A 72,089-nucleotide genomic window follows, 5' to 3' on the forward strand; every position below is an offset into this window, starting at 1 on the left:
CATATCTTTGCCGAAATTTTGAACCAGTCTGTGACTCTGCAATGAGGAATGATGAATTAGTGAGAGCCACCAGGCCCTAGAGGTCTAGGCTCACGTACTACATAGGGATAGATAATAGGAATCCAGAACCTTCAACCACTCCTACAGCCTAGGAACTCTGAGGGCTTGTCCCAGCTTGCCCAAGTTGGATGGGCTGAGCATGGGCAAGCTGCCAAATGCCCATCATCCATACCTCATCCATCCATACACAGAGACATGGAGTGATTGCCTCCTTTTGGGGGGGGGTGGGCAGTTCCGTGTTTGTACTATGAGCCTAGGCCCTGTCCCTGAGCTCCTTTTGCTCAAGGGTAGCACTCTGAAACTTGAGCCACAATCCCACTCATTTTTTTTTCCGGTGATCTGTTAGAAATAAGAGTGTCACCGACTTTCTTGCCCTGGCTGAATTCAAAATGGCATTCACTACATTCTCAGCCTCCTGAGGAGCTAGGATTACAGGCAGGAGCCATTGACACCTGGATTTCTTCTGTTCTTGTTCTTTTTTTATGTGTGACAATCTGAAATCTTCATGGTGTCATTCCAATGATTGGCATTCGAAGTAAATTACCCAGGCTTGGACTTGAAATGCTAGGACTGCCACCCACAAATGGAGGGAGATTCTGACAAACTCATTCTTAATGATTTGAATGATAATGGAATGCTATAAAAGTAATAATTAAATTTGCACTTGGTTCATGATTCTATTTTAGAATGCCACACAAATATTATTGGATTTATATCTTCCATTTTAGCACTATTGTATGATTCCCCTAATGGATGGATATTAACTAATTTTTAATGAATGCTTTTATAAGTATTCAATCATGATACATCATTAAATGGTGGCATAATGTAATAACTAATAATTGGTAATAATATATATATATAAAATTTAATATCCTCACATTCCCTCTCTCTCTTTATATATATTATATATAACATATATGATATATTATATGATATATATGTTATATATAATATTATATTATATATTATATATAATATTATATAATATATAATATAATATTTAATATAATATATTATATTATATATAATGTATATAATGTATATAATATATATAATATGTAATATAATATAATATAATATATAATATATATAATACATATAATATCATATATCATATGATATATGATATTATATGATATATAATATATCATATATTTTATAATATATTATATCATATAATATATATATCATATGATATATTATATATATTATATGTTATATATAATATTATATGACATATTATATATATAATATATATATATAAAGAGAGAGAGACACACACACACACATACACATATACATATCTATCAATGTATATATTGGACACTACTGTGGCTTGATCAAAGGTCCTCAGAATTTCCTGGCAGCTCAGTTTCCTGTAGGCTGATGTGTTAAAACTGTGACCCCATTTATGGATTGGGCATTGTAGGCAGTGAGTTGAAATGCCAGCATGGCCAAAAATTTATTCGTGAAGTAAGAAGCCAATTTTGACACATTATTTTCCTTCTCTGTGAAAGTCCTGGGACTCAGTACGATGTATAATCCATATGCAAATATAATCTAGGTGATATGATGTAATGAATGAACTGTTATATGTGTAATAATACTACATAAATAAGGGTAATAAACATCATACGCAGTAAACCCATGTATGTAAATAGATCTCATATACGAATATTATTTTTTCTAGTGCTGAGGCTTGAATTCACGCCCTGGGAACTGGTCTAAATTTCTTGTCTTCAAGGACGGTGAGCTTCCCCTTCACCCACAATGTCACAGAGTTAACCAGGTCCCAAATTCAAATCCCAGGCCTGCTAGAAAAATGGTGCAAATTTCAAGTCAGGGCCTTATTATTATTATTTATTCATTTTTTGGCCAAGCACGGGGCTTGAACTTAGGCCTTGGCACCTCTGCCACAACCAAACCTGGGATTCTAGGACCCAAGTTCAAATATCAGGGTGGCAAAAAACAAAAAGCAAAAAACAACAAGGAGAAGGATAAAACTGAGAAGTTCAAGAAGGTAATAGTACTTTTTTTTTTTCCTTTGTATTGTGACCGTCCTGGGTCTAAATGACAAGGCCCAGAAAATGAACATGACTTTGCATTGCTGATGTTTGGCGGGCTATTAGGGAAGCCATAGCCAAAACCAGCAACTTGGACCTGGAGGTCTAATCCCGGGACTTCCACTAATGAATGGTGGGAGTTTCTGAGAAGCCCATTCTGATGATACATCTGTACAAATGGAATGTTATAAAAGTAACAATTAAATTAGTAGTTTATTATTTTCATATTATAAAATTTTACACAATTATACTACATTGAATAATTTTCAATTAATACTTTATTATGTATTCAATCATGATAATTAAAAAAGGAAGGACTAATTTATTTGCCAATAATTAGTAGTAATATGGTATATGCAATTTCATAATATAGACATCTCTCTTAGTTTATACATTTACATCTATCTATTTATCTACCAATCTACACATTTATCTGTTTATACACTTGTCACTCCTGGGGCTCAGTGGTAGAGTGCTCCCCTAGTACATACAAAGCCCTGGATTCAATTCCTCACTACCACATGCACAGAAAAATCCAGCAGTTGTGCTGTCGCTCAAGCAGTGAGCACTAGCTTTGAGCATAAATGCTTAGGGACTGTGTCTACACCCTTACTCAAGACCCCAGACTGGCACCAAAAATAAAAAATAAAAGGATGTTCTGACTGCAACGATATAAGGATAGGACTGCAAATATCTCATCACAGAGCAAGCTGGGAGTCTGGTGCTGACAGCTGCTATCTAACCTGACTTACCCAGAGGTAAACTGCTGCAACCCAGCTCCATGGAGCCAGATGCTGCTCGCTCACTCACCCCTATCATCCAAGATAGTCCAGGGATGAGATCTGACACTGGTGGGTTTAAAATCCAGCCCTGGCAGGAAGTCTGTGAAATTCTGAGCTGTGGCTCAAAGTGTTAGAGCTCTAGCCTTGAGCTAAAGGTTTTAGGACTATAGCCCCAAACTTTGAGTGCAATCCCCGTGGCTAACTCCCCCCTAAAACAACACCACTCCTTTAAACCATTAGATGTGAACTTTGTGCAGTTTGTGACATGTTTCTGAAAAAATGGTGATACTGATGAAAACACCCTAATTCTAATGACAGCCTTGTGAGAGACAGCTATGTGATAAGTCCTTCAAGAGGTGTTGTGTGCTGAGTCCTTCACAGGGTGTATTCTTTCATCTGGTCCTTGTAAAAACTCCACAAGTAAGATGATTGTGCACATGAAAAAGCTGAGGCCCCATGTCAGGCCCAAAATTATGTATGTACTGAACTCTAATGAGTTGTCTCCTGCAGACAATTGTTTTGGTTTATTTTTCTTGGTCGTAAATGTTGAACTCAGGGCCTGACCTTTCCCCGTTGGGTTCAGGGCTAGTGCCCTATCATGTGGAGTCAAAGACCCTAGGCATCTGTAGCTGAGGTCTATCATCCTGCCTACTCAGGAAGCTGAGATCTGACAATCAGGGTTCAAACGATCCCGGACACAAAAGGTCCCTACTCACCATTTAGCAATTTGAAATGGAAGCCAGGTGTCACAGACTCACGCCTGTCATCCTAGCTGCTCAGGAGGCAGAGAGCTGAGGATCAGGGTGCAAACCAGCCTGGGCAGGAAATTTCTTGAGATGGTTATCTCCAGTGAACCACCAGAAAGCCTGAAAGGGTGCTGTAGCTCAAGTGGTAGAGTGCTAGACTTCAGCTGAAGTGCTCAGAGACAGCACCTAGGCCCAGACTTCAACTCCTCCAACTTACAAGAAAAGAAAGCAAGAAACCTGAAGTGAAGTGCTGAGAATGTGTCTTAGGGGTAGAGTGCTTTGCATATATGAAACCCTGGGTTTGAATCCTCAGTACCACATCTCTAGAATAAAAGCCTGAAGTGTCTCTGTGGCTCAAGTGGGAGAGTGCTATCTTCGTACAGGAGAAACTAAGGTATAGTGCTCAGGTCCTGAGTTCAATCTCCAGGACTGGTGTATGCACACACACACACACACACACACACACACACACACACACACACACACACACACACAGAGACAGAGAGAGACAGAGACAGAGACAGAGACAGAGACAGAGACAGAGACAGAGACAGAGACAGAGACAGAGAGATACCAGAAGTGAAGCTGTGACAACAAATGGTAAAGCAAAGTGCTGCTCTGAGCTCATGATCAGCACCCTGGCCCTGTGTTCAACCACAAAACCTAGCCACCCAGGGCCCAACTAGGAGAGGTCAAAGGTTTCAAAACCTGATGAGCTTCACCAGCCCTAGATGACCAGAAACATTGTGATATTACACATGTACTTAGATTTAGCAAGCTTCTGGAAACCTAGGGATGCACCATTGCCAATAATGAATCATTTCATTAGGTTCAGCTCCCTAGTTGTCTGCCAGAAGGACTCTTGAATTAATTGTAGCAATTTGTTTCGACACTGGGACATAGTCTAACAAAGACAGGATAAGTGCACAGAACTTGGCCTGCCATGGAAGGTGGCACAAATGAAGGCTTCCTATCAAAACAGAGCACTGGGAGAGAAAGAGCTTGGGTTACAAAGAGGCCTTTTTCTCCTGGACTTCAGAGCCCACCCACATTCATCCTCACTAATTGCCCCCAGATGAATTGTTTGTTTCACAGCTGTACAGGAGTGAGGATTTTTGTCTGCCTGTTCCAACAATGAGGCAGACTTCCTCCAGCAGCCTGGGGTATGGAGAAACCCTTGGCTACACTGGGAACAGTGAGGAGAGCCTCTGAACATACACTGTCTTGAAAGCACTCTCTGTGCTATGAAATCATTCTATTCAAAGCAAATTTCCTAGCTGGGTGCCTTTCTTCATAGAGACTCGGGATGTTCACCAATAGAAATACATGCATACATACACAGACACATGGAGTTACTGGCTCTATTTTTGTACGGTAGACCCTGAGGCTTGAACTGTTACCCTAGACATTTTCCTTGAACTGATTTTGCTCAAGGAAGCATTTTATTGTGTCTTAAACCATTATTACCCTAGGATAGGGAGAGCTTTTACATCCACAGATGATCCAGGGATCCTAGAGCCTGAGTTCAACTCCCAGCACTGGAAAAAAAAAAAAACATCAAGCCAACACAAACGGAGAAGGAAAAAACCAGGACGTTTTACATATCTGTTTTACCTTTGTTTCCTTTGCACTTGACCAACCTGGGTCTCAGTGACTCAGCTTGAAAATTGAAAATTGAACTTGACCTTGCATGGCTGAAGGCTGGTGGGCTGTCAGTGAAGCCCGAGCCCAAGCCACACATCTAGGCCCTGAGTTGGATCCTGGGACTGGCACCTAGACACTGCTGAACATCCTAGGATACTCATTCCTATGTATAGGAACACTAATAGAATGTTTGAAATGTACTAATTGAATTACTAATTAGCTAGTCATTCTAGTATAAGATTGTGTGCAGTAAATACAGACCACTGATGAATTTAATACTTTATTAAGTCTTCTACTGTGATTAATTAATGGAGGCATAATTTTAGACCGAATAATTGATAGTAATAGAACATATGAAAATAAGATATAGACATTACTCTTTATATAGAGCTATACACTAGAATCTACATAAATACCTCTCTGTCTCTGTATACATTTATAGATGCATATGCATATGTAAATACACACACATTTCAATCTACACATCTATGTGTTTATATATTGGCCACTCCTAGGGCTTGATCTCAGGTCCTCAAATTAGCCCAACAACTTTACTTGCATCAGACTGGTGGGCTAACATTGACCATTCATGAAGTGCGCCTTCTAGGCCCTGAGTTCAAATCATAGAACTGCCAAAAACTTAATCCTGGTGGAAGAAGCCAATTGTCTCACTTATTTTCCTTATTGGTGAAAATCCTGGGTCTCAGGAATGATGTCTAATACATAGGCAAATCTATATCCTATGTAATAGGATGTAAAAAATGTTATTATATGTGCAATCATACTCACTAAAATACATAATAAATAAATAAAACAAAATAAAATGAATACACTAACTGCAATCTGCATTAAACATATGTATGTAAATATAAACCATGGATTTAAAATGTATATGAGTGCTAGGACTTGAATTCAGGCTCTGGGAACAGTTCTGACTTCCTTGTCTTCCAGCATGGTGAGCTTCCCCTTCCCCCACTATGCTGCAGATTTACACAGACCCTGAGTTCAAATCCCAGTTCTGACAGAAAAAAATGGCATGAATTCCAAGCCAAGAGCCTCAAAAATTTTTAAATATTTTTAATGTATTTATGTATGTATGTATATATATATATATATTTTTTTTTTTATTTTGTCAAGGACAGGGCTTGAACTCAGGTCGTTGCAACTCTGCCTCAGCTTCGATCACTCTAGGCTAGGGTGCAGCCACTGGACCCACAGCAGAACCTGGATCCTAGGCCCCAAAAGCTGACAGGGGAATAAAAAAAAAAAAAAACAACGACACAGGAAAAAAAAAACAACAGCAACTTGCAGAGAGCTGCAGGTTTTACATTTGTTTCTTTGCAATGTGACCTTCCTGGGTTTGAATGACATGACTGAAAAGTGTTGGTAACCTGGCATTGCTGAAGGCTGGCGGGTTTCCAGTTAAGCCACAGGCCAACATGGCAACATAGGCCCTGGGTTTGAAGCCGGGTCTTGACCCCTACCAATGGAGGGAGATCCTAAGGGTCTCATTCCTATTCATAGGAATACCATTGGAAGGTTGTGAATGTCAAGGTTGAATTAGTTGTTCCTGAATGATACTACTATAAAATTACAGTGATTTTAGGAGGCTGATGGATTTTAATGAATATTTTTGACACATTAAAAGAATACTATTAATTACATGGACACAATAATTCCAGGAAAGTGATTGATTTAATTAATAATTCATTAATGATGAAAATAATATTACATGGAGGCATAATAAATACCTAAGATTTGGTAGGAATGTAACATATATAACTGAATATTGTATACACATCTCTGGCACTCTATAAAGATCTATATTTATTTGTGTACTACCATCTGCATGTCAATCTGTTCTTATTTTGTCAATCCCTGGGGCTCGATCTCAAGTGCTGGGAACTACTTTCAGCTCAATGTGCACCAGGCTGGCGTGCTGACAATCACCCATTCATGTATTGAGCCTTGTAGGCTGTGAGTTCAGATGCCAGCACTCACAAAAATTGAATCGTGGAGTAAGAAGCCCATGGTGACACATTTTCCTTTCTTGTGAAATTCCTGAGTGTCAGGTGTGAAGTTTCATACATAGGTAAATATATATCCTATGTAATAAATGTAATAAATATTCCATGTGTAATAACAGTCAATAAAATAAATGGTAAATAGATTAATAAAACAAAAAATTAAATGAATAACTACACTAAGAACAATATGGCGTCAACATATGGGGCTCGATCTCATGGCCTGGGAACTACCTAGGAGCTGAATTGGCTAGAGGCTGCTGCACTGAAAATTACTCATTCATGAGTTTAGATCCCAACACTGCCAAAAATGTAATCTTGAAGTGAGAAGTTGAGTATAACACGTTTTCTTTCTCTTTGAAAGTGCTCGGTGACAGGTAGGATGTATAATTCGGGTGCAAATCTATATGCTATGTAATAGGATGTCATAAATGTAATAAATGTCATAGGTGGAATAATTGTCACTACAATAAATGATGAAGGGTTGAATTAGTGTATCATTGTAAATAAAATTAGATGCAATAATTATAGGATGTGTATTAAGTTTTATTAATATTTTATTAAGCATTAACAGAATAAAAATTGCATGCAGTCATAATTAAATACCTATTATTTGGTAGTGACACATGATGCATAATTTAATTATATATAGACACCTGTCTCATTCTATAAAATATGTAAATATATGTATGTATATATGTACACATATGATAATAATAGGATATTGAGTAATTTTAATTAATGCTTTATTAATTGTTCAACTGGGACACATCATTAAGTGGAGACATAATTTAATATCTAGTAATTAGCAGTAATATCTATAAGTTAATAATATAGGGATATCTCTCTTTTTGTGTACATAATATTTATATACAGCAATCTGTATGTACTTATACCTTGTTCACTCCTGGAGCTCGGTGGTTGAGTGCTTCCCTAGTAAGCAGGAAGCCCTGGGTTCAATTCCTCAGTGCCACATAAACAGAAACTCCAAAAGTTCTGCTGTCATTCAATCATTGAGTGCTAGCCTGGAGCACAAATACTTAGGGATAGTGTCTAAGCCCTTACTCAAGGCCCAGGACTGCTGCCAAAAAAAGGTAGAATGTTCTAACTGCAAGTATATAAGGCCAGGACTTCAAATGCATCACCACAGAGCAAGCTAGGAGTCTGGCGCTGACAGTTGGCACCTAACCTGACTTAGCCAGATGTAAACCGCTGCAACCCAGCTCCAAGAAAACAGACGCTGCTGGTTTACCGCCGTCATCCTGGCTGCGAGGGGCCTTTAAAACCCAGCCCTGACAGGAAGTCTGTGAGACTCCTGGAAATGTGGCTCAAAGTGGTAGATCTCTAGCTTTGAACAAATGGTATTAGAACAGTATCCCCATGCATTGAGTACAAGCCCCATTGGTAATCCCTCCAAAAAACTACCCCACTAAACCATTAGATTTGAACTTGTATGGTTTATGAAATGTTCCTCAAAGAATGGTGATACTGATGAAAGCACCCTAATTCTAATGACAGCTTGTTTAATAGAGCTATGTGCTGAGTCCTTCATAGGGTGCAGTGTGCTGAGTCCTGCGTTGGGTGCTGTGTGCTGAGTCTATCACATGGTGCTGTGTGCTGAGTCCTTCAAAGAGTGCCATGTGCTGTGTCCTTCACAGGGTGCATTCTTTCATCTGGTCCTTGTAAGAGCTCTACAATTGAGATGATTAGCAGACAAGAATATTGAGGCTCAGATATGTCCCCATAGCAGGGACAAAATTTTGTATTACTAAAGAGTGGGTGAGTTGTCTCCTGCAGACAATTGTTTCATTTTGTTTTTTCTCAGACATGAACCTTGAAAGTGCAGCCTCAGCAGTGACCCTTACCTCTTGGGCTCATGGATAACACTCCACCACGTGGAGCCAAGGACCCCCTTGCAGCAGAGTGCCATGGCCTAGGGGTGGATAACTGTGGTCTGTCATCCTGCCTTCTCAGGAAGCTGAGATCTGAGGACCAAGGTTCCAAACTATTCCAAACACAAAAGGTCCCATGAGATTATATCTCCAATTCACAACTAAGAAAACTGAAGTGGAAGCTGGGTGCTTGTGGCTCATGCCTGTTATACTAGCTACTCAGGAGGATGAGATCTGAAGATCATGGTTCAAAGCTAGCCTGGGCAAGAAAGTCCTTGAGACATTTAGCTCCAATAAACCACCAGAAAACCTGAAGTGGCCTCTGGCTCAAATGGTAAGGCACAATACTTTAGCTGAAGAACTCAGGGACAGCACTCAAGCCCAGACTTCAACTCCTACAACCACCACCACCACCAACAACAAAAAGACAAACACAAACTAACAAACCTGAAGTAGAGCGCTGGGAATGTGCCTTAGGGGTAGAGTGCTTTGCATATATGACACCCTGGGCTTGATTTCTCAGTACCACATTACCAGGAAAAAGCCTGAACTGGCTCTGTGGCTCAAGTGGGAAAGGGCTATCCTTATACAAGAGAAACTAGGTACAGTGCTCAAGTCCTGAGTTCAAGCTGCAGGACTAGTGTATTCACACACACACACACACACATACACAGAGAAAGCAGAAGTGAAGCTGTGACACAAAATGGTAAAGCACTAGTCTTCTGCTCTGATCTCATGGTCAGCATCCAGGCCCTGTATTCACAATCAAACCTAGCCATCCACTGCTTAACTAGGAGATGTCAAAAGTTTCAAAACCAGATGAGCTTCACCAGTCCCATATGACAGGAATTATTGTGATATCTGACATGTGCTTGGATTTCCCAAGCTTCCGGAAACCTATGACAGGCATCATAGGCTCATCATGATCTGCAATGAAACATTTCCTTAGGTTCAGTGCCCTAGTTGTGTTCTTGAAGGACTCCTGAATTACATTTAGCACTGTATATGAACACCAGAACATAGCCTCACAAAGGCAGAATAAGTGCAGGGAACTTGGCCTGCCACAGGAGGTGGCACAGATGAAGGCTTCCTGTCAAATCAGAGCACTGGGGAGAGAGAGAGCCTGGGGTACAAAGAGGCCTTTTTCTCCTTACCTTCAGAGCCTGCCCACACTCATCCTCACTAATTGGCCCGGATGGAGTCGTTTGTTACATAGCTGTACAGGAGTGAGGCCCTTAGTCTGCCTGTTCAGACAATGTGAGAGATTTTTTCCAGCAGGCCTGGGGTGCAGAGAAACCCTCAAACTACACTGGGCCCAGTGAGGGGAGCCCCAGAACATACATTGTCATGAAAGCCATCTCTGTGCTATGAAATCATTGTATTGAAAACAACTTTCCTAGCTTGGTGCCATTCACAAATGCTACTCTGGAGTTTCACCTATAGGAATGCATCCATACATACACAAAGACATGGAGGTACAGGCTCTTTTGGTGGGGCAGGTACTGGGGTTGAACTATGAGCCTAGGGGTTGTCCCTGAGCTCCTTTTGCTCCAGGGTAGCTCATTACCCTTGAATCACAGTCCCACTTCGGGGTTTTTCTGTGATTTCTTAGAAATAAGCATGTCAAGGACTCTCCTAACTGGGCTGGATTCAAACTGATAATCTCTACATCTCATCGTCTGAGGAGCTGGGATTATAGTCAGCAGAGACTGGCACCTGCCTTTCTTTTCTTCTTCATTTTTTAATCTGGACAATCTGACTTCTTCACAGGGTCATTCCAATGGTTTGAATTTATAAGTAAACTGCCCAATGTTCTTTATTGCTGCTTTCTCTGAGAAGGATTCGCTATCCTCATCTTCCCCTCTGCTAACAGGTTAGAAGCCAAAAGTGAAAAATGAGTGAAATAGGATTTGGGAGCTAAGATTCACAGTTCATGCCAGCTCTGTCACTTAGCTTTGAGCTGCAGTGAATTTACTGTCTCCGGATAAGAGGACCAAAAGCTGAAGTGATCCTTACACTGTCTTCATTGATCCTTTTGCCTATAAAATGATGTAATAGTTTTGAGTGTTATGTGTCTCCAACCTTAAATATCTAGAACACACTAGAAAACCAGAAGTGGAGCAGTGGCCCAGATAGTAGAGCTCCAGCTGTGAGAGAGCCTAGCAGGAAATATAGGCCCGACCAGGCAAGCCTGGGTGGTCCTTATATCCAATTAATGACCAGATAGCTGGAAGTGGAGCTGTGGCGGTGGTATAGCCTCAGCCTTGAGCAAAACATCTGAGGAATACATGAGGCCCTGACTTTAGGCCCTGGGATGGCCATAAAAATTCAAAAAGAGAAGGTCATGTTATGTATTAGTGCTCTACCTACTTATGTGTGCATATTACCTCCCCGAGGGCAAACAGATCATATACAATGCTTCTGCTTTTATTTACTGATTCATTTTTCAGATATGCTTGTTGCACATACCACATCATTCTCTTCATTTCAGGCCCATCACTTTTCTCTTCTAGGGTTCCAGGCTTGTGTCCTTATATGATGCACTTAAACTCTCAGCAGCCTTTATTTATATTTTATTATGAGGCCAAGGACGGTACAGTCACAAATCAGGTAGGGGAAAAGGTTAGGTTTCATAGAAATAACCGGTATTCAGAAAATTAAACTTGGAGATGTAAGATGGTAGCATACTTATGTAAAAACTTCCACTAAGAAAAAGATGAGGGGGCTGGGAATGTGGATTAGTGAGAGAGTGCTTGCCTAGCATGCAAGAAGCCCTGGGTTTGATTCCTCAGTAGCACACACACAAAAACACCAGAATTCATGATGTGACTCATGTAGCAGAGTGCTAGAGACAGTGCCCAGGCCTTGAGTTCAACCCAAAAACTGGCAAACAGATAGCTAGTTGGGTTGGTAGGTATGTAGGTAGAGAGATGGATGGATAGATAGATAGATAGATAGATAGATAGATAGATAGATAGATAGATAGATAGATAGATAGATAGATAGATAGATACATAGATACATAGATACATAGATACATAGATAGATACATAGATACATAGATACATAGATAAACAGATGGATAGATAGACAGATAGAAAGATGATAGATGAATATAGTCTTGGTCTTCAGGAGGAAAGAAGGGAACAATTCCCAGTCATGAGGTCTTCTGAAGTGTGCCAGGACTCCAGCATCACCTTCACACAAACACAGAGCAGGAAGACTGTCTCTATCCCACTTCTCAGGCAGCCGAAGACACCAAAGCCAAGAGGGCAGAGCCAGGTTCTAACTCAGGTGCTTGGAGTCAGTAGAGAAAGGGCCCTGCCTCTCCTTGACTGGGTATTTGCATTAAGTACGTGGAGAATGAAGGAAGGAGAATGGATTGGCAGAGTAGAAGAAGGGCCTTCAAATCTGCCAGATAGAGAAGCAAAAACCCACTCGCTAAGATCAGAGAGCAGGGTTTTTGTATTCTGTTCCTCCCCTCTCCCCCAATAAATTGGCTCTCTATTGTTAACCTAAAGATAGCCCAAGGCTCCCTTCACCTGAGGGAGGAAGGATAATTAGTCATTGTTTGAAGAGACTGAGAAAAGCCTGACCCTGGTGTAACTCTAACAAATGTTTCAGGTTTCCCGTCATTGCTGGTGTGCCTGGAATGAATGAAGTGGTTTTGCAGCTCACTTCCCTGTTGAGTGTGTACAATCTGCCTCCTAATCCTGAGGTAAACTGTTTCCTGTCCTTCAAATACAGTGTTACACTGGAGTTCTTCCTGCTAACAGGGCTAAGGCTTGGATCCTGAGAATTTCATTTGAACCCAGGATGGGTAAATAATGTTTCTTTCCTGCTTCTATAGCTCAAGAAGTCTAAGAACATTTAGAGTACAAGTAACTTATCACCAAGGAAAACCCAGGAAGCTCTTGAACGTCTGACCTTTCAGCAGTGGAAGAGTGTCATAGACTTTCCCTCCCTGGTTGGCTTCACTCTTTATCCTCAGACCTCAGCCTCCTGAGCTAGGGTGACACTCATGAGCTATTGGTTCTCTGCTAGGTTCAGAACTGTAATGAGATTGACAATACAAGTCAAATGCTTATCACAAAGGGCTTGTGGAGCATATTAAGCCTTTTAACATTGGACCTTTCAGAACCCTTAGGACATAAGGTTATAATGCTAGAGCCTGAAAGTCTGTTCATATGGATGAGCTACACTTGAACCTTGAGCTCTGACTCAAATTCTGGTGTACATCAGGATTCATTTTCCAGAGAATGTTCTCCTAATTATCAGATAGGAAAAGTACTTTGATTAACCCTCAATTTTTCCAGTTGTGTGTCTTGAACTCAAGCCTGTGCACTGTCCCTGAGCATTTCAGCACAAGGGGAACACTCTACCACTTGAGCCACAGCACCACATGGGGTCTTTTGGTGGTTCATTGAAGGTAAGAGGCTAACAGGCTTTCCTTGCCTAGGTTGTCTTTGAACTGTGGTATTCAGATCTCAGCCTGCTGAGAAGCTAGTGTTCCAGTTGTGAGCCACTGGCATCTGGCCAATAGTTTTTGACAGGTCTGGGACTTTATCTTAGGGCCTTGGTACTGTCTCTGAGCTTCTTTTTCTCAAGACTAGCACTCTACGACTTGAGCCTCTCCACAGCTTCTGGCTTTTTCTTTGTATGTGGCACTGATGATTCAAACCCTGGCATTCATGCATGCTGAGCAAGTTCTCTAGCAGTAAGCCACATTTCTAGCCCCACCCTTACAATTTTATCCCTTAACTTGCCTATCCTCAAGAAAAGGTTTCTGAGTATAAATCATTTAAAGAAATCTCTATAGGAAGGTGTCCAAAGACAAAGAAGACAAAGCTCATACTTGGGAGACACTCTAAACATGTAAAGACCATGACAATGCTACCATTTAATTATGTATCATATTTCAACACAAAAAAGTATTAATGAAAAATGAGTCAATGTCCTATATTATTAAATTTTCGCTGTATAATATTTTTATTGTGAAAATACTGTGCAGAGGGGTTAAAATTGCATGGGCAAAATAATGAGTACATTTCTTATCAAGCATTGTAGCCTCCACCTTTGTTTCCCCTTCCTATCCTTTCCCATCCTCCCCCCTGCCCCCCTACTAAGTCCTCCCTCCCCACCAAAGTTGTAAAGTTTGTTTTCAACATAACGACTTGTACATCTCATTGTTGCAGTGGGTCCACCTGTATCCTTATTTAAACGATTTGTTTTTTCCTTTCCCCTCCACAAATTACACTGACATCAAATACAGTGAAAGCAGGGTTTATACCGTGGGGAGGGACATACAAAGCAACAAAGAAATAATCTTATAAATGTGTTAGAAACAATAGCATGAAAGAAAAAAAAAAACATTTGAACACATATCTTAGGGTTCATTTCCCTAACATCAACTTATCTGATCTTTTCTGCTTGACTCAGATATATACTAATTATTGCAAATAAGGGAAACCATGGGACCTATGCTTCTTTGGGCCTGGCTTACTTCACTTAATATAATTTTTCCAAGTCTTTCTATTTCGTAACAAATGGGGCAATGTCATTCTTTCTGATGGAGGCATAGAATTAAATTGTGCATATGTACTACATTTTATTGATCCATTCATCTACTGAGGGGCATCTGGGCTGATTCAATATCATAGCTATGGTAAATAATGCAGCAATAAACATAGTCGTGCTGGTAGCTTTATTGTGGTCTTGTTTTGAACAATTTGGTAAATGCCCCAAAGTGGGATTGCTGGGTCAGAGGTGAGTTCTATGGGTCTTTTGATGAAACTCAATACTGCTTTCCAAAGAGGTTGAACAAGTTCACAATCCCACCAACAATGCGGTAAGATTCCCTTCTGTCCACATCCCCTCCAGCATCTGTTGTTATTAGAGTTCTTGATTATTGCCATTCTAACTGGGGTAAGGTGGTATTTCAATGTTATTTTGATGTGCATTTCTTTAATGGCTAGGGAGGTTGAGCATTTCTTCATGTGTCTATTGGCCATCCTTCTTTCCTCTTCAGAGAGATTTCTCTTTAAGTCTTTAACCCACTTATTTATTGGGCAGTTGTATTTTTCAAGATTTGTTGTTGGGGGATTTAATTTTTTGAGTTCCAGGTACATTTTAGATATGAGACCCTTGTCTGTTGTATGGCTAGTGAAGATCTTCTCCCAATCCGTGGGCTTCCTATTAATCTTGTTTGCTATGTTCTTTGCCATGCAGAAGCTCTGCAATTTCATGCGACCCCATTTGTCCAAACTTTCTTTGATTTGTGGTGTTTCTGGGTCTTTATTAAGAAAATTTCGCCCTGTGCCAAGGAGACCTAAGGTTTCTCCTATTCCATCCTGTAATACTTTCAGAGTGTCTGCTTTGACTCCGAGGTCTTTGATTTATTCGGAGTTGATTCTGGTGCAGGGTGATATATAAGGATCTAGCTTTAGTTTTCTACAAGTAGTTCACCAGTTTTGCCAGCACCATTTACTGAAGAGGCTGTCTTTCTTCCATTCTATTTTTTTTAGCTCCCTTATCAAAGATTAGATGGCTATAGGTCTATGCATTCATTCTGGGTTTTCAATTCTATTCCATTGGTCTTGAGGTCTCTTCTTGTGCCAGTACCAAGCTCTTTTGATTACTATGGCTTTGTAGTAGAGTTTGAAATTTGGTATTGATATTCTTCCAGCACTGTTCTTTCTGTTGAGAATTGTTTTTGCCATTCGGGGACTTTAATTATTCCATATGAATTTTTGGATTGCGTCTTCTATTTCCTTGAAGAATGAGGTTGGAATATTGATAGGTATCGCATTGAATTTGTAGATAACCTTGGGAAGTATTGCCATTTTCACGATGTTGATCTTCCCAATCCAGGAGCATGGGAGTTTTTGCCACTTTCTAAGTTCTGTTTTCATTTCCTTTTTGAGGTTTTTAAATTTTTCATCATAGAGTTCCTTCACTTCTTTGGTTAAGTTAATTCCTAAGTATTTTATTTTTTGAGTGGCTATTATGAATGGAGTTGCTTTCCTAATTTCAGCCACACTTTTCTCATTGTTGGCGTACAGAAAAGCCATTGATTTTTGAGGGTTACTTTTGAATCAACTTGAGTAATTTAGGAGTGGAGTCTGTGGGATTCTTTAAATACAAGATCATGTCATCTGCAACGAAGTAGAGTTTTACTTCTTTCCCTATTTGGATCCACTTTATGTTTGCATCTTGTCTTATTGCTGTAGCTAGTCATTCTAATACTAGATTGAAGAAAAGTGGAGAGAGTGGACATCCTTGTCTCATTCCTGAGCTAAGAGAAAATGGCTTTTTCACCATTAAGTATAATGCTGGCTGTAGGTTTGTCATATACAGCCTTTATTGTGTTGAGGAATGTTCCATGAATTCCTAATTTTTCCAGAACTTTCATCATAAAGTGGTGTTGAATGTTGTCAAATGCTTTTTCTGCTTCTATTGAAATAACCATGTGGTTCTTATCCGTGCTCCTGTTGATGTGATGAATTATACTAATTGATTTCCGTATATTGAACCAGCTTTGCATCTCTGAAATGAATCCTGTTTGATCTTGGTTTATGATTTTTTCAATAAATTGTTGAAGTCGATTGGCCAGAATTTTGTTGAGAAGTTTTTCATGAATTTTCATCCAAGAAATGGGTCTATACTTCTCTTTCTTTGATGAGTCCCTGCCTGGTTTTGGATGAGGGTTATGATAACTTCATAGAATGAGTTCGGTAGTGAACTTTCTCTTTCAATTTCATTGAAGAGTTGCGGAGTATTGGTGTGAGCTCTGCTTTTAATGCCTTGTAGACTTCTGCTGTTAATCCATCTGGTCCTGGGCTTTTCTTAGATGGGAGATATCTTATTTCTGTTTCTATTTCAATGCTTGATATGGGTTTGTTAAAATGGTTTAACTCATCTTGGTTTAGTTTCGGAATGTCAGTATTTGCTAGGAAAAGGTCCATTTCTGCCAAGTTCTCAAACTTATTAGCATAAAGTTTTGAGAAGTATTTCCTTATAATGTTTTGAATCTTAGTTGTTCTGTGGTGATGTTTCCATTCTCAGTCTGAGTTTATTTATTTGGGTGTGTTCTCTTCTTTTTCTGGTAAGATTTGCTAAGGGTCTGTCAATTTTGTTTATTTTTTCGAAAGAACCAACTCGGTTTTTTTTATTCTTTCTATGGTTTGTTTGGATACTAATTCATTTAATTCTGATTTAAATTCAATGATTTCTTTGCATCAACTGGATTGCAGTTTTTCTTGCTGCTCTTTTTCAAGGAGGCTCAGATATCTCATTAAATTGTTGGTTTCAGATCTCTCCAATTTGTTGATGTAGGAACTTAAAGCTATAAACTTGCCTTTGAGTACTGCCTTTGATGTGTCTTAGAGGAGCTGGTAATTTGTGTGCTCATTTTTGTTGAATGTCATGAACTTTTGCATTTCCTTTCTAATCTCTTCCATGACCCACTCGTGATTCAGTAGTGTGTTGTTCAGCCTCCATGTGCTACAGGACTTTCTTTGATGGCTTTTGGTTTTGAGTTCTAATTTTATTCCCTTGTGGTCAGAGAGAATGCAAAGAATAGCTTCAATGTTTCTGAATTTGGACAAGGTTGCTTTGTGGCCTAAAATGTGGTCTGTTTTGGCAAATGTTCCATGTGCTGCTGAGAAAAACGTGTATTCTGATGCTGCTGGGTGAAATATTTGGTAGATGTCTATTAAATCTATTTGATGTATGCAGGTGGTTAGATCTGCGGTTTCTCTGTTGAGTTTTTGCCAAGTTGATCTATCTAGTGCAGAAAGTGGTGTGTTAAAGTCCCCAACAATTAATGTCTTTGGATCTATGTGGGATTTGATTGAAAGTAGTGTTTCTTGTATAAATTTTTATGCTTCGTTATTTGGGGAATAGATATTTAGAATTGTAATATCCTCCTGAAGGAGAGATCCCTTAATAAGTATGTAGTGACCTTCTTTATCTCTTCTCACTAATTTTAATTCGAAGTCTATTTTATCTGATATTAGGATTGCAACTCTCGCCTGTTTATGGGGGCCGTTTGCTTGGTAGATTTTGTTCCAGCCTTTCACATTGAAAATATATTTGATTTTTTTGGGCAAAATGTGAATCCTGAAGGCAGCAGATAGAAAGATCTTGCTTTTTAATCCAACTAGACAGTCTATGTCGCTTAATTGGAGAGTTAAGTCCGTCAATGTTGAGAGATAGAACTGAAAAGTGTTTGGGAGTTCCTGCTTTTTATCCACCTTCTTGGGGGTTGTAGCAACTGGGTTCTTTCTAATGTTCTTGGATTCTCTGTTTGGCTGGGTTTCTTCACCTTTTTGTGGTCTTGTTGGTTTTCTATGTGTAAGACATCTTTAAGAATCATTTGTAGGGCTGGTTTGGTGGAGATAAATTATTTCAATTTTTCTTTGCTATGGAAAGTTTTTATTTGACCTTCGGTTATGAAGGAGAGTTTAGCTGGGTACAATATACATGGTTGATAGTTGTTTGTGTTTAAGGCATGGCATACATCATTCCAGGCTCTTCTTGCTTTAACCGTCTCTGCTGAAAAATCTGAAGTGATTCTAATTGGTTTCCCTTTATAAGTGATTGATCTTTTCTCCTTGAGAGCTTTAAGGATGTTTTCCTTGGTCTGAATTGATCCTGTGAGGATTATAATGAGATGCTGGGTTGTCCTGTTCTGATCTGGTCTATTTGGAGTTCTAAAACCTTCTTCTATCTGAATAGGCCTATCTTTTTTCATGTTTGGGAAATTCTCTGCTAGGATCCTGTTAAATTTCCCAGACCATTAACTTTTGCTCTAGGTGCTCCTCTACACTAATTATCCTCAGATTAAGCCTTCTCATGGTGTCTTCCAAATGTTGAATAGATCTATCCTATTTCTTGGATTTGTCTTAGATGGTTGTATGTTCTTTCTGTATAATGTCTAGGCTGTCTTCAATCCCCGAGATTCGATCTTCTTCATGGTCTAACCTACTATCAAGACTTTCTACTTTGTTTTTATTTCTTTTCCTTCTAGTTGGCTGGCTTTGATTAGTTCAAATTCTTTGTTGGAGCTTTGTTTTAGATCTTGTATGAACTGCTTTACTTCCTTAATTTGGTTATCAGTGTTTATTTTCAAATCACTTAGTTAATTGGTTATGGTTTCCTTGGACTGTCATTCCTTCTGTTGGGTTACATTCAGCATTCCCATTAAGGTCTCCCTGACTTCTTTCAACTTTCTCTTTATGGATTCCATGAATGCCTTTAGCGATCTTTGTGTATTCTCATCCTGCTCTCTCATTTCCTGTATTACTCTTTGATTAGCTTCCTCACGTTCATGCAATTCCTCTAGTTCTCTTTGAGTGTTCTCAGGCCTGCCCATTTGGGATGAAAGTAACACCAGTTTTGTGCTAGAACACTATCTTAAGTCAAGCATCAACCAAAGTCTGTAGTTGCACAGTCAAAATCTGCAGATACAAAAAAATCTAGTTCAACAGCTATATCTATTCAACATCCAACAACTATGTATTAATGGGTTACGAACTGCAAAGAAGAATTTGGCAAACCAGAAATTATTAGGTTTAGGGAAAGATGTGGGTAAAAATAGGATTAGAGGGATGTGGGCAGGCAGAGGGAAGGTTAACTTAACTAAGTACTAATCTCAAAGTGGGAAATAGGTTGGATAGAATGATAGTAGAGAGAGAAAAAAAAGAAGAAAGAGAAAAAAAGAGACAAGAAAAAATAGAAAAACAAAATTTAAAAGTTAAAAAGTGAAACACTTAAAAACAAAAATTATGCAAATTTAAAAACATAATATTCAGAGAAGAAAATGGATAGGATAAGAGAAGGGTAGGGATAGAAAGGAGATGTGAAAAACTTAAAAATTAAAATGCTTATATTATATAAGTATAAAGAGGTAGTACTGCTATTAAGGAATTTAAGTCTAAGAGGTTTTGAATTGAGTAATAAATTTCTGCATTAAATGTGTGCACAATGGGATATAAGGTCTAATAATAGACTACGGGTATATCTGAGGATGAGCAGAACATCAATTAAGTCACGCAAAGAAGAATGAAAGAGAAGAAAAGGTGAAAAGAATGAGAAGGAAAGACAAAAACGGATCAAAAGGTCAATAAAGCTAAACAAAAAAAAATTTTAAAAGAAAAAGAAAAAAAAGAAAAAAAAGCACACACACATATACCCCTAAAATAAAAATTATAAGAGGAAGAAAATGTTAATAGAAAACAAATTTTTTAAGTTAAAAATAAAAAACAGTTTTAGAAAAAATTTCTTTATAAACGGTACAAAAAAAGAGTTTTTTGAGTTTTTTGAGTGGAATGGGAAGATCCTGTATCTCCCTTGTGTCCATAACCAGTCTCTAGTTGGAGTCTCTTGTCTCCTTGTGGTGTTTGATTTTCCTGTGGCTTGGTTGGTGTCTTAAGTCAGTTTGTTTGAGCAAGCAGAAAAATGCTCTGGTTTACCCAGGTTTTTGTGATCCTCCTGCCAGGCTAGTGCAATGGGAGGGAGAGCTTATTTGAGTATCACAGAAGAGGGAGATGGCTGTTTTCTCTAGTTTGGAGATGCTGTGATGAGGCTATGTTCTGGGTAGAGTTGAGGCCTTTCAGCAAACATTAGCTTTTCCCTGAGGGTCTAGCTTCTGAGACACTCACAGAGCCTGCCTGGAGCCATTCTCAGGGTTTATGTTTAATGAATTTCAATTGATTGTCAAGGCTGCTGTAGAGAGGGGAAGCCTCTGTCTCTGTTTACCCAGTGAAGAAAGACACTCCTGGGGCTGGTGGTCCAGGCTCGGTGACTTTTCCCTGGGTCGAGCTGAGCCTGGCAGTTCAGGTTAGGTTCCTGTGACCTGCTTAATGACTCTTTTGTTTTCTTCCAAGGCCTGAGTTGGAGCTAGCTGCTCAGCCAGCCCTTTGTCATTATCAAAGATGGAGATCTCCCATAGTGGGGGGGAAGGGGTGGCCTTCCCTCCTCTGCTCCCTGAGAGGATGTCAGGCTTCTACTCAAGCGGGAGTCTTGGTTCCTGGGTCGTCTCTGGTCTATGAACTGCAGGATGATGATGTGTGCTCCTTGTCAGTTCTTGCTGGTGTTGAATAGAATCCACTCACTGGCCGCATCTGGCACCTTTGTCCTGGACTCTCTGTGTTCCAGGTATGGCATCTATGGCTGCTGCCAACACTGCTGCCACTGCCACTGCCACTGCTGCCACCGCTGCAGCCACAGCTGTTGGCAAGTGCTCAGATCTGTCTCCTTGCCTGGATTTTCCCTCTCTAGCCTAACACTCTTTACTGTGATGGCACACTTTGTGTGATTCTCTGGCTTAGGACTGTTCATTGGAGCACTAAAACTGCTTTCTATGGGAGAGCTTGTTTAGCCCCCAGCTTCTCCTCCACCATCTTCCCGGAACTCAGTCCTATATTATTGTGTATAATTTTATAATAGATATACAACATATATTAAATATTATGTGTATAAAAATACTAAATAGGGGCTGGGAAGGTAGCTCACTGGTAGAGTGCTTGCCTTGCATGCATGAGGTCCTGCGTTCAATTCCTCAGCACCATATAAGCAGAAAGAAAAAGCCAGAAGCGGAATTGTGGCTCAAGTGGTAGAGCGCTAGCCTTGAGCTGAAGGTCTGAGGGACAGTGCCCAGGCCCAGAGTTCAGGCCCACGACTGGACTCTCCCCCCCCAAAATACTAAATACAATAGACAATAAGTAAATGAATCTGAGAAGCATGATATATATATATATCCAGATAGACCTGTATTTGCCATTTTGTATTAGACCTGCTTGAAGAATGCAGCTGCTATTCTACAGGCCCTTGAGCCCCAGACACTCCAGGATCTGGAGCTGAAGTTAACACATTCCATACCCCCCACCCGGGCCTGGGATCAGAGATAGTGGCTATCTGGCAACCACTTCCCCCGTGCCGGGATCAGAGACAGTGGCCATTTGGCAACCACTTCCACCCAGGCCTGGGATCAGAGATAGTGGCCATTTGGCTTAGTCTGCTAGCCCATCAATTATCAGACCCAGCCTTTTTCTTGCTTTGTATCGTGCCAATCATCTGCTAGAATTATGATTTAAATTTCCCACGTGGTGTATTGATTCGTTGCCTATACATACTGAGGCATTACCCCTACCAAAGAACATATAAAAAGTGCTGTAACCCTTTGCTGGGGGCCTCTCTCTGCACTCAGACATCAGTGCACAGAGTCGTCTGTGCTTGAGCTTGTCAATAAATGACTCATTGCTGCTTGCATTGATCTTTGGTCCCTGGTGGTCTTTTCGGGTTCTCCAAGTCTCTGGGCATCACAAATCAAGTAAAAACTAAAATAAATACAAAATCAATAATAAAAATCATAATATGTTATAAACATACATAAGAAAATATATATCATATATTACACATATATAGAAATATTTTTCCATTGCAGGGCCTTCATTCAGACCCTGGTAACTATAACCTGAATTTCTTTTCCTCAAGGACAGTGAGCTTTGCTCTCACCCACAGTGCAAAAGAGTTATCTGGATGGTGAGATCAAATCCCAGCACTGAAGGAAATACTGGATCCATTTCCAAGACAGTGAATTAATTCTTTTTAATGGAAGCAGCTATGTTTATTCAGTTCCATACTGAATATTAAAATAAAATCAGTGTGGAATTTTGTACATCTATTCAGACCTCTTTCCCTTACCCCCAAACTGCTTCTCTGAGGACGACATTTTTCATTTTTTATTGTAAAAATGTTGTAAAGAGAGGTTATAGTTAAATGAGCAAGATAATGATTATATTTCCGATTGAGGATTGTAGTCTCCTCCTTTGTGTTCCACCTACCATTCCCCCGCTCCCATCTGGACATCTACTCCCCCTGCCGAGCTCAGTGACTTAATTTTTATTTTTGGCTTTGCACCGGGTTTGAATTCAAGAAGTGGCAACTCTGCCCTTTCGTGCACACTGCTACAGATTTACTGAGACCTGAGTTCAAATCCCAGGCTAGGAAATAACACTGGCAGAAATTCCAAGCCAGGGAGCTTTCTTCCTTTTTAGTGTAGTTAAATAATTAATTTTAAGTTATTCTTTATTTTGCCAACAGGGGGCTTGAACTCAGGTCGTGGCAACTCTGCCTCAGCTTCGATTGCCCTGGGCTGGAGTGTAACTTCTGGACCCATAGCCGATCTTGGGATCCTAGGCCCACAGGGCCTGCAGGAAGAAAAAAAAAAGTAGCATAGAAAAAAAGTGGTGAGCTGCAGAGGGCTGGGGGTTTTACATTTTTTTCTTTGCACAGTGTCTATCCTGGGTCTGAATGACACGGTTGCAAAGTGGACCTGACCTACCATTGCTGAAGGCTGGGGGGCTATCAGGGAAGCCATAGGCCTACCTGTCAACATAGGCCCTGGGTTCAAATCCCAGTCCTGACACCTACCAATGGCAGAAGATCACAAGAGACTCGTTCCTATGCATAGGAATACCAATTGAAAGAGTAGTTCATGCTTTGGTCTAGTCTAAAATTGGATGCAATAATCCTAGCAAGCTGATTGATCCTAATTAATAGTTTATTAAGCATGAAAAGAATAATATTACTTCAATGGTGGTATAATACATGCCTAAGAGTTGGTAGGAACATACTAGGTGTTATTCAATCATAGATAGACAGCTTTGGTGCTCTTTACCAATATAAATTTATTTGTATAGCACTATCTGCCTATACATGTATCACTGTTTTGGCCAAACCTGGGGCTCAATCTCAGCACCTGGGAACCACCTAACAGCTTCATTGGCTAGAGGCTGCCATGCTCACACTCATCCATTCATGAATTGGGCCTGCTAGGCCTTGAATTCATATCCTAGCACTGCCAAAACTTTAATCTTGGAGTAAGAAACCGAGTGTGACACATGATTTCTTTTTCTAGGAGAGTCCTGGGGGTCAGATATGATGGAGAACATATCTACAATTCTATATGCTATGTGATAGGATGTAAACAATGTAATAAATGGTAGAGGTGTCATCCGAGTCAATAAAATAATTGGTAAATAAATGAATAAAACAAGACATAAAATGAATAACCACATCAAACACAATATGGACTGAATATCTGTATGGAAATATAAATTCTGTCTTCAAAATGGATATAAGGAGTATGTTTTCCAGGCTTGAGACTTGAATTCGGGCCTAGGGAACAGGCCTGACTTTTTTGTCTTCAAGCATGGTCAGATTCCCATCCCTCACAGTGCTCCATATTTACCCAGACCTTGAATACAAATCCTTGGCCTGGCAGAAAAAATGGCACAAATTGCGAACCAGGGAACTTAATATTTCTTTTTCAAATGTGGGCATTTGAAGAAGCCATAGTCCCTTATAGCAACATAAGCCTGCAGTTCAAATCCCAGTCATGCCACTTCTGGATGGTGGGAGATCTTAAAAGACTCATTCCCATTCACAGGAATAACGATGGAATGTTATCAATGTCACAGTTGAATAAGTTGCTCATGAAAGATACTTGAATAAAATTAGACTTCATGATTTCAGTCAGCTGATTGATTTTATTTAATTATCTTATGAAGCATTAAAAGAATACTATTTCTCACAGGGATGCAATAATTTCAGGACACTGATTTACGTAATAGTTTATTAAGGATGAAAATAATAACATTAATTACATGGAGGCATAATAAATACCTAAGAATTGGTAGGAATGTAGTCTTTATAACTGAATAATGGATAGACATATTGACACTCTATAAAGATATATATTTATTAGCATACTACCATCTAGGTGTCACTCTGTTCTTATTTTTTCAAAACCTGGGGCTCGAGTTAAGGTCCTAGGAACTGCCTGTCAATTCAATTTGCCCCAGGATGGTGTGTTGACACTCACCCATTCATGAATTGGGCCTTGTAGGCCGTGAGTTCAGATGCCAGCACTCCCACAAAATGAATCGTGGAGTAAGAAGCTGATGGTGACAAATGTTTTCCTTTCCTGTGAAAGTCCTGGGTGTCAGGTATAAGTGTAATATATATGCAGACCTATATCCTATGTAATCAATGTAATCAATGTTCTATGTGCCATAATAATCAATAAAATAAACAGTCACTACATGAATGAAAGAAAACATAAAATGAATAACTACACTGAAAGCAATATGGAGTCAACATATGTATGTAAACATAAATCACATATTTAAAATGTACATGAATAGGATGTTTTCTAGTGCTGGGGATCGATTTTAGACCTGAGGTGTACACATGAATTTCTTGACTTCAAGGAGGCCAGCTTCCCCATTCCACATAGTGCAATAGAGTTACCCAGACTAAGAGTTCCAATCTCAGTCCTGGCAGAAAAAAATGGCACCTTTATACTATGTGAGGCCTAATTCTTAGGTATTTCATTATGCCTCCATTTAATGAATGTGATTGTTTAAATGCTTCATAAAATATTGAATAAAATGATCAGTGTTCTATAATAAAATTGTGTATAATTTTATCCTTCAAGAACTGCCCATTCAGTCATAACATACATCACATTCCATTGGTATTCGTATAGATAGGAATGAATTTCTAAGGCTCTTCTGCCATTTGGAAGTGGCAGGACCAGGATTCAAACTGTGGGCTCCAGCACCCACCACTTAAACCCGAGGATAGGGAACTCACTGGTCTGTCCAAGAACAGCAAGATCAATGATTAAGCAGGAACTAGTGGCTCTCAGCAGTCCTCCTTGATATTTACAAGGCTGTGATAGGAGGATCATGGTCAAATTCACCCTAGGCAGGAAAGTCCTTGAGACCCCATCAGAGACAGTACCCAAGCCCTGAGCTCAAGGCCCTCAACCAAAAACCCCAGAAAGACACCCCTTGCCTGCAAGAGATGGTGAAGCAGTGGAGGTGCTGTGGTTGGGAGACCAGGTGCTGGCCTCAATGTACAGAAATTTCTAAGATCTCCCCAGGTTTGCCCGAGAGTGAAATTACAGCAGGGTGGGCGTTGCCTTACCAAGAACTCCAGAGGTTGTGGCCTGTCTTAGTCAGGGAGTGAGGTGAATGTGAGCAAGGGTGGGAGGGTAGTGTCAATTTTATTCTCTCCATCCATGGAAGTATGGTTTTGGATGCTGGTGTCAAAGTCTGAAGTGAAGGATTGCATGTGATTTGTAGCCTGACAAGTTGGGTTTCCCCTGGGTATAAGAAGGTAACTGAAGCCAGGTGCTGCCAGTGGCTCACAATTGTAATCCTAGCTACTCAGGAGACTGAGATCTGAGGATCGCGGATCAAAGCCAGCTTAGGCTGGCTTTGAACCACTAGATAACCGGAAGTGGTCCTATGGCTCCAGTGGTAGAGCGCGCACCTTCAGCTGAAGAGCTAAAGGACTGTGTGAAGGCCCAAAGTTCAAACCCCATGACCAACAACCAAAAATAAGGTAGCTGAATTTCCTGCATAGCAGTGTGTACAGTAGGAAATGCCATGCTGTATTATTAGCCATTCCAGACATATGAGAGGCTCTGAGTTTTTCTACAGTTGGTCTGAGAACGTTAGTGCTATCTTCTCGGGGGTGGGATGTTCAGGTGCTCAGGGACTGCTGAGGCCTTGGGCTACCCCTGTGTGTGTGTGTGTGTGTGTGTGTGTGTGTGTGTGTGTGTGTGTGTGTGTGTGTGTGTGTATTTTTCCCTCATCTTTCTCTGTCCCCTTCCTGGGCGCCTGTCTGCCTCTTCCTGACTTCAGAGGGAGCCCCTCCTCCATGGCACCCTGCCTTTATCCCCCTATTTGGGTCTATAATGAGTCCTAAATTGCCAGAGACCTGTATATTCTAGCTTTTTGTTGGGGCCCAAGTCTGTCTGTCCATAACTTTGGCCACCTCCAGAGGATTCTGGGTCAGCAGGGCCAGCTGGCATAGGTTCTCCCCTGCCCCTGGAGGGGAGGGGCTCAGTCATGCCATGTCCTTTCCATTTCCTCAGCTGGGCCTCTGGATGTATGTCCATCCTAGCAGGCTGGCAGTGGAGTGGGGGAAAGGTGGTTGCCAATGGCTCTGGCCAACTTCAGCCTGATTGATAGCTGACTGAAGGCTGTCCAAACAAGGAGGATCTGGGGCTACATGGAAGGTGAGGCCAACTTGTCTTGGAAGTATCCATTGGTGTGGGCCTCTTAGGTCCTTCTACACAATTCCAGATAACCATAATACAGTGGCACAGACTAAATTCCAGGGTCAGGGTAGAGGGGGTGAGAGACTGGTATGGCCAGTACCTCAATGTTCTGGGGCATTAGCCTTGACCAGGTTGTGTCCCCCTTGTGTAAGTTCAATTCTTACCCCAGTGCTAGCCACACACTGGCTACTTGTGGCAGTGCTGTGGAAGTGGCAGGAATGGAAGTGAGATCTAGGATGACCAAAATCTGCATTTATGGCCTGTGGGGTTGGGGATGGCAAAGGGTGTTTACTAAAAAATAAATCTCAGAGGGCTGGGAAGGTGGCTCAGTGGTAGAGCGCTTGCCTTGCATGTCTGAGGCCCTGGGTTCGATTCCTCAGCACCACATAAGCAAAAAGGAAAAAGCCGGAAGTGGCGCTGTGGCTCAAGTGGTAGAGTGCTAGCCTTGAGCTGAAGAGCTGAGGGACGGTGCCCAGGCCTAGAGTTCAGGCCCCACAAACGGAACCCCCCCCCCAAAAAAAAATCTCAGAGCTGGAACTCAGGGCCTAGGCACTGTCCCTGAGCTAACACTCTATCACTTGAATCACAGCTCACCTTTCATCTTTTTTAGTAGTTTAGTGGAGAGAAGAGTCTCACGGACTTTCTTGCCTGGGCTGGCTTCAAGCTGCCATCCTAAGAGCTCAGCCTATTGAGTACTGGATTGCTGGTATGAGACATTGGCACCTGCTAAAGATGTTAGTGTGTGTGTGTGTGCGTGTGTGCGTGTGTGTGTGTGTGTGTGTGTGTGTGTGTGTGTGTGTTTACCTGTTTACCGGGGCTTGAACTCAGAGCCTAGGTGCTATCCTTTAGTTTGTTTGCACAAGGTTGGTGCTGTACCATGTGAACTAGGGTAGCTCCGCTTCCCAGCTTTTTGATGATTCATTGGAGATAAGATTCTACGCAGGCTAGCTTTGAATCTTGATTGATCCTCAGGTGTCAGCCGTGAGTAGCTAGGATTACAGGCATGAGCCACTGGCACCCAGCTGCAAGGATGTCTTTTCATAGCTCTTCTGTTCTAACAGCTGTCTATTTGCCCTGGCCTAGATCTCTGACTTCTACATCAGCTCATAGCAGCCCCTGACTGTGTGGAGAACATAAAGCTCAAACCTGATCCCATTTGTTTGTCCTCAGGGGAGGGTATGTTTTGTCTGAAGCCGAGGATGGAGGGGTAGCTGTACATGGGTGCTTGGCTGGGACAGAGAGGTACTCTGTTTTATCCAAGAAGGAAAGTGTGGCCAGTTAGATACTAATAGCTCATTCTCTCATATTCCTATCTCCTCAGAGGCTCAGATCTGAGGATTGCCATTCAGTGGCAGCCCAGCTAGAAAAGTCTGTGAGACTCTCTTCTGCAAATAACCACAGAAAGCTGGAAGAAAAGCTGTGGCTCAAGTGGTAGAGTGCTAGCCCTCAATGAAAAAACTCAGAGGGACAGAGCCCGGGCCTTGAATTCAAACCCCTGTACCAATATGTGCATGCACACATGCATGCACACACACACACACACACACACACACACACACACACACACACACACACACACACACACACACACACACACAGGTGTTAATGATGAGCTGAGGTAGAACTGTGGGCAGTCCTGAGGCATAATCAGGGTAAACTCTCAAGGAAGATCAAGTTGTTTCTCCCTAAGTCCTTCTTGGGGTGAGGGGTCTGAGTCATGTCAGTAAGTTCCATGGAACCTGCCCCTCCATCCATGCACGGGGCCATAGGACCAAGGGAAGGACACTATGGATGCTCCTTTGTAGGTGGCCCACGATTGCAGACCTTCATCTGCCCAGAGCACTGGTGAGGAAAGCAGGGCTCCAAGCCCTGGGACACCAGGGGTAGTGACTGCTACAAGCAGCAGCCAGCCACCTGTGGATTCCTGAGCCTACAAGTCTTTCATGAGCCCAACTCAACACTTGTCAAAGGTGTGCCTGATAGATTCGCACTTTTGTGATACTTACGTGAGTGGGCATTACTTGCTGTGCCATCTTGCAGCTCATGCCCCTCCTGGCCCAGAACCCTGGTATGAGACATCGATTTACTGCTCAGATCCATACTGCACCCATGAGAGATGCCATTCTGATGACTCAACCAATGACCTCCGTGCCCCAAGGCTTGACCCTTCTCTGATACTGTGGCCTATTCTGTAGGAAAAGACCTCCAAAGAGGCTGCTCTGAAGACTGGTGGGACACCTAGACATTGGGAGACCCTCAGGGGCTCACTGGAAAGTACTCTGCCACGAAGTGAGGTCCAAGCAGGCTAGGTGTTGGTCATGGGGCTTGAACTCTGGGCCTGGATGCTGTCCCCCAGCTCTTCAGCTTACACTTCAGCCACAGCACCACTTCCAGTTTTCTGGAGGTTCCTTGGAGATCAGAGTCTCCTGGACTTTCTGGCCTGGGCTGGCTTTGAACCGTGATCCTCAAGTCTCAGCCTCCTGAGGAACTAGGAGGACAGGTGTGAGCCACGGGTGCTGGGCTGATCTGGTGTTTCACTACAGTGGACTAGGAGCTCCTGAAAGTTTTCTTTACTTTTTTAGGTGCCAGTACTGGGGCTTGAATTCAGGGATCTGGGCTTTGGTCTCTTAACTTTTTCCCTCAGTTCTGGCACTCTATCACTTGAGCCACAGCTCCATTTCTGGCTTTTGGTAGTTCATCGGCAAGAAGAGTCTCAGTAATTTTCTCCCTCTGATCTCAGTTTCCTGAGTAGCTAGGATTTACAGGGGTTGAGCCACTAGTGACATTAGGCTAGAAGCTTTTCTTTTTTTGGCGGGGGGGTTCCAGTCATGGGGCCTGAACTCTGGGCCTGGGCGCTGTCCCTCAGCTCTTCAGCTCAAGGCTAGCACTCTACCACTTGAGCCACAGCGCCACTTCCAGCTTTTTTTCTTTTTTGCTTCTGTGGTGCTGAGGAATCGAACCCAGAGCCTCAAGCATGCAAGGCAAGTGCTCTACCACTGAGCCACCTTCCCAGCCCCTAGAAGCTTTTCTTAAGCAAGTGTTCTTCCCTGCATTTGCCCTGACTCCTCCATGCAAAGGAGGCCTGAGGGTCAGGAGCTATGAAAAATAGGCTTCCAGCCACAGGAAATGACTGGGGTCCATGGTGAAAAGACAAGCTAATCTTCCCCTTGGGCCCCATTCTGGGACCCCAACCTCTGCCCTACCTGTGACTCAAGTACAAACCTTGACACAGCCTTGAATGTCCTGCCAGACTTGTCTGAAGCCACAGAACCTTCATTCCACCCACACCATCTGCTCTAAACCACACCTCAGGACCGTTGCCCATGCTGGACCTTCTGCCTGAGGCTCTCTGTCCTCTTTCACATCTTAGAACTCCTGTGGAATTTTGGCACTGGTTATATCACCTTGTGGAGCAAGTCTTTCCTTCCAATCTCCCTCTTTTTTTTGTATTAAGTGTCTAGAGATGGAACTTGTGCAGGCTGACTGGCAAATGCTCTATCTTGATGTGTGTGTGAGGTTGTATGTGTGTGTGTGCATATGTGTGCCATTCCTGGGGTTTGAATTCATGGCCTGGGTGTTATTCTATCCCTGAGCCTTTGTGCTTAAGGCTAGCACTCTACTACTTGAACCACAGGTCTACTTCTGGATTTTTGAGTGTTTAATTGGAGAAAAGTGTCTCATATAGACTTTCCTGCTTGCAATTGTCATCCTCAGATCTCAGCCTCTTAAATATCTAAGATTACAAGGGTGACCCACCAGCACCTGCCCTCTACCCTACCTCTTACCTATAACCACGCCCTCCTCTGAGTCCCAGAACAATATATCTCACCAGGCTGACTTTTTATTTTTGCCAGTCTTGGGGCTTGAACTCAGGGTCTGGGCATGTTCCTGAGCTTCTTTTGCTCAAGGCCAGCACTCTACCACTTAAGCCCCAGTGCCAGTTTTGGCTTTTTCTGTTTCTGTGGTACTGAGAAATAGAACCCAAGGCTTTGTGCATGCGTGCTATGTAAGCACTCTACCACTAAACCACATACACAACCCAAGGCTCACTACTAATGGGAGCTATGAGGGTGGGGTTTATTAGCTTACCCTTTTCGTTGTAGAAATCGCTGACTATTTCATATCTTTGTCAATATTTGGGACCAGCCTGTGACTTGGCAATGAGGAATGATAAATGAGTGATAGCCACCAGGCCCCGGAGGTCTAGGCTCACATCATACAGAGGGATAGAGAATATGAAGCCAGAACCTTCGACAACTCCTATAGCCTAGAAATGTGGTCTCCCTAAAGGCAGTGTCTGGCTTCTAGGTGTCCCAATGGTACACCTCAGCCAGAACATAAGGCTTCAATTCTTTAAATGGCAGAGAAGGATGCTTTGTTCAAGTCGCTGGCTCAGACTTAGTACTCTCTGAGGGCTTGTCCCAGCTTGCCCAGGTTGGGTGTCTGGGCATGGGCAACATGCTGAATGCTCATCATCCATACAAAGATACAAGGAGTTATTGCCTCCTTTTTTTTTGGCAGGTCTGTGGTTGTACTATGAGACTAGGCTCTGTCCCTGAGCTCCTTTTGCTCAAGTGTAGCACTCTGCCCTTGAGCCACAGACCCATTCATGGTTTTTCTTTTTCATGTGACCTCTTAGAAAGAAGGGTATCATGGACTTTTTCACGCCGGCTGAATTCAAATTGGCATTCTCTACATCTCAGTCTTCAAAGGAGCTAGGATTAGAGGCAGGAGCCACTGACACCTTGCTTTCTTTTATTCTTGTTCTTTTTTTTGAATCATAACAATCTGAAATCTTCACGGTGTCATACCAATGGTTTGCATTCAAATTAAACTACTCAGGCTTGGAGTTTGAATGTACGTCTGCCACCCACAAATGGAGGGAGATCCTGACAAACTCATTCCTGTTCATGTGAATGCTTATGGAATGTTATAAAAGTAACAATTAAATGTGCAGTTGCTTCATGATTCTATTTTAGAATGCCACAGAATAATTATTGTATTTATATCTTCCATTCTAGCATCATGGTATGATTAAGGATATTGACTAATTTTTAATTAATGCTTTCATAAGCATTCAACCAAGGATACTTCATTAAATGGAAGCATAATTTAATAACTAATAATTGGTAATAATATATATATAATTTAATATCCTCACAGTCCCTCTCTCTTTATATATATATGTATATACATGTATATATGTATATAAATATGTATATATAAATATATATACATATATATCTCAATCTACACATCTATCAACATATATATGTATATTTGTATATATATATAAATATATATACATATGTCATCATACCTATGATCAAGCCACACTAGTCCCACATATATATATATATGTAGTCCCATATAGTGGATTTGATTATAGGTCCTCAGAACTTCCTGGCAGCTCAGTTTCCAGAGGATTTTCTGCTAAGACTGTGACCCCGCTTATGGATTGGGCATTGTAGGCCATGAGTTGAAATCCCAGGATGGCCAAAAATTTATTCTTGTAGTAAGAAGCCAATTTTGACACATTGTTTTCCTTCTCTGCGAAAGTCCTTGGTCTCAGTATGATGTATAAAATATATTCTATGTGATATGATATAATAAAAAGAATGTTATATGTGTAATAATACTAAATAAATAAGGGTAATAAATGTCACCGCAGTAAACCCATGTATGTAAATAGATCTCATATATGAACATTATTTTTTTCCAGTGCTGAGGCTTCAATTCAGGCCCTAGGAAGTGGTCTGAATTTCTTGTCTTCAAGGACATTGAGCCATTCCCCTTCACCCACAGTGTCACAGAGTTACCCAGACCCTGAGTTCAAATCCCATGCCTGCCAGAAAAATTGGGCAAATTCAAGCCAGGGTCTTTTTGTTTTATTATTATTATTATTATTATTGCCAAGTACGTGGCTTGAAGTCAAGTCTTGGCATCTCTGCCACTGCCAGCACTGGGATCCTAGGACCTGAGTTCAAATCTTGGGACAGGCAAAATATATAAAAAATAGAAAGGAGGAGCACACTGAGAAGTTCAAGAAGGTAGTTTTACCTTTTTATTTCCTTTGTATTGTAACCATCCTGGGTCTAAATGCCAAGGCCCAGAAAGTGTACATGACCTTGTATTGCTGATGTTTGGCAGCTATTAAGGAAGCCATAGCCAAAACCGGCAAATTAGGTCTGGAGGTCGAATCCCAGGACTGCCGCTAATGAATGGTGGGAGATTCTAAGAAACCCATTCCCATATGCATCCATAGGAATGGAATGTTATAAAAGTAACAATTAAATTAGTAGTTAGTGTACGATTATATTACAAAATTATACACAATCATACTACATTGACTAATTTTCAATTAATATGTTATTATGCATTCAATCATGATACTTTAAAAAGGAACGAATTTAATTGCCAATAATCGGTAGTAATTTTCTATATGCAGTTACATAGTATAGACATCTCTCTCTTGTTGTATAAATATACATCCATTGATCTGTCAACCAGTCTACACATTTATCTGTTCTTATTCTTGTCACTCCTGGGGCTCAGTGGTAGGTTGCTTCCCTAGTACATACAAAGCCTTGGGTTCAATTCCTCACTACTGCGTGCACAGAAAAATACGTAAGTCATGCTGTTGATCAAGCAGTCGAGCACTAGCTTTGAGCATTAAAGCTTAGGGACTGTGTCTAGACCCTTACTCAAGAACCAGGTCTGGCACCAAAAAATAGAAAATAGAATGTTCTAACTGCAACTATATAAGGATAGGACTGCAAATACCTCATCACAGAGCAAACCAGGAGTCTGGTGCTGACAGCTGACATCTAACCTGACTTAGCCAGAAATAAACCACTGCAACCCAGCCCCACGGAGCCAGATGCTGCTGGCTCACTCAGCCCTGTCATCCAAGATACTCAGGGGCTGAGATCTGACACTGGTGGGTTTAAAACCCAGCCCTTGCAGGATGTCTGCAAAACTCTGAGCTGTGGCTCACAGTGGTAGAATTCTAGCCTTGAGCAAAAGATATTAGAACAGTACCCCAAACCTTCCAGTGCATTCCCTGTGGCTGACTCCCAGCCCTCCCAAAAAAACCCATCCCTCTAAATCATTAGATGTGAATTTTGTGTGGTTGTGACGTGTTTCTGAAAGAATGGTGATACCGATGAAAGCACCCTAATTCTAATGACTGCGTGTGGGATACAGCTATGTGATGAATCCTTCATGAGGTGTGTGCTGAGTCCTTCATGGGGTTCATTCTTTCATCTGGTCCTTGTAAGAGCTCCACAAGTAAGATGATGGTGCAGATGAGAAACTTGAGGCTCACCAAAATTATGTATGTACTGAAATCTAGTGAGTTGTCTCCTGCAGACAATTGTTTATTTTTCTCAGTCATGAACCTTGAACTCAGGGCCTAGGCACTGACCCTTCCCTGTTGGCTCATGGCTAATGCCCTACCACGTGGAGCCAAGGACCCTCTTGCAACAGAGTGTTATGATCTAGGCATCTGTAGCTGAGGTCTGTCACCCTGCCTACTCAAGAAGCTGAGATCTGAGGATCTGGGTTCCAAACTATCCCAGACATAAAGCATCCCATGAGAATATAATCTCCTATTCACCACTTAGAAACTTGAAGTGGAAGCTGGGCACCACTAACTCACGCCTGTCCTCCTAGCTACTCCGGAGCCTGAGAGCTGAGGATCAGGATCCAGCCTGGGCAGGAAATTCTTGAGATGGACACTACTCTCCAGTGACCCAACAAAAACCTGAAGAAATGTTGTAGCTCAAGTGGTAGCGCACTTGGCTTTAGCTGAAGAACTCAAGGACAGTGCCCAGGCCTAGACTTCAACTCCTCCAACATACAAGAAGAGAAAGAAAGAAACCTGAAGAGGAGGGGTTAGACTGCTTTGCATGTATGAATCCCTTGGTTTTGATTCCTCAGTACCACATCACTAAAAAAAAAGCCTGTGGCTCAAGTGGTAGAATGCTATTCTTGTACAGGAGAAATTCAGGTACAGTGCTCAGGTCCTGAATTCAAGTTCCAGGACAAGTGTATGCACACACACACACACACAAACACACACACACACACACAGATATCAGAAGTGAAGCTGTGACACCAAATTGTGGTAAAGCAGTGAGCTTCGGTTCTGAGCTCATGGTCTGCACCCAGGCCCTGTGTTCAACCCCCAAAGCTATCCATCCAGGGCTCAACTAGGAGAGGTCAAAGGTTTCAAAACCTGATGAGCTTCACTAGCCCCAGATGCCAGGAAGCATTGTGATATTACCCATGTGCTTAAATTCAGCAAGCTTCTGGAAAACTAAGGAGGCAACTTTGCCAATTAGGAATCTTTTAACTCGGTTCAGCTCTCTAGTTGTCTGCCAGAAGGACCCTTGAATTAATTGTAGCAGTTTGTTCCAACACTAGTACATAGTCTAACAAAGACAGGATAAGTACAAGGAACTTGGCCTGCCACAGGAGGTGGCACAAATGAAGGCTTCCTGTCCAAACTGGGGAAAGAGATAGCTTTGGATACAAACACGCCTTTTTCTCCTGGGCTTCAGAGCCTGCCCACACCCATCCTCACTAATTGGCCCAAATGGAGTTGTTTGTTACAGAGCTGTACAGGAGTGAGGACTTTTCTCTGCCTGTTCCAACAATGAGGCAGACTTCCTCCAGCAGCCTGAGGTGCGCAGAAACCCTCAGGCTACACTGGGAACAGTGAGGGAAGCCGCAGAATATGCACTGTCTTGAAAGCGCTTTCTGTGCTATGAAACCATTTTATTCAAAGCAAATTTCCTAGCTGAGTGCCTTTCAACATAGGGACTCTGGATCTTAACCGATAGAAATACATGCATACATACATGGGTAGACATGGAGTTACTGTTTTTTGTTTTTTTGTTTTTTGGCAAGTCTGGGGGTTATACTATGAGCCTAGGCACTGTCCCTGAGCTCCTTTTGCTCAAGGGTAGTGCTATGCAATTGAGCCCAACCCCAGTCATGTTTTTTTTTTTTTATTTCCTGTGATCCCTTAGAAATAAGATTGTCCTGGGCTTTCCTGTCCTGACTGAATTCAAATTTTCATTCTCTACCTCAGACTCCTGAAGAGTTAGGATTACAGGCAGGATCCACTGACACTTGGCTTTCTTTTCTTCTTGTTCTATTTTTCCTCATGACAATCTGAAATCTTCACAGTGTCATTCTAATGGTTTGCATTTCTGAGTAAACTACTCAGGCCTGGAGTTAGAATGCCAGGACCACCACATACAAATGGAGGGAGATCTTGAGAAAATCATTCCTATCCATGGGAATGCTTAATGGAATTTATAAAAGTTATAATTAAATTGACAGTTAGTTCATGATTCTCTTATAGAATGCCACACAAAAATTATTGGATTATGTCTTTCATTCTAACACCCTGGTTTGGTTCTCCTAATTAAAGAATACTGACTTCTTTCACATTAATACTTTAGTAGGTATTCAACCATGATATTGCATTTAATGGAGACCTAATTTAATAACTAATAATTCATAATATATATATAATTTAATATCCTCACATTGTCTCTCTCATATATATAGTAAACTACACATCTATCTATCTATCTATCTATCTATCTATCTATCTATCTATCTATCTATCTATCTTTCTATATCTATATCTATGCCTATATCTAACAATCTATTTATATATATATATATATACATATATATATATATATATATATATATATATATATATATATATATCCCACTACTATGGTTTAATCGCAGGTCCTCAGAACTGGCCGGCAGCTCAGTTTGCCAAAGGCTTTTGTTCTACAACTGACCCATTCATAAATTATGCATTGTGGGCTATGAGTTCAAATCCCAGTATTGCCAAAAGTTTATATGTGCAGTAAGAAGCCAATTTTGACACATTTTTCCCTTCTCTGTAAAAGTCCTATGTCTCAGTATGATGTATAATCCATATGCAAATATATCCATGTGATAAGATATAATAAATGAAAAAAGTTATATATGTAATAATGCTAAATAAAATATACAATGAATAAAGAAGGGTAATAAATGTCATATGGAGTAAACCCCTGTATGTAAAACGATCTCATATATGAGTATTATTTTTCCAGTGATGGGGCTTGAATTCAGGCCCTTGAAACTGGTCTGAAATTCTTGTCTTCAAAGATGGTAAGCTTCCCCTCCCCCACAGTGCCACAGAGTTCTCCAGACCCTGAGTTCAAATCCTAGGCTTGCCAGAAAAATGGAGCAAATTCCAAGCCAGGGCCTTAATTTTTTGGCCAGGCCCGGATCTTGAACTCAGCTTGTGGCAACACTGCCTCAGCCTTGATCACTCCAGGCTGGCGTGCAGCCTCTGGACCCACAGCCCATCCTGAGATCCTAGGACCTGAGTTCAAATCTTTGGAGTGGCAAAAAAAGGTGAAGTGTTGGGAAGGTGGCTCAGTACTAGAGTGCTTGCCTTGCATGATAAGGTCCTGAGTTCGGTTCTTTAGCACCACATAAGCAGAAAAATGCCGGAAGTGTTGCTATGGCTCAAGTGGTAGAACGATAGCCTTGAGCTGAAGAGTTGAGGGACAGTGCACAGACTCAGACTTCTGCCTGACAACTGACAAAAAAAAGAGGGTGAAGGAAGGAGAAGGATAAAACTGTGAAGTTCCAGAAGGTGGTTTTACATAGTTTTTTTCTTTGAATTGTGACCATCTTGGGTATAAATAACAGGGCCCGGAAAGTGTACGTGACTTTGCACTGCTGAAGTTTGATGGGCTATCAGGGAAGCCAAGCCAAACCCAGCAAACTAGGTCCGGGGTTCAAATCCCCACCACCTACGAATTCAGGAGATCCTAAAAAATGCATTCCAATAGACAACCATATGAATGGAATGTTGTAAAAGTAACAATTACATTACTACTTAGTGTGTGTTTATATTATAAAATTATACACAATAATCATAGTACATTGCCTAATTTTCAATTAATACTTCATTATGAATTCAAACATGATACCTAAATAAAGGAAGAAATAATTTAATTATTGACAATTGGTAGTAAAATAGTATATATAACTTAATAATGTACAGACATCTCTCTCTTGTTTTATATGTATATATATATATATGTATATATATAAAACAAACCGTATCTATTTCTACACTTGTCACTACTGGGACTCAGTGGTAGAGTGTTTGCCTAGTATGTATGAAAATCTGGGTTCATTTCCACACTATCACCTGCAAAGAAAAAGCCAGAAGGGGTGCTGTCACTGAAGCACCAAAAACAAGTTAGAAAGTTATGACCGCAACTATAGAATGCCAGGACTTCAAATACCTCATGACAGAGCAAGCCGGGAGTCTGAAGCTGAGGGCTGCCATCTAACCTGACTTAGCCAGAGGTCAACAGCTGCAAACCAACTCCATCAAACCAGACACTGCTGGCTCACCACTAGCTGCTCAGGGATGAGTTCTGAAACTGGTGGTTTGAATACTCAGGCCTGGCAGGAAGTCTGCGAGACTCAGAGCTGAGGTGCAAAGTGGTAGAGTTCTAGCCTTGAGGAAAAGGTCTTAGGAGAGTACCCTCAACCTATGAGTGCAATCCCCAAGGCTGAGGACCCTGCCCCCCATTAACCACCCCTCTAAACCATTAGATGTGAACTTTTGTGGTTTGTGATGTTTTTCTGAAAGAATGGTGATACTGATGAAAGCACCTGAATTCTAATGACTGCTTGTGGGATAGAGCTATGTGATGAGTCCCTCCTGGGGTGCTGGGTGCTGAGTCCTTCACAGGGTGCTATGCGCTGAGTCCTTCATGGGGTGTATTCTTTCATCTGGTCCTTGTTAGAGCTCCACAAGTAAGATGATTTTGCAGATGAGAAAGTTGAGGCTCAGATATGCCCCCAAGGCAGGACCGAATTTATGTATGTACTGAACTCTAGTGACTTGTCTCCTGCTGACAATTGGTTTGGTTTAGTTTTCTCCATCATGAACCTTCAACCCAAAGCCTAGGCGCTGACTTTCTTCTTGGGCTCATGGCTAGCACTCTACCACGCGGAGCCAAAGACCCCCTTGCAGCAAAGTGTCACCCGTTAGGTGTTTTTAGCTGAGGTCTATCATCCTGCCTGCTCAGGAAGCTGAGGACTTGGGTTCCAAACTATCCCAGAAACAGAAGGTCCCATGAGACTATTATCTCCTATTCACCACTTAGAAACTTAAAGTGGAAGCTGGGCACCAGTGACTTGCACCTCTCATCCTAGCTATTCAGGAGCCTGAGACCTGAGGATCACAGTCCAAAGCCAGCCTGGGCAAGAGATTCTTTGAGATGGTTATCTCCAAAGAAACACCAGAAAGCCTGAAGGGGCGGTGTAGCTCAAGTGGTAGAGTGCTAGACTTGAGCTGAAGAGCTCAGAGGCAGCACCCAGGCCCAGGCTTTAACTCCTCCATCGTATAAGAAAAGAAATTAAGAAACCTGAAGTGAAGTGCTGGGAATGTGTCTTAGGGGTAGAGTGCTTTGCATGTATGAAACCCTGGGTTTGAATCCTCAGTACCACATCCCTAGAAAAAAAGCCTGAATTGGCTGTGTAGCTCAAGTGGTAGAGTGCTGTCCTTGTACAGGAGAAACTAAGGTACAGTGCTCAGGTCCTGAATAAAAGCTCCAGGGCTGTTGTATGCACACGCGCGCACACACACACACACACACAAACACACACACAAAGATACAAGAAATGAAGCAGTGACACCAAATGGTAAAGCAAAGAGCTTCTCCTCTAAGCTCAAGGTCAGCACCCTGGCCCTGTGTTTAACCTGAAACCTACGTACCCAGGGCCCAACTCGGAGAGGGCAAAGGTTTCAATACATGATGAGCTTAGCCCTAGATGACAGGAAGCATTGTGACTTTGCACAAGTGCTTAGATTTAAGAAGCTCCCAGAAACCTAGGGAGGCACCTTTGCCAATTAGGAATCTTATTAGGTTCAGCTCCCTAGTTGTCTGCCAGAAGGACTCTTGAATTAATTGTAGTAGTTATTTTCAACAGTGGAACATGGTCTAACAAAGACAGGATGAGTACAGGAAACTTGGCCTGCCATGGGAGGCGGCACAAATGAAGGCTTCCTGTCAAAACAGAGCACGGGGGAGAGAGAGAGCTAGGGGTACAAAGAGGTCTTTTTCTCCTGGCCTTCAGAGCCTGCCCACACTCATCCTCACTAATTGCCCCGCATGAATTGTTTGTTACACAGCTGTACAGGAATAAGGCTTTTTTTCTGCCTGTTCCAACAATGGAGGCAGACTTCCTCCAACAGCCTGGGGTGTGCAGAAACCCTCAGGCTACACTGGAAACAGTGAAGGGATCCCAGGAACACGCACTGTCTTGAAAGCACTCTCTATGCTATGAAATCATTCTATTCAAAACAAATTTCCTAGCTGCGTGCCTTTCTTCATAGCGACACTGGATGTTCACCGATAGAAATACATGCATACATACAGACACACAGACTTAATGGCTCTTTTTTTTGTGTGGCTACTCCTGAGGCTTGAACTGTAAGCCTAGACATTATCCCTGGGATCCTTTTGCTGAAGGAAGCACTTTATTGTGTCTTAAACCATGATTATCCTAGGCTGGGGTGCAGCATTTACATACACCATAGATGATCCAGGGATCCTAAGACCCGATTTCAACTCCTAGCACTGGCATAAAACCATCAAAGCAACAAAAATGGAGGAGAAAAAAAACAGGAAGTTTTACACAACCATTTTACCTTTGTTTCCTTTGCACTGTCACCATCCTGGGTCTCAATGACTCAGCTTGAAAATTGTACATGACCTTGCATGGCCGAAGGCTGGGGGCTGTCAGTGAAGCCTGAGCCCAACCCAGACACCTAGGCCCTGAGTTTGATCCTGGGATTGCCACCTACACATGGCTGAAGATGCTATGAAACTCATTCCTATCTATTCCTATATATAGGAAGACTAATAGAATGTTTGGCATGTACTAATTGAATTACTAATTAGCTAGTCAATCTAGTATAAGATTGTACACAATAAATATAGGTCATTGATTAATTGAATTAATACTTTATTAAGTCTTCTACCATGATTAATTAATAGACACATAATTTTAGACCAAATAATTGGTAGCAATAGAATATATAAAAATAAGATATAGACATAACTTTATATGTAGAGTTATGCAATAGAATCTACACAAATGTCTATCTGTCTCGGTATACATTTATTTATAGATGCATATACATATGTAAACACACACACACACACACTGCAATCTACACATTTATCTGTTTATATATTGGCCACTCCTAGGGCTTGATCTCAGGTCCTCAAATTAGCCCAACAACTTCACTTGCATCAGACTGGTGTGTTAACATTGACCCATTTATGAAGTGGGTCTTGTAGGCCCAGAGTTCAAATCACAGAACTGCCAAAAACTTAATCCTGGTGGATGAAGCTAATTGTCCCACTTGTTTTCCTTATCGGTGAAAGTACTGGGTCTCAGGAATGATGGATAATACATGGGCAAATCTATGTTCTATGTAATAGGATGTAAAAAATATTATATGTGTAATCATACTCACTAAAATACATAAGAAATAAGTAAAACACAAAATAAAATCAATAACTACATGAACCACAATATGCAGTAAACCTGTAAATATAAATCATGTATTTAAAATATATACTAATATTATTTTTTTCAAGTGCTAGGACTTGAAATCAGGCCCTGGGAACAGGCTTGACTTTCTTGTCTTTCAGCATGGTGAGCTTCCCCTTCCCCCACAATGCTGCAGATTTCCCAGACCCTGAGTTCAAATCCCAGGCCTGGCAGAAAAAATTGCATCAATTCCAAGCCACGGGGCCTCATAATTTTTTAAATATTTTAAATGTATTTATTTATTAATTTTTATTTTGTCAAGCACAGGGCTTGAACTCAGATCATGGCAACTCTGCCTCAGCTTTGATCACTCCAGGCTGGGTTGAAGCCACTGGACTCAGAGCCGAACCTGGGTTCCTGGGCCCCAAAGACTGACAGGAATAAATATAAATAAAACGACACAGATAAGGTTTCCATTATTTGCAATAACTAGTATATATCTCAGTCAAGTAGAAAAGCTCAGATAAGTTAATGTTAGGGAAATGAACCCCAAGATAAATATTCAAAAGGTTTTTTATTTCATTCAATTGTTTCTAACATACTTATGATTTCTATGTTGCTTTGTATGTCCCTTCCCCACGGTATAACCTGTGCTTTCACTGTATTTGATGGTGGTATAATTTGTGGAGGGGAAGGGAAAAAACAAATCGTTTAAATAGGGATGCAGGTGGACCTATTGCAACAATGTGATGTACCAGTCATTATGTCGAAAAATGAACTTTACAACATTGGTGGGGGGGAGGATCTGGTAGGGGGTCAGGGAAGGTATGGGAAGAGATGGGAAGGGGAAACATAGGAGGAGGCAACAATGTTTGATAAGAAATGTACTCATTATCTTGCCCATGTAATTGTAACCCCTCTGTACGGTATTTTTACAAAAAAACAAAAACAAAAACAAGAACAAAAAACAAAACAAAACAAAAAAAACAAATCGGCAACTTGCAGATGGCTGCCGGTTTTACATTTGTTTTCTTTGCAAGGTGACCATACTGGGTCTGAATGACATGGCTGAAAAGTGTTTCTAACCTGGCATTGCTGAAGGCTGGCAGGCTACCAAGGAAGCCATAGGCCAACACGGCCACATAGGCCCTATGTTCGAAGCCCGGTCCTGACCCCTACCAATGCAGGGAGATCCTAAGAGTCTGGTTCCTATACATAGGAATACCGATGGAAGGTTATGAATGTCAAGGTTGAATTAGTTGTTCCTGAATGATACTACTATAAAATTAAACAGTGATTTTAAGAGGCCGATGGATTTTAATGGATATTTTTTGACACATTAAAAGATACTATTAATTACATGGACGCAATAGTTTCAGGACAGTAGTTGATTTAATTAATATTTCATTAAGTGTGAAAATGAAAATATTAATTACATGGAGGCATAATAAATACCCAAGAATTGCTAGGAATGTAGTTTATATAACTGAAGAATGTATAGACATCTCTGGCACTCTTTAAAGATCTATATTTATTTGTGTATTACCATCTGCATGTCAATCTGTTCTTATTTTGTCAACCCTTGGGGCTCGATCTCAGGTGCTGGGAACTTCTTGTAAGCTCTATATGCCCCAGGCTGGCATGCTGACACTCACCCATTCATGAATTGGGCCATGTAGGCTATGAGTTCAGATGCCAGCCCTCACAAAAATTGAATGGTGGAATAAGAAGCCTATGATGACACATGTTTTCCTTTTCTTTTGAAAGTCCTGGGTGTCAGGTGTGAAGTTTCATACATAGGCAAATCTATATCTTATGTAATAAATGTAGTAAATGTTTCATGTGAAATAACAGTCAATAAAATAAATGGTAAATAAATGAATAAAACAAAAAATAAAATGAATAGCTACACTAAGTGCAATATGGAGTCAACATACAGGGCTCGATCTCAGGGCCTGGGAACTGCCTGGCAGCTGAATTGGCTAAAGGCTGCTGTGCTGGCAGTCACCCATTCATGAACTGAGCCTTCTAGGCCCTGAGTTTAGATCCCAGCACTACCAAAAATGTAATCATGGAGTGAGAAGCCGAGTGTGACACGTTTTCCTCTTCTTTGAAAGTGCTCAGTGACAGGTAGGATGTATAAATTGTATGCAAATCTATATGCTATGCAATAGGATGTCATATAGGTAAGAAATGACATAGGTGGAAGAAAAACAGATTGAATTAGTAGTGAATCATTCTGGGATAAAATTAGACTCAATAATTATAGGACTTGGATTAAGTTTAATTAATATTTTATTGAGCATTAAGAGAATAAAAATTGCATGGAAACATAATTAAATACCTAATAATGGGTAGTAACACACGATGCATAATTTAATTTGTCTCATTTATAAAATATGTGATTATATGTATGGATGTATGTACATATATGATAAATAATAACAGGATATTGAGTAATTATTAATGCTTTATTAATTGTTCAACTGGGACACATCATTAAATAGAGACATAATTTGAAACCTAATAATTGGTAGTAATATTATCTATAATTCAATAATATACAGACATCTATCTTTTTGTGTATATAATACCTATATAAAGGAAGCTCTACCTGTTTATACCTCGTTCACTCCTGGGGCTCGGTGGTTGAGTGCTCGCCTAGTAAGCAAGAAGGCCTGGGTTGGATTTCTCAGTGCCACATAAACAGAAAATCCAGAAGTTCTGCTGTTTTTCAATCAATTGAATGCTAGCCTGGAGCACCAACACTTAGGGACATTTTCTAAGCCCTTACTCAAGCCCCAGGACTGCCTCCAAAAAAAGGTAGAATGTTCTACCTGCAATGATATAAGGACAAGACTTCAAATACATCATCACAGAGCAAGCTAGGAGTCTGGCGCTGCCAGCTGTCACCTAACCTGACTTAGCCATATGTAAACTGCTGCAACCCAGCTGCACGGAACCAGACACTGATGGCTGGCTTAACCCCATCATCCTAGCTGTTTGGGGGCTTTAAAACCCAGCCCTGGCAGGAAGTCTGTTAGACTTTTTAAAATGTGGCTCCTAGTGGCAGAGCTCTAGCCCTGAGCAAATGTTATTAGAACAGTATCCACATGCTTTGAGTTCAAGCCCCATGGTTAACCCCCCCACAAAAAAACACCCCTCTAAACCATTAGATGTGATCTTGTGTGGTTTGTGAAATGTTCCTCAAAGAAGGGTAATACTGATGAAACCACCCTAATTCTAATGACAATTTGTGGAATAGAGCTATGTGCTGAGCCCTTCATAGGGTGCTCTGTGCTGAGACTTGCACAGGGTGCTATGTGCTGAGTCCTTTTCAGGTTGCAGTGTGCTGAGTCCTGCATTGGGTGCTGTGTGTTGAGTCATGCAAAGAGTGTCACGTGCTGTGTCCTTCACAGGGTGCATTCATTCATCTGGTCCTTGTAAGAGCTCCACAACTGTGATGATTTTGCAGACAAAAAATGTGATATATATATATATATATATATATATATATATATATATATATATATCACATTCTATGCCTCCATAAGAAAAAATGACATTGCCACATTTGTTAGGAAATGGAAAGACTTGGAAAAAATTATATTAAGAGAAGAAAGACAGGCCCAAAGAAACATAGGTCCCATGGTTTTCCTTATTTGCAATAACTAGTATATGCCTGAGACAAGCAGAAAATGTCAGATTCGTTGCTCTTAGGCGAAATGAACCACACCATAAGGATTCAAATGTTTTTTTCTTTCATGTGGTTGTTTCTAATATATTAATAAGATGATTTATTTGTTGCTTTGTAGGTCTCTCGCCCACAGTATAACCCCTGTTTTCACTGTATTTGATGTTGGTATAATTTGTGGAGAGGAAGGGAAAGAGCAAATCGTTTAAATAGGGATACAGGTGGACCCAGTGCCACAATGGGATGTACAATTCATTATGTCTAAAAACAAACTTTACAATTTGCAGGGGGAGTGAAGGGGAAGGGATAGAAAGGGGAAACAAAGGAGGAGGCAACAATGCTTACTAAGAATTGTGTTCAATACTTTGCCGATGTAATTGTAACCCCTCTGTACGGTATTTTCACAATAAAGAAAAAAAGGAGTTTGATTAAAAAAAAGAATTTTGTGGCTCAGATGTGTCCCCATGGCATGGACAAAATTATGTATTACTGAAGGCTAGTGAGTTGTCTCATGCAGACAATTGTTTTGTTCTGCTTTTTTCTCAGTCATGAACCTTGAACTTGGGGCCTAGGCACTGACCCTTACCTCTGGGCTCATGGATAGCCCTCACCACATGGAACCAAGGACCCCCTTGCAGCAGAGTGCCACTGCCTAGGGGTCTATAGCTGAGGTCTGTCATCCTGCCATCTCAGGAAGCTGAGATCTGAGGATCTGGATTCCAAACTATCTCAGACACAAAAGGTCCCATGAGACAATTATCTCCATTGACCACTGAGAAACCTGAAGTGGAGTTTGGTGTTTGTGGCTCATGCCTATCATCCTAGCTACTCAGGAGGATGAGATCTGAGGATCATGGTTCAAAGCTAGTCTGGGCAGGAAAGTCCTTGAGACACTTAACTCCAGTGAACCACAAGGAAACTTGAAGTGGTGTTGTGGCTCAAGTGGATAGAGCACAAGACTTGAGCTGAAGAACTCAGGGAAAGCACCCAGGTCCAGACTTTAACTGCTACAACAGACAACAACAACAACAAGAAAAAGACAGAAACAAACTAACAAACCTGAAGCAGAAGGCTGGGAATGGGCCTTAGGGGTAGAGTGCTTTGCATATATGAAACCCTGGGCATGATTTCTCAGGACCACATCACTAGAAAAAAGCCTGAAGTGGCTCAAGTGGGAGAGAGATATCCTTGTACAAGAGAAACTAGGTACACTGCTTAGGTCCTAAGTTCAATCTCCAGGACTGGTGTATGCACGCATGCACACAGACACACACACACTCACACACACACACACACACACACACACACAGACCAGAAGTGAAACTGTGACACCAATTGGTAGAGCACTGGGCTTCTGCACTGAGCTCATGTTCAGCACCCAGGCCCTGTGTTCAACCCCAAAACCTAGCCACCCAGAGCCCAACTAGGAGAGGTCAAATGTTTGAAAACCTGATGAGCTTCACCAGCCCTAAATGACAAGAAGCTTTGTGATATCCAACATGTGCTTGGATTTCCCAAAGTTCCAAAACTTAGGAGAGGCATCATAGGCCCATCATCACCTGCAATTAAACATTTCATTAGGTTCAGTGCCCTAGTTGTCTGCCAGAAGGACTCCTGAATTATATTGAACAATGCATCTGAACACCGGAATATAGTCTCACAAAGGCAAGATAAGTGCAGGAAACTTGGCCTGCCAAGGGTGGTGGCATAAATGAAGGCTTCCTGTCAAAACAGAGCACTGGTGAGAGAGATAGCTTGGGGTACAAAGAGGCCTTTTTCTCCTGACCTTCAGCGTCTACCCACACTCATCCTCATTAATTGGCCCAGATGGAGTTGTTTGTTACACAGCTGTACAGGAGTGAGGCTTTTTGTCTGCCTGTCCAGACAATGAGAGACTTCTTCCAACAGGCCTGGGATGCAGAGAAACCCTCAGGCTACACTGGGAACAGTGAGGGGAGCCCCGGAACATGCAATGTCTTGAAAGCCCTGTCTGTGCTATGAAATCATTGTATTGAAAACAAATTTCCTAGTTCAGTGCCATTCATCATAGCTACTCTGGAGATTCACCTATAGGGATACATCCATCCATATACAAATACATGGAGCTACACGGTCTTTTTTTTTTTTTTTTGGTGGGGGGCAGGTCCTGGGGTTGGACATTAACCCTAGTTGTTGTCCCTGAACGACTTTTGCTCATTAAAATTGAGTCACAGCCCCATTTCTGGGTTTTTCTCTGATCTCATAGATACAATAGTGTCAAATTTCCTACACTGGCTGGATTCAAACTAAGGTTCTCTACATCTTAGCCTCCTGCGGAGCTGGGATTATAGTCAGCAGTCACTGGCACCTGCCTTTCTTTTCTTCTTCATTTTTTACTCTGGACATCTGACTTCTTAACAGGGTCATTCCAATGGTTTGAATTTTTAAGTAAACTACCCAATATTCTTTATAGCTGCCTTCTCTGAGAAGGATTTTCTCTCCTCATCTTCTCCTCTTGTCACAGGTTTGCAGCCAAAAGTGAGAAATGAGTGTTCCAGGATTTTGGAGCAAATGTCCACAGGACATGCCAGTTCGGTCACTTAGCATTGAGCTGCAGTGAATTTACTGTCTCAGGACGAGAGGACTGAAAAGTTGAACGATTTTCATACTGTCTGCATTGCTCCTTTTGTCTATAAAATGACCTAATAATTATGAATGTTTTTTGTCTACACCCTTAAGTATCTAGAACACACTAGAAGCATCTTCCTGTTTCTGTTTTTCTCTAGAACCTCTCGAGATTTAGACTAAAGGTTTGTGTGGAGCGGCTTCTCGGTGAATCCCTAAGGAAAGCCACTCAATCCTCTTCAGGAGATCGCCATTCAAAGCCAGCCTGTGCAGGAAAGAATGTGAGGCTCTTATCTCCAATAAACCACCAGAAAACCAGAAGTGGAGCAGTGGCCCAGAGGGTAGAGGTCCAGCTTTGAGAGAGAAAGCCAAGCAGGAGATACTGTCCAGAGCAGGCAGTAAAGCCTGGGAGGCGCTTATGTCCAATTATCGACCAGAAGGCTGGAAGTGTAGCTGTGGCAGTGGTAGAGCCTCAGCCTTGAGCAAAACAGCTCAGGAATGCATTGGGCCCTGTGTTTAAGCCCTGGGATGCCCACTAAAAATTCAAAAAGAGAAGGCCAAGTTATGTATCAGTGTCCTCCTACCAACTTATGTGTGTATATTACTTCCCTGAGTGCAAACAGACCCTATGCAATGCTTCTGCTTTTACTTACTGATTTATTTTTCAGATATGCTCATTGTGCATACTGCAGCATTCTCTTCATTTCAGGCCCATCGCTTTTCTCTTCCGGGGCTCCATGCCTGCATCCTTATATGATGCACACTTTGAAAGATTAAAAATTAGAGTTACATTTTACAATTGGTAACTGCTGGTTTTGCTTCTGTAAACTTGCTTGCGCTAGCACTGACCCTTCCCCTCCCTGGAAATAAATAAAAAGTTTTGGAGTCTAGATGTCAGCCCTGGGACAAGCTCTGTAGTCGTAAATAAAGAACAAACAAGTAAATTCCCCAAGTGGCCAAATGGGACCCAAGATAAGGGCCCAAGATAAGGACCACCTGGCAAGTCCAGCAAACTAGGCCAAATGTTAATCAATTACAAGCCTGTAACTATGTAAACTCCCCTCCAGGGTGACCGCTCCCCCTAGACTTGCCCTGAGCCAACTATTTTACAAAGAGTGTTATAAACTTCCCTGCATAGTGAAAATGATTGCTGGAGTACATAGTGACTTTTAAATGGGCCAATCCCGGGGACACCTGGTGTTATATGCTAATCTTGTGGATTTTGCCTTTAAGAATGCCTGTAACCGCTGCTCCGGGCTCCCTCCCTTGCCAGGGCAGAGAGACCGTTTGTGCAAATGTCAAATAAACTCCTCTTGCTTATTGCATCTCCTGGCCTGGAGTCTGAGTTTCTGGGGTGCCCTCCCGTTGACGAAAGTATCCCAGGAGTCTGGGGTCTTTCACACTTAAGCTCTCAGCAGCCTTTATTTACATTTTATTATGAGGCCAATGCAGGAACAGTCACAAATCAGGCAGGGGAAGAGAAGATCAGGGTTTATAGTTATAAAAGGTATTCAGAAAAATTAACTTGGGGATGAAAAATGGTAGCATACTTATGTAAAAACTACCATTAAGAAAAAGATGAGGTGGCTGGGAATGTGGATTAGTGAGAGAGCGTTTGCCTAGCATGCAAGAATTCCTGGGTTTGATTCCTCAGTAGCACATACACAGAAAAAGCCAGAATTGGTGCTGTGACTCAAGTAGCAGAGTTCTCTAGAGACAGTGCCCAGGCCTTGAGTTTGGCCCAAGAACTGCCAAAGAGATACTAGGTAGGTAGGTAGATAGATAGATAGACAGACTGACAGACAGACAGACAGACAGACAGGTAGATAGATAGATAGATAGATAGATAGATAGATAGATAGATAGATAGATAGATAGATAGATAGATAGATAGATAGATAGATAGATAGATACATACATACATACATACATACATACATACATACATAGATTTTTTTAGATACATAGATAGATACATAGATACATAGATTTTTTTAGATACATAGATAGAAAGAAAGATAGAAAGAAAGAAAGAAAGAAAGAAAGAAAGAAAGAAAGAAAGAAAGAAAGAAAGAAAGAAAGAAAGAAAGAAAGAAAGAAAGAAAGAAAGAAAGAAAGAGGATAGGTGAATCTGGTCTTGGATGTCAGTAGGAAAGAAGGGAACACTTCCAAACCATGAGGCCTTCTACAGTGTGCCAGGACACCAGAATCACCTTCACATAACCACAGAGCAGGAAGACTGTCTCTATCCCACTTCTCAGGCAGTGGAGGGCCCCAGAGTAAAGAGGGCAGAGCCAGGTTCTAACTCAAGTGCTTGGAGGCAGAAGATTAAGGGCCCTGCCTCTCCTTGGACTGCGGATTTACATTAATGATGTGGAGAATTAAGGAAGGAGAATGGACTGGCAGAGGTAGAAGAAGGGCCTTCAAATTTGACAGATGGAGAGTCAAGAACCCACTCCCTAAGACCAAAAAGCAGGATTTTTCTTCTCTGTTCCTCCCCTCTCCCCCACTAAATTGGCTCTCTATTGATAACCTAAAGATAGCCTGAGGCTCCCTTCACCTGAGGGAGGAAGAATAATTAGTTATTGTTTGAAGAGGCTGAGAAAAGCCTGACCCTGGTGTGACTCTAACAAATATTTCAGGTTTCCCTCAATTGCTGGCTGTGCCTGGAATGAATGAAGTGGTTTTGCAGCTCACTTCCCTGTTAAGTATGTACATTCTGCCTCCTAATCCTGCAGGCCTAGGTCTCTGCACCTAGCCTGGTTTTTTGATAGTGTTTCCTGTCCTTCAAATACAGAGTTACATTGGAGTTTTTCCTGCTAACAGGGCTAGGTCTTGGATCCTGAGAACTTCACTTATACCCAGGATGGGTCAATGATGTTTCTTTCCTGCTTCTATAGCTTGAGAACTCTAAGAACATTTAGAGTGTAAGTAACTTCTCATCACCAAGGGAAACCCAGGAATTCTTGAACATGTGACCTTTTGGAACCCCACTGGAGGACACAAGATGATTACAATCTTCATGTGAGTGGCTGGGCAGATGGATCTGCTACACTTGAACCTTGAACTTGGCCTGCTCTCCTAGTCCATGTCCTTCTTTGGTGCTTGTCCTGCTAGCTCCTCAGGAGCTTCCAAGATAGAAATAGATTGATCAAACCCAAAGGGAGTTACTGGCTTTTTCCCTCTTTTTCTGTCCTTTGCTTTAAATGTTTTGCAGGTCTTTGGGCTTGAATTGTGGATCTAGGCTCTGTCCCTGGGCTCCTTTGACTCAAGGCTAGCGCTCTGCCACATGAGTCCCTTTCGGCTTTGTCTGTGGTGAAGTGGAAGTCAAAGCCTCATAGATATTCCTGCCCTGGCTGTCTTTACACTGTGATCCTCAGACCTCAGACTCCTAAGCAAGGGTGACAAGCATGAGCTTCTGTTGCTCTGCTAAGTTCAGAATTGTAATGACATTGAAAATACAAGTCAACTGCTCATCATAAAGGGTTTGGGGAGCATATTAACCCTTTCAACATTGGACCTTTCAGAACCCTGTAGCACACAAAGTTATAATGAGAGAGCCTGAGCATGTGGATCTGCTATACTTGAACATTGGGCTGACTCCAATTCTGGTGTACACCAGCATTCATTTTCCAGAAAATGTTCTCATAATTAACAAGTAGGAAAAGTACTTTGATTAACCTTCACTTTTTTTCCAGGTATGTGTCTTGAACTCAAGCCTGGGCACTGTCCCTAAGCCTTTCAGCTCAAGGTGAACACTCTACCACTTGAGTCACAGCTCCACGTGGGGTCTTTTGGTGGTTCATTGGAGGTAAGAGTCTAACAGGCTTTCCTTGCCTAGGCTGTCTTTGAACTGTGGCCTTGAGGTCTCAGCCTCCTGATTAGCTAGGGTTGTAGGTGTGAGCCACCGGCATCTGGCCTATTGTTTTTGCCAGTTCTGGGGCTTGAACGTAGGTACTGTGTACTGTCTCTGAGCTTCTTTTTCTCAAGGCTAGCACTCTACCACTTGAGCCATTCCACAGCTTCTGGCTTTTTCTGAGTATGTGGCACTGAGGATTTAAACCCTGGCATTCATGCATGCTGAGAAAGCTCTCTACCTATAAGCCACATTCCCAGCTTCACTCTTACTATTTTATCCCTCAACTTGCCTATCCTCAAGAAAAAGTCTCTGAGTATAAATCATCTAAAGAAATCCCTGTAGGAAGCTGTCAAAAGATGAATAAGACAAAGCTCATACTTGGGATAGACTCTAAACATGTGATGACTGTGACAAATGCCTCCATTTAATTCTGTATCATGTTTCAACACTTAATAAAGTATTAATGAAAAATGACTCAATGTCCTACATTATTGTGTATAATTTTATAATAGATGTACAAAATGTAATAAATATTATGTATGTAATAATACTAAATACATTAAACAATGAATAAATGAATAAAATAAAAATAAAATAAATAAAAAACAATGATAATAATCATAATATGTAATAAACATACATATGTAAGTATATATCATAAATATTTTTCCATTGCAGGGCCTTACTGCAGGCCTTGGGAACTCTAGCCTGAATTTGTTTTCCTCAAGGACAGTAAACTTTGCCTTTACCCATGGTGCAAAAGAGCTACCTGGAATGTGAGATCAAATCCCAGCAATGGCAGAAATACTGGCCCCATTTCCAAGACTGACAATTTTTTTGATGAAAGCAGTTATGTTTATTCAGTTCCATACTGAACATTTAAAAAAAAGCAGTGTAGAATTTTATACAGCTATTCAGACATATTTCCCTTACCCCTAAAGTGCTTCTTCAAGCACTACATTGTTTATTTTCTGTATGATGTTTATTGTAAAAATGATGTACAGTGGGTTACAGTTATATGAGCAAAGTAATGAGTACATTTCCTATTGAGCGTTGTTGTCTCTTCCTTTGTTTTCTCCATACTACCCTTCCCTCCCATCTCCACAACTACCTCCCCCTGCCAAGATCAGTGACTTAATTTTTTAAATTTTGGCTTGGCACGGGGTTTGAACTAAAGTAGTTTGAACTAAAGTAGGCGACTCTGCACCTTCCCTCACATTGGTATGGATTTACCAAGACCATGAGTTCAAATCCCAGGATAGGAAATAAAACTAGCAGAAATTCCAAATCAGGGAGCTTTATTTTTTTAATTTAGTTAAATAAATAAATAATTTATTTATTTATTTATTTATTTGTTTGTTCTTTTTTTGCCAACCACGGGTCTTGAACTAAGATCATGGCAACACTTCGTAAGCTTTGATATCCCTAGGCTGGGCTGCAGCCTCTGGACCCATAGACAATCCTGGGATTCCAAGCCAAGAGGGCTTGCAGGAAGAAAAAAAAAGTGGAACAGCACCAAAAGTAGTGAGCTGCAGAGGGTTGGGGGGGGGTTATAATTTTTTTCTTTGCGGGTGACCCTACTGGTTCTGAATGACACAGCTGCAAAGTGGACCTGACCTGCCATTGCTGAAGGCTGGCAGGCTATCAGGGAAGCCATAGGCCCACCTGTCAACATAGGCCCCAGGTTCAAATCCCTGTCCTGACACCTACCAGTGGCGGAGATCCCAACAGACTCGTTCCTATGCATAGGATACTGATAGAAAGAGTAGTTCGTGCATTGGTTTAGTCTAAAATTGGATGCAAGAATCCTAGGATGCTGATTGATCTTAATTAATAGTTATTAAGCATGAAAAGAATAATATTCCTTCAATGGAAGTATAGTAAATACCTAAGAGTTGGTAGGAAAGTAGTAGATGTTATTCAATAATACATAGTCGGCTCTGGCACTTTTTACCAATATATATTTATTTGTATATCACCGTCTGCCTATCCATGTATCACTGTTTTGGCCAAACCTGGGGCTCAATCTCAGCATCTGGGAACCACATGACAGCTTCATTGGCTAGAGGCTGCCAGGCTCACACTAACCCACTCATGAATTGGGCCTGCTAGGCCCTGAGTTCATATCCTAGCACTGTGAAAATTTAATCTTGAATTAAGAAGCCGAGTGTGACACATGTTTTCTTTTTCTGAGAGAACCCTGTGTTTCAGCATGATGGATAACACATCTAAAAATCTAGATGCTATGTGATAGGATATAAACAATATAATAAATGGTATAGGTGTCATCAGAGTCAATAAAATAAATGGTAAATAAATGAATAAAACAAGAAATAAAATGAATAATCACACAAAACAAGGTATGGGTTCATTTTCCTAACATCACATTATCTGAACTTTTCTGCTTGACTCATACATATACTAGATATTGCAAATAAGGGAAACCATGGGACTTACGTTTCTTTGGGCTTGGCTTATTTCTTTGTTGCATTGTATCCCCCCCCCCACACACAGTATAACCCCTGCTTTCACTATATTTGATGTCGGTATAATTTGTGGAGGAGATGGGGAAAAACAAGTCATTTAAGGATACAGGTGGACCCGTTGCAACAATGAGAAGTACAAGTTGTCATGTCGAAAACGAACTTTATAACTTTGTTTCGGGGGGGCGGGGGAGGGGGGAGAATTGGGTGGGGGGATGAGGGGAGGCTAGGGAGGGATGTGAAGGGTAAACAATGGAGGAGGCTGCAATGTTTGATAAGAAATGTACTCATTATCTTGCCCATGTAATTGTAACCCCTCTGTACAGTATAAAAAATAAAAATAAAAAAAATAAAAACACGGTATAGACTGAACATCTATATAGAAGTATAAATCCTACCACACCAAACACGATATGGACTGAACATCTGTATGGAAGTATAAGTGCTATCTTTAAAATGTATATAAGGAGTATGTTTTCCAGGCCTGAGGCTTGAATTCAGCCACCATACTAAGACGGTATGGAGGGAGATCCCAAGATATTAGTTTATGGACCTAGGAAGAGTCATGGAATGCCATTGATGTCATCTTTGAATCAGTAGTTCATGCCTGATGGAAGTAGGAAATGATAGGCAAGAATCATGGGATATTGCTTATCTGCAATGAAGATTTGATGAAGCATGACAATAACCATCAGTTTTGAAACGGAGGCATCAGGAAAGATCCAAGAATCGGTAGTCACACAGTAGATTTGATTCCATCACAGGTGGCCATCTCTCCTACTCTATACAAATATGTACTTATTTGCATACTACCTTCAGCTTATGAATGGATGACTGTTGTGTACCCTCCCACTACCCCCCACCTGGAGGCTCAATCTCAGGTCCTGAGAATGGCCTAGCTCCTTAGTGTGGCTCACAGGCTGGTATGCTCACGTGGACCCATTCACCTCTTGGGTCTGCTAGGCCCTGAGTTCAGACCCCAGCACTGCCAAAAGAATCATCCTGATGTCAGAAGCCAATCGTTGCACCTGTTATCCTTTCCTGTGCAAGTTCTGGGTCTCAGCTAGGATGGAGAACGAATGGATCACCCTGTGGCCATGGGAATTGGTTGTCATCCATGTCAGCGCAGTTATACCTGTCATCATATACTCAAGTAAATACACACTACATCCATGAATAGCATACAAAATAGAGAGAATAACTACACTAAATGATCGATGCAGTCCACACACAGATATGAATATACATCCCATGTTTCAATGATGCATTGATGTCTATTGTGGCCTCCCTGGGGCTCGATTTCAGTTCCTGGGAATGGCCCAGCTCCTTCATGGCTCACAGGCTGGAGTACACACGTGGACCCATTGGCCAGTTGGGCCTCCTAGGCCCCAAGTTCAAATCCCAGCACTGCCAAAAATTCACCTTGATGTGAGAAGCCAGTCTTTGCACCTTTTTTTTTTCTGTGCTGTGCATGTTCTGGGTCTCAGCTAGGATGGAGAATGCATAGGCAACTCTCTACTTATGTGAATAGGTTGTCATCCAGGTCAACACAGTTATATTTGTCATTCTATACTCAAGAAAATACACACCACATCAATGAATAAGGCAAAATAATGAGAATGACTACTCAGAATGCAAGTACTGAGTGGGTACTGCCCACCTATGTATGGAAATAGAGGTCCTCTGTTTAAATTGGGAATTTATAACTATATTGGCCCTCACCATGGGGGGCTCGATCTCAGGTCCTGGGAACGGCCAAGCTCCTTAGTGGCTCACAGGCTTGTGTGCTCACCATGTGCCATTCACCAATTGGGCCTGCTAAGCCTTGAGTTCAAATCCCAGCACTGCCAAAAGCTTCACTCTGATGTGAGAAGCCAATTGATCCATCGGTTTTCCTGTCCTGTGAAAGTCCTGGGTCTCAGCGCAGATGGAGAATACTATATAGGCAACTTTATAGCCATGGGAATAGGTTGACATCTATATCAGCACAGTTATATCTGTCATTATACTCAATAAAACATACAATACATCCATGAAAAAGACACAAAATAAAAAGAATAACTACACTGAATACAAATTGCATAACACATCTGTAGGTAAAGATAAATCCTATGTTTTAAGAAGATGAGCTTGTTATTTTGTCCAGTGCTGGGGCTTCAAATCAGGCCCGGGACCTGGCCTGACATTCTAATCTTCAAGGATGGTGAACTTCCCCTTCCACCACAGTTCAACAGAGCTACCCAGACCTGAATTCACATCCCAGCACTGACAAAAGTTTCATCCTGCTGTCAGAAGCCAGTCGTTGCAAATGTTTTCCTCTCCTGTGAAAGTCCTGGGTCTCAACTAGGATGGAGAATGAATGCATAGGCAAACCTATAACCATGGGAACAGGCTGTCATCCATGTCAGCACAGTTATACCTGTCACCAATACAATACACTATACCTCCATGAATTAGGAACAAAATAAGGAGAAGAAGTGCACTGAATGCAAGATGCTGCCCACACATGTATGTAAATATAGATCCTATGTTTAGATTATGAATTTATGACTATCTGGCCCTCCCTGGCACTTGATGTCAGGTCCTAGGAATGGCCTATCTCCTGCATTGCTCACAGACCTGTGTCCTCACCTTGACCCTTTCCTGAATTGGGCCTGCTAGGCTCTGAGTTCAAATCCCAACACAGCGAAAATATGAATCCTGATGTGAGAAGACAATCGATTCACCTATTTTCCTGTCTTGCAAATGTCCTGGGTCTCAACAAGGATGGAGAACGCATAAGAAACCCTATAGACATGGTAATAGGTTGTCATCCATGTAAACACTGTTATATCTGTTACCATACTCAGTAAAATACACAATACCTCCATGGATAAGACACAAAATAAGTATACCGAACAGAGATGCTGTCCACACATATATGTAAATATAGATCCTATGTTTACACAATGAATTTATAAATATTGTGGCCCTCCCTGGGGATCAATGTCATATCCTGGGAATGGCCTTCCTCCTTAGTTGCTCACAGGATGGTGTGTTCACATTGACCTATTTGCCAATTAGCCGTGCTAGGCCCTGAGTTCAGATTCCAGCACTACCAACAATTGGATCATGGAGTAAGAAGCTGAGTGTGAAACTTGTTTTCCTTTTCTCTGAGAGTCCTGGGTGTCAGGCATGATGGAGAGCACGTCTACAAATCTAGATGCTATGTGATAGGATGTCATTAATGTAATAAATGGAATGGGTGTCATCATAGACAGTAAAATCAATGGTAAATAAATGAATACAACAATAAATACAAGGAACAACCACACCAAACTTGTATGAACTGAACATCTATAGGTAAGTACAAAGCCTATCTTTATATAAATAACATGTTTTCAAAGGCTGGGGCTTGAATTCAGGCCGAGTGAACAGGCCTGAAGTTCTTATCTTCAAGTACGGTGAGCTTCCCCTTCATCCACTGCAGATTTACCCAGACCCTGAGTTCAAATCCAAAACGTGGCAGAATAAATGATGGGAATTGCAAGCCAGGGAGCTAAATTTATTTTATTTTATTTTTTCCCAGAGCGGGGCTTGAACTCGGGTCATGGCAACTCTGCTTCAGCTTCGATCACCTTAGGCTGAGGTGCAGCCACTGGACCCACAGATGATTCTGGGATCCTAGATCCCTAGGCCTTGAAGGGAAAAAAAATCATAGGAAAAATGTGGCAAGATGGACTTTTTAAGTTTTCTTCCTTTGTGAGGTGACCCTACTGGGTCTAAATGACACTGTTGCAAAGGGTATTTTACCTTGCATTGCTGAAGGCTGGTGGACTATCGGGGAAGCCATAGGACCACGTGGCAACATAGGCCCTGATTTCAAATCCCTGACCTGACACCTACCAATGGCAGGAGATACTAAGAGACTCATTCCCATCCATAGGAATGTTATCAATGTCACTGTTGAATGAGTTGATCGTGAATGATTCTCCTATAAAATTAGACAAGATGATTTCAGGAAGCTGATTGATTTTATTTAATATTTATGAAGCATTAAAAGAATACTGTTACTTACAGGAACTCAATAATTTCAGGACACTGATTTCATTAATAGTTTATTAAGGATGAAAACAATAACATTAATTACATGGAGGCATAATAATTACCCGAGAATTTGTAGGAATGTAGTCTATATAACTGAATAATGGATAGACATCTGTGGCACTCGAGAAACATATATATTTATTAGTGTACTATCATCTGTATGTCAATCTGTTCATATTTTGTCAACCTCTGGGGCTCGATGTCAGGTCCTGGGAACTGCCTGTCAGCTCAATTTGCTCCAGGATGGCGTGTTGACACTCACCCATTCATGAATTTGGCCTTGTAAGCCATGAGTTCAGATGCCAGCACTCCCAAACAATTAATTGTGGAATAAGAAGCTGATGGTGACACATTTTTTTCCCTTTTCTTTGAAAGTCCTGGGTGTCAGGTATAAAGTGGAATACATATGCAGACCTATAATCCTATGTAATCAATGTAATCAATGTTCTATGGGTCATAATAGTCAATAAAATAAACGGTCAATACAAGAAAAAACAAGAAAGAATAACTATACTGAGTGCAATATGGAGTGAACATATGTATATGAATATAACTCATATATTTAAAATGTACATGAATAAGATGTTTTTTAGTGCTGGGGATCCAATTCAGGCCTAAGGAACAGACTTGAATTTCCTGACTTCAAGGAGGCAGGCTTCCCCTTCCCACACAGTGCAACAGAGTTACCCAGACAATGAGTTCAAATCCCAATCCTGGCAGAAAAAAATTGCACCTTTATACTATGTGAGGTCCATTTCTTAAGTATTTCATTCTGCCTCCATTTAATGAATGTGATTGTTTAAATGCTTAATGAAGTATTAACTAAAATCGATCAGTGTCCTAAGATATAATTGTGTATAATTTGATCCTAGAATCATTCAAGAACTACTCATTCAATCTTGACATTGATCACATTCCATTGGTAATCTTATGGATAAGAATGAGTTTCTTAGGTTCTTCTGCCATTTGGAGGTGGCAGGACCAGGATTCTAACTGTGGGCTCCAGCTCCCACCACTTCAACCCGAGGATAGGGAACTCACAGGTCTGTGCCAGATCATCAGCAAGACCAATGATTAGGCAGGCACCAGTGGCTCTCAGCAGTCCTCCTTGATACTTACAAGGCTGTGATAGGAGGATCATGGTCAAAGTCACCCTAGGCAGGAAAGTCCTTGAGATCCCTGTCCAACTTCAATGCCAACAAAATCAGAAGTAGAGCTGTGTGGGCTCCAGTGGTAGAGGGCTAGTCTTGAGCAAAAGTAGCTTACAGAGTGTGCCCAGATCCTGAGTTTAAGGTCCAGGACTGGCAACAAACAGACATACACAACAATCTAAAGCTGGTGACCCTCTTGTCCCCAACTGAATTGGACAGAGTTCCCTGGGAAAGGGGCTGGGGGAGCCACTGTCTTCACTCTGCGCATTCTGCTTGCATCACAGGATTCCAGCTACACCATTCTTTCATGGTTCTTTCTGACCAATGGGATATAAGAATGGTGGTCACACCCTCATTCCATCCTGCCTGATAGCACTGGGATTCCTCTGTTGGTTGACACCACTACCAACAGTTGAGGAAGGTAGAGGTGGCTGAGTGGTGATCAAGAGACTCAAGCCGTAGGAGGAGAGGCCTGGCTCAGCCCTGCCACGCACCTGCCCACGTCCCGGTCCCCTTCAGCATTCCACGCAGCATTGCATTTCAAACCTAGCACTGCTTGCTTGGACCCATGGCACCTCTTGGAGTCCTCAGGTGATGGCATGCCATAGGCAGGCTTGTGGCCCCGACCTGGTCCAGGACCCTTGTCTCTGCTCCAGGCCTAAGTATTTGCCATGCTACTGCCTTCGCTGCTGGAACCCAGTGGGAGCTGCCTCCAACAGCTTCTCCCAGCAGAACATGTGAGTGGCCTCCTCCTGAGCCCATACCCTGTGACCCCCACACCACGCGACCCCCCCCCACCCGACTGGACCTCCGGCTCCCCCATGCCCTACAGTCTGGCCAGGTCTCTGCCACAAATGTGCCCCAGGGGTAGGGGTGGGAGTGGGTGTTGACCAGGGGATCCCACCCCCATCCTTAGCTGCCAGTGTCCCAGGAAACAGGGAGATGCAGGGATGGGTGAGGAGGGGGCACCACAGAGCCCCTGGCCTGGAGCAGTGGGAGCCACACAGCCACACATCTGCACCCTTCCTCTTCCTGGTGGGAACCTGGTGGCTTTAGTCAGAGGTGGGGAGCAGCACCTCCACACCTGCCTTCTTGGGTCTTTTCCTTTTTTCTGGGGCTGGGGGTGTTGGATACAGAAGATAGGTCTCTCTTGCTGTGTGAGCCCTTGTCCTCTGTGCTCCGTCACCCTTTCACCTGAAGAGAGGTCCCAGAAGAGCTCAGTAGGGAAGTGAGAGTGCTGGGGGTCAGAGCAGAATGTGAATATCTGGGAGGAACACCCCCCCCCCAACACACATACACATACACCTAGCCTGTCCCCTCCCCCCAACTGTCAACAGTTCTCACAGCGTGACCACATTTCCCAGCTCTGCCAGCTTCTGCTGGTGCCCTCAGTCCATCTGGTCTCCTTGTCCTTCCCAAGAATCTGCCATGAGGCCCAGAAGCATGTAGTCTGGAAGTAGGGAGTAAGTCCATGTATGTAGCCTTTAGGACCCCATCCATTTCCCCAACACCACCCCCACCTTGAGTCAGACACCCTTCTGGGGTCACCATGACCCCCTGCTTGTTTCCTCTCCTGGCTCTGAGGAGCCACTTGTCTCAGGACTCCTTCACCCAGTGTCCTGGCCTAGGGTTTTGGTGAATGGGGAGTCAAGGGTCTGGCCATGGAGAAAGGGATAGGCAGGGTGGTGCTGCATCATTAGAGTGGTGCTCCCCTTGGTTGGGAGCTCCTGATTCCTCCAAGGGAACCCCCATGCTCTAGCTTGTACATTGTCCCAGATGAGGAACCAACAAACTCTGGAGAGGCACTGCTCTGAGTCTGTGTGTGTGTGTGTGTGTGTGTGTGTGTGTGTGTGTGTGTGTGTGTGCGTGTGTGTGTGTGTGTGTGTGTATGTAGTGCTGCATCATTAGAGTGGTGCTCCACTTGGGTGGGAGCCCCTGATTCCTCTAAGGGAACCCCTGTGCTCCAGCTTGTACATTGTCCCAGATGAGGAACCAACAAAGCCTAGAGAGGCACTGCTCTGAGACTCTGTGTGTGTGTGTGTGTTTGTGTGTGTGTGTCTGTGTCTGTGTGTGTGCATGAGAGAGAGAGGGAGAGAGAGAGATATCATCTTCCTCCTTGTATAACCTGACTGTGCTCAGGTGAGTGATCATTTGGAAAATTGCAGGTGCTGCATGGACGAGTCTTCTGTCACTGGTCTGGATTTGTGTGTGTCTGTGTGTGTGTGTGTGTGTGTGTGTAGATGTGGGTTGTAATAAGGAGGCTGGGTCCTTTGATAACTTGTGCCTGATACATTTGGGGGATGCATGGGCTCTGTGGCTGAGGTCTGGGGGCCTGGAAGTGTGAGACACTTGAAGCGGACTCAGCAACATTAAATTATAAGACCAAGGGACCTCTGTGCCTTCGAGCTGTCTACTCCTTTGGGCCTGGTTAGTGGCAGCTGGAGCTTGGGAGGACCTGGGTATGGGGCCCACAGGGGTTGGCTTCCCAGGGGGACAGAGAGCATGGCCAGCACTTAGTAAGGAGTTGAGCCCTACTGCTATGGAGTGCATCAGTATATGTCAGACTCCGGGTTTTCTCATCTTGACTTCTGATCGGTGAGGACAAACCTATTTTAAATCTTTTGCTGTGATCTTCATATCTCAGCCTCTTGAGTAGCTAGGATTATACGCATGAGCCTCTGGCACCGGTACTCTCGTTCTTTTTGGTGTATTAGGGTTTGAACTCAATGCCTTAGGCTTGCCAGTCAGGTCTTCTACCACGGTAGCCAAGCCTTTCTGTCTTGGGCATTTCCAAGATAGAGACTCACTCAATATGTGCTCAGGCTGGGCTGGATCATGGTCCTCCTATCTGTGACAGGCGTGCGCCACGAGGCCTGGTCCTCCTTAGTTGGTATGGTAGACATATAGCACCATGCTCAGTCATCAGTTTAGATGAGTGTCCCAAACTTAGTTTACAGCAGCCATAAAGCTCTGGGTTGGGCCTCCACCATTGTACCTCAGTCTCCTCCTGGGACAGTTGTGAGGAAACAAGGGATCAATACAGGGGGATCTCAGGAGCAGGGCCTGGCACAGAGGGAGCAGCTGTCAGATACGGTTCTTGGCAATTCTGGGAGCATACGACAGGAAGATAACTGGGAAAGGGCTCAGATGGGGCCTGTTATTAGTCGTGTGACATGTACGAGATTATGAAACAAAACATGATTCTCTTTCATCCTTATCCTATTCCCATGAGGAAGGAGATCCTTCACTGTGTTCAGTTTTGTAGCTGGGGAAAATGAGGCAAGGAGAAGACAGGTAACCAACTCATGACCTCCAGTTGACAGAAAGCTCAGACTGACTTCTCTGCCATGGTCCCTAGGAAAATGAGTGGTATGCAGTACACTTCTTGTGTTGGGAAGTCCACTTCTTGTCAGTTGTGGGGCTTGAACTCTGGGCCTGGGTGCTGTCTTCGAGCTCCTCAGCTCAAGACTAGCACTCTACCACTTGAGCCACAGTGCCACTTCCAGTTTTCTGGTGGTTCTTTGGAGATAAGAGTTTCATGGATGTTCCCGCCTGGGCTGGTTATGAACCATGTTCATCATATCTCAGCCTCTTAGTTAGGATTATAGTCCTGAGCCACCAGCACACAGCTTAATTGTAATTCTGGCTTTCTTTCTCTCTCTCTCTTTCTCTCACAGGAGCTGGTTGAATGGGTGCTGAAGAGGTGGCCCAGTGTCCACATGTGGCTGGAACCCAAGGTAACCCTCTCATTCTGGAGGTGGGCTGTGGGTCAGGAACTGTCTCACTCAGCCTGTTGAACCAGCCCCATGAGGTAAGCCCCTCTGTGCCCTAGCTAGACCGTCCAGCCTTATTGTCCATCCAGCCTTATTGGACATAGTATTGTTTTCTATGTTTTTCTAGCAACTGGCCAAAATTATGATACATAATTATGGAATAAAAATATAATACCATCTTAAGAAAGTCATTTAGAGCTCTGGGAATGTGGCTTCATGGTACGGTGATTGCCTGCCATGCATGAAAACCTGAGTTCAATTCTTTAGTACCACATAAACAGAAAAAGAAACACTGGAAGTGGTGCTGTGCCTCAAGTGGTAGAGTGCTAGCCATGAGAGAAAGAAAAAGCCCAGGAATAATTCCCTAGCCCTGAGTTTAAGCCCCAGGACTACAGTACTGGCAAAAAACCCCAAAAACATTAACATATTTAGTTAGTAAATGCAAAATAAATAATCCATACTTGGAATATATATTGCTCCTTCCATACTAATACCTGACAATACTCCTTAATTCATGTACTTTACCTATATTAGGATACTGTGTTGAAAAAAAAGTTTTGTTCATTAGGTCACAGCAATTAATGCTAGGAATGTGCTTAGATGTCAGGTGAAGATTAATTCTGGAAATTCAAAGATTCCAGGCTTTTGAGTGGTCACTGCTAATCACAATGAGAAGGATAGTCTAAGTGAGATTTGGAAATCTTTTTGGTCAGTCATGGCACCAAAAAGGCAGAGGCAAATTATCAGTTGGGACAAGAGAAGGAATAACTCTAGATGGAAGGAACAAATAATAGTAACTAATGCATACCAGAAACCATTCTAGGGAACCATTTTTGGTTATTGAAGAACTAGTTATAAACCAGGCTTATTTTCATTGCCTTTAGCATTCTAAATCTCTTAGGCTAGTTCTTAATTTCTGTGTGAAAAATGTATCTCCTCCTATGCTGTTTTTCCATACCTGATCTCTTTTGCTTTCTAAAAATCACAGTCTTCCCTGATACTAAATACACCTACACAGATGGCAAGAGGTTGCTAATGTAAGGGTCCCACATCTCATGAGTCATTAATGTAACAAAATGGAATAGGAGGACTTATTTATTGCTACCTCAATTTTTCTGAAAGCTGCCATGTCATCATTTGATTCAAATTTCCATTCTTTGTCTACATAGTGTCATTAAGTGCACTAAATGGAAATATGAGCTGGGTGCTGGTGGCTTAAGCCTATAATCCTAGCTAATCAGGAGGTTGAGACCACAGGATTGTGGTTCAAAGCCAGCCTGCTCTGCAAAGTCCATGAGACTCTTATCTTCAATTAACAACCAGAACCCCAGAAGTGGTGACACAGCTAAAGTGGTAGAGCACTGAGCTTGAGCTGAATAGCTGAGGGACAGCACCCAGGATCAGAGTTCAAGCCCCACGACCAACAAAAAGTGCAAATATGACTTTAAGTTTCCCCAAAAGGAAGGACAAGGTCAATAGTAATCTTCCAAAGCAGAAAAAAATAATAAAAAAAATAATACAGTGCACTTACTTTTGCTGAGTTATTTAAGTTATGGATTCTTGGCTGGACATATTCTCTTCTTTTAAAAATTGTCAAATATTAGCTTTATAATAAACTTCATTTAGTATTTCTTGGTTGGAAACAGAAGACTTGATACAGTTGATGACACTTGGCTTTTTTTTTTTTTTTGCCAGTCATGGTGCCTGAACTCTGGGCCTGGGCACTGTCCCTAAGCTCTTCAGCTCAAGGCTAGTGCTCTACCACTTGAGACACAGCACCACATCCAGCTCTTTCTGCTCTTGTGGTGCTGAGGAATCGAACCCAGGGCCTCATGCATTCAAGGCAAGCACTCTACTCCTGAGCGACCTTTTCAGCCCATTACTTGGCTTTCTTACTATCTCAGTTCAAAGTAAACCCAGGCAGGAGAGTCTGTCAACCTCTCATCTCTAATTGACCACCAAAAAGTCCAGAAGTGGGGGTTTGGCTCAAGCAGTAAAGTACTAGCTTTGGGGGGAAGTGGACAGGAAAGACATCTATTCAGGGACATGGTCCAGCCTCTGGGATCAAGCCCCAGAACCAGCACAAACTGAACTAACAACCAAACCAAAAAAAAAAAAACAACAACAAACAAACAGGTATTTCTTTGGGACCCTCCTTAAAGGAGAACTGGTCTGAGAAGAGACTGCTTTTGCTGATTATACTCACTGGATCCTGCTTTTGTGGAATCCTTATTGCTATGGAGAACTCAGGACCAGACTAAAGGAATGGATAACTAAATCCTGCAACAAGAGAATCATCTCAGGAGTGAAATATCCATCCATAGAGCACTTTAAAATCTCCATGTCTTTTTTTCTTTGCAGTAGAACACTTTTAAAACAATGTTATTTCCTTTTGTTCTACGCTGGCCCTCAAATGGCACATTATTTCCTTTTGTAATACTCTCGACCAGAAGTTTACAAACAAGCTTTATATGAGTAAAATACACACTTGAAAAGTCAGGGATAGAGTTTCCCTCAATCCTTGGATCCTTTTCTTGTACAGTAAAAAGGAAAGCACAAATTAATTTGAACTTTGTCATACCTCTACGTTCAATTCCCCTCCTGGGATCAGGTTCCACCTTCAGTAATAGGTACAATTCCCATAACAATTTATGGTGCTGCTTAGGTATAAGGAATGTTTGCTGGCTTCATTAAAATAGCACAAGGACACCTTTGGACATCATGTAGCAATTTTTCAGAGACAACTTGGTAAAGAGAAAATATGAAATTTAAATTGCTTATAAATACATTATCCATGAGTACATTGAGTTCAAACATCATAAGTGCTCTGTAAATTAAGGTGAATTTTAATTGGGAAGAAGGTTCTCAGATCATTTTTTTGTGAGTGTATGTGCTGTGCATTATTTTCCAAATGTACAAGAGTTAACAGTAAGAGAAACAATAGCAATAATAGGAGAAAGAGAAGTTCTGTGTTTAAGGGTTCAATACAATATAGAAGACTCTACAAATAAGACAACATTGAAACAATGAAGCCAAGTTCAGTATGTAGATTTACAGAAGTGATATAGAGAAAGCATTTCTCCTAAGTGGAACATGAAGTATGAGGCCACTCCCTTTCTAAATCACACTTCCATCGTGCAAATTTGTAAAAAGTAGAATAGAAGAATGATTCTGGTTCCATGCAAGTCAGATATAAGAGAATGGACTTAACTGGAGAAAAGTCCATCTTGAAAGAGCAGGGATTATACTAGCAATGAACATGGAGGCAAAGATCATATTTCTTCTTATTTCCTATATATATATTTATATGTAAATATAATATATATATAAATATATATATTTATATAAGATTTCCTATATATATATATATATAGGAATATATATATATATATATATATATATAGGAATATATATATATATATATATATATATATATTTTTTTTTTTTTTTTTTTTTTTTTTTTTTTGCTGTTGGTCGTGGCACTTGAACCCTGGGTGCTGTCCCTCTGCTATTCAGCTCAAGGTAGTGCTCTACCCCTTGAGCCATAGTGCCACTTCCAGTTTTCTTGTAGTTAATTAGAGAAAAGAGTCTCCGGGACTTTCCTACCTGGGCTGGCTTTGAACTTCAATCCTCAGATCTCACCACCACCCAGCTTAAGATCACATTTCTAACAGTGTACATTCAGCATATGTAATGTGTATGTTCATCTATCTTTATATGAATTTTGAGTTAAAAACCTGGGCTACAGGTTGGACTTCACACTCACAAAAATGTTTGTAGTTTAAAAAGTTGATACTCCTGGAAAAATAAAACTTAAGAATGTAAAGGAGTCTGGGAAGTTCAGTTGGCATCCAGCCTGGGCAGAACAGTCTTTGAGACACTATCTATAATTAACCAGCCAAAGCTGCATTGGAAGAGCAGTTCAAGTGATGGAATACCACTCATGAGCAAATTGTTGAATAAGAGCTTGAGGCTTTTGCATACACACATACAAGCATACGCATACACACAGAGGTACTTATATATGCACACATGAATACACAAATGAAACAACTCTCAGAATATGTAGAAAAGTTAGAAAGCAATAGAAAATATGTCCTGAGTAAAACTAGAATCAAGTGATAAATTTTAATATTAAAAAGTCCTCAAGTGAACTTTCTTCAAAAAAGTTTGAGACTATTAGATAGGTAGGGACCAGAGATAATAAGAAAGTCAAGTAATCATTATTAAAGGGATCGGATCCATGAAGGAATGAATCAGAGACCCCTGCATGTGCATCTGAAAATGTTCATATCCTGTGTCAAATGTTAGAACATCTTTCAAAATTGTACATAAACAGTCTGAGCAGTCAATGGATAAGATCATCAGAGAAGTTCAGAATTGCTAGTGTGTTTCTAGATTAAATAAACCAACAAACTATGGCAGGGCAATGTGATACAAGCCTGGAATTCTAACACTCAGACTAAAACAGGAGATTAGAGAGTGGAATTACATAGTGATACCTTCCCTGGACCAGGTAGTATAATTTTGTCTCAATAAAACAAACCAAATTACAAGAAAGGAATACAAAGTTCAAAGTTTGGGCTAATTTTGTCATTATGTTTTGAGAAGTCAAGTTTCCTATTGAAATGCAACTGATATATAATCCTCAGTTGTGTTTTAAATGCTTTCTTAATTACAGAACCTTCTTAGATGCAAAATAGCTCATGATTCCCATCCAAAATTTGAAAAAGTAAGTAAGTTTCATTCTGTTGGATGCCAAAGAAATGATGAAGGTTTACAAAACTTAAGCCTGGAGAAATAGCACAGTTTGTCTAATGTAGGACTTTGTGGACCTTGCAAAATTAGAATTTAGATTCAAAATAAATAGTTTGGTTTTTTTGTAATTCCATATTCTTTAGGATACTACAAAATTCTTTTTTTTTTTAATTTAATTTAATTTTATTTGTGAACATACTGTACAGAGGAGTTACAGTTACATGGGCAGGATAATGTGTACATTTCTTACCAAGCATTGCAGCCTCCTCCTTTGTTTACCCTTCACATCCCTTCCCAGCCTCCCGCCTCCCCCTCTAATCCCAATCCTTCTCCTTCCTACCCCCCCCAGGCCCACCCCAACGTTGTAAAGTTCGTTTTGGACATGACAACTTGTACTTCTCATTGTTGCACAGGTCCACCTGTATCCTTAAACAACTGGTTTTTCCCCATCTCCTCCACAAGTTATACTGACATCAAATATAGTGAAAGCAAGGGTTATAATGTGGGGGAGGGACATACAAAGCAACAAAGAGATAATCTTATAAATGTGTTAGAAACACATGCATGAAAGAAAAAAACATTAAAATACACATCTAAGGGTTCATTTTCCTGACATCACATTATCTGACCTTTTCCGCTTGACTCATACATATACTAGATATTACAAATAAGGGAAACCATGGGACCTACGTTTCTTTGGGCCTGGCTTACTTCACTTAATATAATTTTTTCCAAGTTTTTCCATTTCCTAACAAATGGGGCAATGTCATTCTTTCTGATGGAGGCATAGAATTCCATTGTGTATATATACCACATTTTCTTGATCCATTCATCTACTGAGGGGCATCTGGGTTGGTTCCATATCTTAGCTATGATAAATAATGCTGCAATAAACATAGTTGTGCTGGTAGCTTTAATGTGGTCTTGTTTGTAAACATTAGGGTAAATGCCCAAAAGTGGGATTGCTGGGTCATAGGGGAGCTCTATGTGGAGTCTTTTGAGGAACCTCCATACTGCTTTCCAAAGTGGTTGAACAAGTTTACATTCCCACCAACAATGAAGTAGGGTTCCTTTCTGTCCACATCCCCTCCAGCATCTGTTGTTGTTAGAGTTCTTGATTTTTGCCGTTCTAACTGGAGTGAGGTGATATCTCAATGTTGTTTTGATTTGCATTTCTTTTATGGCTAGGGATGTTGAACATTTCTTCATGTGTCTATTGGCCATCCTTCTTTCTTCTTCAGAGAAGTTTCTCTTTAAGTCTTTCGCCCACTTATTTATTGGGCAGTTGTTTCTTTGAGGATTTGTTGTTGGGGGGTTTAATTTTTTGAGTTCCAAGTATATTTTAGATATGAGACCCTTGTCCGTTGTATGGCTAGTAAAGATCTTCTCCCAATCCGTGGGCTTTCTATTGATCTTGCTAGCTATGTCATTTGCCCTGCAGAAGCTCTGCAACTTTATGCAATCCCATTTGTCCAACCATTCTTTGATTTCTTGTGTTTCCGGGTCTCTATTCAGAAAATTTCGGCCTGAGCCAAGGAGACCCAGGGTTTCTCCTATTCCATCCTGTAATGTTTTCAGAGTGTCTGCTTTGAGTTCAAGGTCTTTGATCCATTTGGAGTTGATTCTGGTCCAGGGTGATATATAAGGATCTAGCTTAAGTTTTCTACATGTAGTTAACCAATTTTGCCAGCACCATTTACTGAAGAGGTTGTCTGTCTTCCATTCTATTGTTTTAGCTCCCTTATCGAAGATTAGATGGCTATAGGTCTGTGGGTTCATTTCTGGGTTTTCAATTCTATTCCATTGGTCCTGAGGTCTGTTCTTATGCCAATACCAAGCTGTTTTGATTACTATGGCTTTATAGTAGAGTTTGAAGTTTGGTATTGATATTCCTCCAGCAGTGTTCTTTCCATTCAGGAGCGTTTTTGCTATTCGGGGTCTTTTATTGTTCCATATGAATTTTTGGATTGCCTCTTCTATTTCCTTGAAGAATGAGGGTGGAATTTTGATAGGTATTGCATTGAATTTGTAGATAGCCTTGGGAAGTATTGCCATTTTCACGATGTTAATCTTTCCAATCCAGGAGCATGGGAGGTTTTGCCATTTTTTAAGTTCTGTGTTGATTTCCTTTTTCAAGATTTTAAAGTTTTCATCATAGAGGTCCTTCACTTCTTTAGTTAAGTTAATTCCTAGGTATTTTCTTTTTTGTGGGGCTATTACAAATGGAGTTGCTTTCCTAATTTCAGCCACACTTTTCTCATTGTTGGCATACAGAAAAGCAATTGATTTTTGGGGGTTAATTTTATAACCTGCTACTTTGCCAAAGTTTTGAATCAGCTTGAGTAATTTGGGAGTGGAGTTTATGGGATTCTTTAAATACAAGATCATGTCATCTGCAAAGAGGGAGAGTTTTATTTCTTCTTTCCCTATTTGGATCCCCTTTATGTCTGCATCTTGTCTTATTGCTGTAGCTAGGCATTCTAATACTAGATTGAAGAGAAGTGGAGAGAGTGGGCATCCTTGTCTTGTTCCTGAGTTAAGAGGAAATGGCTTTAGTTTTTCACCATTGAGTATAATGCTGGCTGTAGGTTTGTCATATACAGCCTTTATCGTATTGAGGAATGTTCCATGGATTCCTAATTTTTCCAAAACCTTCATCATAAAGGGGTGTTGGATCTTGTCGAATGCTTTTTCTGCATCTATTGAGATAACCATGTGGTTCTTATTCTTACTCCTGTTGATGTGATGAATAATATTAATTGATTTGCGTATATTGAACCAGCTTTGCATCCCTGAAATGAATCCTGTTTGATCGTGGTGTATGATTTTTTGGATGAATTGTTGAAGTCGATTGGCCAAAATTTTGTTGAGAAGTTTTGCATCAATGTTCATCAAAGAAATGGGTCTATAGTTCTCTTTCTTTGATGAGTCCCTGCCTGGTTTTGGGATGAGGGTTATGATGGCTTCATAGAATGTGTTCGGTAGTGAGCTTTCTCTTTCAATTTCATTGAAGAGTTGGAGGAGTATTGGTGTGAGCTCTGCTTTGAAGGCCTTGTAAAATTCCGCTGTAAAACCATCTGGTCCTGGACTTTTCTTAGCTGGGAGGTCTCTTATTGCTGTTTCTATTACAATGCTTGATATGGGCCAGTTAAGCTGGTTTAACTCATCTTGGTTTAGTTTTGGCATGTCAATATTTGCTAGGAAAAGGTCCATTTCTGTCAAGTTCTCAAACTTATTAGCATAAAGTTTTGAGAAGTATTCCCTTATAATGTTCTGAATCTTGGTTGTTTCCGTGGTGATGTTTCCATTTTCATCTCTGAGTTTATTAATTTGGGTGTGTTCTCTTCTTTTTCTGATAAGATTTGCTAAGGGTCTGTCAATTTTGTTAAGTTTTTCGAAGAACCAACTCTTTGTTTTGTTGATTCTTTCTATAGTTTTTTTGGATTCTAATTCATTTAATTCTGATTTAATTTTGATTATTTCTTTCCGTCTACTGGATTGGGGTTTATCTTGCTGCTCTTTTTCAAGGAGGTTTAGATGTGTCATTAAATTGTTAGTTTCAGATCTCTCCAATTTGTTGATGTAGGAGCTCAGAGCTATAAACTTGCCTCTGAGTACTGCCTTTGCTGTGTCCCAGAGGAGCTGGTATTTTGTGTGTTCATTTTTGTTGAATAGCATGAACATTTGAATTTCCTTTCTAATCTCTTCCATGACC

The sequence above is a fragment of the Dipodomys spectabilis genome, unplaced genomic scaffold (assembly GCF_019054845.1).
Source record: "Dipodomys spectabilis isolate Male_0828 unplaced genomic scaffold, ASM1905484v1 ptg000193l, whole genome shotgun sequence".
Classification (NCBI taxonomy): Eukaryota; Metazoa; Chordata; class Mammalia; order Rodentia; family Heteromyidae; genus Dipodomys; species Dipodomys spectabilis.